Here is a 72089-nt window from a genome sequence, read left to right on the forward strand (position 1 = left end):
GAGTGGGATAACACAACCTGGTAACCTTTTATGATAAATTATAGGCTGTACATCGGTGGTCTGGGACTGGCAGGGGGTGAATCCCTGTCCTGGCCGCCTCCTCCTGAAGGACTTCACATGGAGAGTGGCAGGCTCCGAGAGCCGTGGACAGCAGCGCAGCCACCCGAACCCCTGTGAGGGGTCAGGCAAGGATATGGAGAGTGGCAGGCTCTGAGGGCCGTGGACAGGGGCATAGCCACCTGAACCCCAGGCGTGGATAGAAAGTTGTGAAACTCTGGGATGTGCTTGAGATTTCTGTCAACTGGAGGAACAGACGGATTTAGGGAAGGTGGGCCTGAGAGAAAACGCAGCAGTTTTCTCTTTCTGCGGAGATCTGCTATCAAACCACCTCAGCCTCAATGGGATGAAAGTTCACGGCAGGTAACCCTTCTCTAGGCATCCTGTCCGTCTTCCACAGAAGAGAGCCTGCATCAGGCCGGGTGTCGACGACTCAGAAATAAATGGTCTGCTGTTGATATGCATGTTTTAACCCCTGTGAACATTAATGAGAGTTTTGTGTACGTATTGATTGCCAAAGAGGCCTAAAGTTTAAAGCATTCATTCTGAATTCCAAGATATTTGTCAATTCCTCCCAGACCCTCGATCCTCATCAGCACTTGGTATTTTGAACTTCTTTTCTCTGCATATTTTAAAAGAAGAAATGTAGGGGCTTATCTAATCTGATCCTATGAATCTGAAACCAAGTCATTTAATGGGTCCGTCGATATACATCCATATTTAGGCTGAGATGAATGGGCATGGCTGCGCATTCGCCTTGGCAGCAAGGCTGGGCATCAATCATGAAGATTAGTCCTCGCGCAGACACATCAGCCATTTGGCATCCTGGTGCCCCCAGCCCCCACCTGATATGGTTGAAGACACTTCCAATATATCAATAATGATCTGTGTCCAAAAACTTCTCAGGGGGATCACATGAGCTGGGGGGAGATATATTTCCTCATGCCCGTATTACAGTCTGGTTGCCTCTGCTTCCTGGAACCCCAGAGGTGACCTCCCAAGCTTTCTGAAATATGGACCAATTTAGCTTACATCTGCAGATGTCACTGGCCACAGCGGCTCTCCAGCAGAGAGAGCTAAGGTCCCAGTGAGTGGGTATTGGAAGGAGTCGGCCTTGACAGCTCTGGTTTTGGGGTGCAGTGTGGAGAAGCTTGCTCCAAACCCACTGTCCTTTCTCACAACCGCCCCACCTGCCAAGCACTGGCTCCCACCTTCAGGCCGGTCTATTTTCACTGCTTTACAGACCATGGTGACTTTTCCTTTTAAATGCCTCCTGGCAGCTTCCCCAGGTGTTGCAGTCTACTTGGGGTTCCTGGGGGGATCGGAGGACTCACAGAGCACTGCCCCGGCTGCCCAGCTCCCGGCTCTGTGGATCCACGGAGAACAGCCCTGGACACAGCCCCACCTGCCTCCACTTCCCACCCATGTGGCCTGCGTGAGTTAGGGACCCTCTCAAAGGCTCAATTTCTGAACCTTTCCGCATAAGGACCAAAATACCCACCTTAGAGTCCGGGGAGAGCCGAACTGGTGTGCTGGGGACCACGCTGGGCGTCTGCTGGTGAAAGCCCACGTGCCATGTCCACTCAGAGGGGCTGTATTTTCCTCCCCAGCATCATCCCAGAGCCTAAGTGTACAAAGGGAGGTGGAAACAGAGAAACAGTGGAAATGAACACAGGTTCCTGAATGACAGGGAACTGGGGAAGGTGGTGTGGCTTGCGCCACACACGAGTGCCTTCACTAAGGGCCCAGTGAGACAAGGGCCAGCCAATAAAACACAGGGTGCCCGGCCAGATTTGAATTTCAGATACGCAATGAATGCTTCGTAGTATAAGAAGTTTTTAGTATACTTATACTTACATAATCATTTACAAGTTCTTCCTTGTTCACCTGGAATTCAAATTAACTAACCTGGGGAGAGAAGGAGGCAGGGAGAAGTCGCAGCTTAACAGGTGAGAGAAACAAGGATCGCACAAGTCCCTGGAAACGCAGAGACAGGAGGAGCCAGACGAGCAGGTGCCAAGTCCCCAGGTGTGGCGAGTGGAGCCTCGGGAGGAGGCACTGGGCAGCTGGACTGTGCTGTACCCTCCGCTTCCCCACACACGGGCACTGAGCAGAGGCCACGCCACTCACTTCCGGGGGGACCCAAGGCACTTACATAAGTAAAGCAGCTCTTTCAGCTCTTCTGCAGACTCAGGTAGGGTGGGGTTTGTTTTTTCTTAATCTTTAGTAAAGGACCAGGCAGAAAGATCAACAGTTCATCCTATGCTTATATTTGGGAGGGAATCAAAGGAGGAAAGAAGCTTAGTCTCCTACTGAGGAAAATATCTGAACTTAATTACTTGGAGCCCAATTAATATTGGAGAAGATGCTCTGGTTCTCAGAGGACGGTTACGACATCCCTCACGCAGATGCACTGTGTCCTCCCGCGGGGATTTCTAAGATCAGAAGAACATTTAACTTACATGTTACAGGAATTTTGCAGTTTGGGACAGCTTATAAATGAAAATATAACAGCTTAAACAGGTCACTCACTCTTTTACTCATCAGGAAAGTTTCAGGCAGTGGCCTGGACTGAAGGACGCTATCCCCTCTCCCCGGGAGAAACAGCCTAGAGTGGTCAACAAGGTACCAACTGCAGGCCAGATCCAGCCCACTGCCTTCTTTATGTGACCTGTGAGCTAAGAATGGTGTTTACCATTTTAAATAGTTGAAAAAAAAAATCCAAAGAACAAATTACCTTGTGGCACATGGAAATTCTATGAAATTCAAACTTCAGTGTCTCTAATGAAGTTCTGTGGGAACCCAGCCAAGCACATGCACGTTTATGCATTGTTGATGGTTGTCTTACTGACACAAGGCAGGACTGACTAATCGCAGCATCTGCAAAGATGAAAATACTTACTACCTGACCAATAGAAAAAAGTTTGCCAACATGAAAATATAACTGCAGCACAATGCAGCAAGTGCTCCCAGGGGGCATGAACAAACGCAGAGGGTAGGAGGCTGCTGGAGGAAGCTGCAAAAGGCCTTGGGACTCTTATGGGTGTGCCGGGGATGAGAGTGAACATACTGGGAAGGAGACAGCTTGATGAGATGCACCTACAGGAGCTTACGGGGCACCGAAGATGCTCTACACAGACACACAACGGCACGTGGACACTGACTTAGAGAGAAAGGAAGCCTGTTTTGTAACTGTTAAATACGTTCATGAGAGGACAAACTCTGGGAAGAAATAGTTTTCAAAATAGCAAAATGAAGTTTTTCTAATTTAAATATCCATCATGATGTTCTAGACTTCCTGCCTCTGAAAGCCCTTGTACTTCCATCCATCCCTTCTCCTTCCTGAGTCTTTAACCTGTCTACTAGATTCTTCCTTTAATGAGTCTGCAAAAGCCCACAACAAGAAAACCTCTCTGTACCCCCATCCCCTTCCTGATTCCTCCCATTATACTCTTCACCCTAACGTGAACCTCCTCCCCGGATCGCCTCTAAGAGCTGTCGACACTTCACAACCTCCTATGCTTTCCTGACTGGTTCTGCTTCTGTTTCTCCACTTCTCTAACCAACGTCAACAATGATTTCCCTGTTGTGAGGTCAAATGGGCATCAAAAAGCCTCATCTTCCACAGATTCTCAGCTGCCTCCAGTCCTGCTAACGTCTCTCCTTCTTCTAACACTTTCTTCCCTCGGCTTTCATGACTCCATCATTTTCTCATTTTCTTCTTACCTCCCCATCTTCTTCTCCTGACCCGACTTGGCCTCTCATCTTTCTCTTTTAAATGTTAAAGTGTCTTAAGACCCAGTTATTTCTCATATCTTGTTCTCTCCCACTAGGTGATCTTAACCTGCCTCATCATCCATATTGGCGTCATGATCTAACCAAAATCAGCTCACGGCCGAGCGTGAGTGTCTCGCTTCTGTAATCCCAGCACTTTGGGAAGCCAAGTCAGGAGGATCAGCGGATCACTTGAGGCCAGGAGTTGGAGACCAGCCTGGTCAACAGAGTGAGACCCTGTCTCTAAAATCTAATAAAAATAATAAATAAATAAATAAATAAATAAATAAAAACAGTTCATGAGAAAGACTTTTTCCTTCTTCAGGGATAGTCAGCCAGATTTGTCTTTTCTGAAACCCCACTGGAAGAATTAGATTAGTTCCCTTCCCTGAAAACCTTTAAAAAATCCCCTTCATAGATGTAAGCACTCTCATCTTCCATTAATGGTTTATCTGTCCTTTCCCTATTGGGGTTAAGTCATCGTCATTCTGAAAACTAACAAAGGCTCCATAGTAGATGCTCAATAAACACACAAATGGACTGAAGAGAGGATCACGATGGTAAAGCACTTGGGGCATCATTAGAAAGAATAAGGACTTACATATCCCAGACCTGAATAGGCCTTCTATAATTTCCCAGTGTCTTATTAAAACCTCAAGATATTTTCATAACATAAAAAGTAATTCTGACAACATTTTAGATCATGGAGCTAAGCATGCTTCTATTGGTTGGAACCGTGGCTCTGCTGCTTGCTGGCTGTGTGACTCTAGGAAAGTGCCTTCACATGTATGAGCTATGGTTCTTCGACTACCAGATGAGTTCAATGGTAGCCCCCTCTCGGACTTTTTGAAAAAAACCAAATAGCGTATCTCACATCAAGTGCTAAGGGCAGTGTGTGGCACACAATAATAACTGAATAAATAATAGTGAAAACTCAGTCTCCAGGCAGTAAAATAAGGAAACAGTAGGAGATAAAAACAGGGAAACAATTCAACACAGGCACTGCCCTACATCCAGACAAGGACAAAATAGTTTCATAAAATATAGGAAATGCCAAAAGGCTGTCTTAATTCCCACTAAGGAGCAATGGCTCACCCCACCTTCACGCTGACCCAGCAATAAAGCCAGGAGACAGACTCACGCTGTGTTATAACCTAACCATATTATATCAGGCTTTTGTTATATGTAGTTGTTTAAGTGGATGCACAGCTTAACCTGTGGTAAATTTAAATCTGTTTAATGACTTGCATTATAACAAGCTTCTACATAAATAACAATTCCCAGGAGAGGAGGCCGTCTGGAGTCCCATTACTACCTCCTTCCTACTGATAACGCACAACGCAAACGGGATGAACTGGCTCACAGAGCGTTTATCAAACACACATTTGTGCACTGTGCAGTGCAGGGCACCCACCAAAATATGGGGAAAATTCCCATTAATCCAAGCCACAGGCAGGCCTCCCATGCTACAAACACTTGCCCACAAGAGCAGAAAACCACAGCCTGCAAGTCAACTTTAGGCTGCCCATCTACCTAAGCCTAGGGCCAGGCATTAAGGAGAGGCACCTCGCTCGGCCCTGCACACAGATCAGCAGGAGGGCAGGGTTGGACACAGAAGTGGGGACCTCAGCCTCTGGCCAGGCCTCGGGACCCCTGCGGCATCAGTAGATTTCAGTGTAAATCTCTAAGAAACTCCTGACAGACAGGCCCCGGGACAGCCATGCAATTACTGCTGATGGCCGACCTTCCACGAGGTACCTTTGAATTATAGGAATCTTATTAGAAGCCTCTGACCTCTTGAATTTGCGAGGTAGAGATCGCCTGAAAATCCAATACTCTTATTTATGCCAGCTCTGCAAAAAGGGAAAAAGTAACTATAAGCAGACAGATGGACAGACAGACATGCATCTGTGTTCAAAAGACAAATGCTCTTCTTACCCAGAGGGCTCCTCATACCATAGCTAGCTGGGTGCCCAAAGCCAACAGCCCTTCTGGTCTTTGATTCAGGCTCTGCAGAAAAAGTTTTAGTCCCCTGTAATTTCAGAGGAGTAGAGGGAATAAGCAAAACAAAGCAAACAAACAAGAGTTTCAGCTGTACTTGTGCTGCTCCCCTCTCCCTTGGGCTTGGGAGAAGCCAGAAGAGTGGGGAAGGTGGAGTGAGAATGTCCCCACTGGGCTTCTAGAAGACAAGGAGGGGCGGGGCTTGTGCTGAATGGGTGGGGCATGCTAGGGAGGGTGGGGCCAGTGCAGAGGGGAGGAGCTAGAATTTCCCAGGGCTAATTTAAGAGTGGTGAGCCATCCAGGGAAAGGGGTGGGACTAAGGCAATGGGCGTGGCCAACCGAAGGAGGCAGAGGTAGTAAAGAGAGCCAACCGTTATAACTGAGGGAGGGCTTCTCAGACGTGGTTGGAGGAGAAGGGGTGGAGCTAGGAAAGAGGGACGGAGTTAATGTGGGAAGGAGGAGCAGGACCAAGGAGGTATTTCACAATTTATCCTTTCAGTGGGGGGATCTCATTTTTTTAATTAAAAAAATTAATTAAGAAATTTTAAAGCCCTGGGGAAAGTGACCAGGCCACCTGGTGCCAACACATCACATGGCCTTTAATTTTCCTTTTCTGTATAAGCCACGCACTGATCCATTCAGAATTCCAGGTATGGGGGACTCCTGCCTCCAGCCTGGAGTACTCTGCTAGGAAGACCCTGATGACATCAGGCATCCCAGAAACTCTGTCGTCTTGCTAACCTGCATCTAGTCAGTGTGTGTTATGAAAGCTGTTTAGGTTCAAGGGTGTTTCACTAGCACAGCTTACTGGGGACTGCATTTTCTCTGGGGTGCTTGGCAAGCTCTACATCAAAGGCTGATTGAGCAGAAAATATGTGCTAATGTTCACAGCAGTACTCTATTATAGTATAAGTGTGCTTGTAAATATTCACTACATGTTATTACGCCATTTGAACCAAGAATATTGGAAGGTGAAAGGTCGGCCTAATGCTCTCTCCGGAGGCGCAGTTTTGAATATAACCAAATGGGATAATGGTCGGGAATACCCAGAGGGGGCAATGGAACACGTCGTAAAGAATTGTGCTGTGAGTTTTAAGTTTTCAGGACAACAAAGATGCCAACGAGATGGCTCATAAGCAGTCATTATTAATGGAATGACAAGGCTAATGTTAAGCAGAATGTCTTTGCGACAATAAATCTTGTCCCTGCGCCATTAGTACTCCTTACAACTGCAAATAGCAGTTAGGTTATAACCTAACATGGCAGAATTTTATCCTCTCAATCTCTAATGTATTTTATAATGCTGTTAAAGTCAGGAATCGCAACTGTTTAAGCTCACTTAATCTAGGATAAGTTTAAACACGAATTTTAAATGCAAAAAAACTGCTTTGATATTAGTTTTTCTTAATTAAAGAGGAGATCTTTATAAGAAGTAGATCTTTTTAAAAGTGCGTCAGCCTGTAGTAGATGGGCATTGTTGAATATTAAGTGCCATACTTTTATTCATGCTCAACTTGGACTGCCCCGTGCGATGTCATATTTTTAAAAAAACGAAACGAATTACTTTTGTGGGAGAGCCAGGTCGCACATTTATTTGTTTAACTTCAAATGTACATTGTGTTCAAGCTCCTATTGGGAATGGATTAATCTTTTAAAATAACTTATTTGTATGCATTTTCCACACAGTTCCTTTTGAAATTATGTTCTAATGCTTGCCCTGTCTTCCCATTTGACCTCCTTATATATAACAGAATACTTTGAAGAAAAAAATGATTATTAACCCCCGCTTTTTTATTTTTCCTTCTACATGACCACAAGAACACTGAGAACCAGAAATTAGTACTGAAACTGGAGAGCACCCCGAATGGAAACAGCAGCCACCATCCTCCACAGGGCCTGCCGGGACCACCCTGCAGGGTGGTGGCCTGGGAGAGGACCCCATGCCACAGCCAGGGCCCATGTGAGATGGTGTATAGAGGGACTGTGCTTTGGGGCTGCCATCACTGCAGATACCTGAGGGGAAGGTGCCAGCTCTTCTGTCTCCACCCCAGAATCTGCTGTGCAACGAAGGCAGAGGACTCTAGGGTGGCCTGATCCAGCCAGGGCTGTAGGGTGAAGCCCACCTGCCTCCAGCTGCACAGTTGGCCACAGAACATCTGGGATACCTGGCCAAGCCTGGGAGGCAGCTCTCACCAATACCCTCCACGTGCCCTGTAGAATTTCCACCGTGTTCACTGAGAGCACTCTCCATCAGCAAAAAGGATCCATGGTGCTGCTCATTCTGGCCACTGGTCCCCACTCCTTACGAAGGCATCTCCCTCAGAACATGGTCACCAAGGGCCCGAGGGTGTGTCCTCACAGAACATTCTGCACAGCAAGACTAGCAGGTTGCTAAAGCTGGAAGCTCCTTGAAGCTTTTCCAGCGGCCCCTTTGGAGGAAATTCAGAGTCGCTGATCAATTTCAGTTACTTCGCAATACAAAACTTCAAGCTTGCTGCCTTGTTAACAACAATCGTCAACATTTGTGTGTCTCTTCATGGCATACACATGCACTCTCACATCTATTATTTCATCTGTTTTCACAATCCATCTTGAGGATGAGGAAACTGAGGCAGGGAGGGGCCTAGGCTTCAACCGTGGTCCTCTGAGTCTTAGTCTGACTCCCACCTCTGAACCCAACTGCTTCTCATCCTGTGTGGCATGAAGTGTCACTGATTTCTAGATTGTAACATTGTAAAGTCGCTTTTAGATCCCTGCAACAATATTGTATTACCAATGTGAAGGAAATGGCACATTTTGATTGCTGTAATTCTTACGTTTTAAATAATCAACACAAAAATGTTTTCAATTCTTCTTGACATAAAATCTCCCCATATCTTTTGACTCTTCCATCAAACAACTGTTTTTAACCTTTTAGCCCAGAATAATAAAACTGGAAGGAGCTTAGGGCCACTATACAGGTAAGAAATTAAAATGCAAAAGGGAAGAAACATCTTTGATCCAGGGGTGAGGGAGGTCTAGTGGCCAAGTAAGTCCAGGATTCCACATGCTCTGTGTTTGCTGAAGCATGTTAGTTCACTACCTGACCTGAACTTCTAATTCCTACAGGAGTCACAACAAGACAAGATCGGGCCAAATGGGCTGAAGTAAAAAGGTCTCCATGCGGGTTAAATGAAAAAAGCAAGCTACAGACTATGCATAATGTACTCCCATCACACATGCACACATGAATGTCTACATGCACACATGCAGGTGCATGCATACACAGGCATGCATACATGCATACACAGGCATGCATACATGCATACACAGGCATGCATACATGCACGTGTGTACAAGTATACATGTGCACACATACAAACATATGCATACATACACCCACACATGCATACACCCCCACATGCACATACACACTATATTTCCAGGTGTGCATATATCTGGAAGAAGGGCACACAGAGAGCTGATATCAGTGGTTCCCCTGGGGAAGGACACTGGGATAGACGTGGGAGAGGCAAGGAATTTGACTTTACTTGATTGTTGAACATTCTTAAGTTTACAAGAATTTTTAAAAATTCTTATACAGATAAACATGGATCTTTTCAGATCACTGTTGCTGAAATGAATGAGAAGGGGCCTGGCTGGGCCTGAGTAGTATGACAAGTGCCCCCAAGTATCCTGCAGCCCTTGGATCTTTTCCTGGAAGATGCTATTTTCAAGTAACCTCGGAGCCTCATGCTGAGCCAATGAAACTTCAGGGCTGCAGGGTCAGAAGGAGAGAGCTCTCCCTTGGTTTTCAAAGGTTCCGGCTCTGCCCTGCACGGTGGGCATCACAGCAGGGCTCTGGGCCCCTCTGCCCAGGCCCGGGCTCCTCAGGCAGCCGGCTGAGCCCACACTCCTGGGAGCCGCCAGGGAGCCTGGCCTCTCCAGCAGCAGCTGGACGCTGAGAGGCTGCCCAGGCAGGCTCTGCCCAGCCGGGGTGGGAACTGCGATCCGCCACCCAGAGGGATGTGCTTTAATTGAAAATTTATGTTTAATTGAAGAGTCACCTGTTTCATGTGAGATCAGAGAGCAGGCTCCCCTCAGATTTGTAATGGGGACAAGAAGTATATCATTACATGTTTACTTTGTAAGGAATGGAAGTTTCATATTTAATTCATACAAGGATTCCTTGGCTAGGAAAGAAAGGTTTTTAAAAGCCAGGCTCACATGGCAGATATTTAAAACACCCAACATCTTTATTGCACAGGTTTCTGTTTTGTTGGCTCGTATCCTTCTAAACTTGGCGATCAACAGAAGGGAAAGCACTAGAAAGGCTGCATTGTCCTCAAATCATTTAAGAATTACTGTGAGCTTGAAAGCCAACTTAGAAATCAATGCCATTAGAAAAAAAGTGTGCAGAAATGCAATTAAGGGATAATAACTTTATTATATAAATAGCTCATACAAATGGGGAAGAAAAACATAAACATCCCAATAGATTAATGGGAAAGGGACAGAAACAAGCAATTCCAAGGGGATAGAATGCAAAGCATAATGTGACAAAAACCATTTAACCACACGGTTAATAATAAAATGAATATGAAACATGGCACCATTTTTGACCCATTCAACCAGCAGAAATTTTTAATGGTAATATCCAAAACTGAGATGGAGTGGTGAAATCGGAAATTCTCACATAGTGCTGGGGGCAGGAGAAACCAGCGCAGCACTTCTGGAAGAAAATTTGGCTGGGAGTAATGTGAGCCTTAAAATATTCATGTCGTTTGACCTCATAATTTTGTTCTGGGAATCTAACCAAAGAAAACGATCTAAATATATCAAACTTTATAAAGATGTTCAGAGAAGTGTTATTTATAATAACAAAAACTTTAAAACAGCCTAAATGTCAAAAAAATAAAATAAAAGAATGGCTAAGCAAATTACAGTTGTTGCATTTACTAGAATATTATGGAATCATTACAAACTATACAGACTATATTATAACGTTTTTTGAACATTCTCATCCAAGGGAGAATTAAACAAATCGAAGTTTATATTCTGATTGATTACAATGAAAAAACAAACCTACAGGAAAGAATAAGTCTGAAAGAAAATGTGCTAATATATTAATTACATCTGGGAACAATGAATGATGTCAGTGCCTTTTTGCTTGTTTGCTTAGTTTCCAAAATACTCCTCATGACAGTGTATTACATTTTAAATAAATATAAAAACACATTTTAATTGTTTTTCTACTTTAAAAAAAAAAACCCTGGGAAGATAGATTGTAGTGGGAAGTTTCAGGTTAGCCCCTCGTTTTACCGGTCAGGGTATGGAAGCTAAGAGGCTCTGCAGTGCCCTAAACCACAGCACTAATTAGAGAATGGCACCTCTGTAGAATTTGTCACTCAGTATTTGTTAATTGTATCAACTCCCATTAATTAATTAATTCTAGAGGGATATTATTTTCTAACTAGGAGCATGTCCTGGGGAAAATCACTACTTCTCTCTCTCACCCAACAAACACGCTTTGAGCCCTCTGCCGGAAAAACAGAGGAGCAAACGCGGGATAACAGGGCCACGCAGCAAGTGCCACAACACCCCACACGGGCAACCTTCGCTTCACTGATGAGCACTCAGAGAATGATTTTAAAGGAAAACATAACTTACTGGCTAAAAACCAAGTGCCCGCCAGGTAGTAGGAATTAATGGGATCATTTCATGAAATAAAAACTTCTACTTTGGTCGATGTAGCAAATTTCACTTGCGGACCTGTTTGAAAAATAAGCACATCTTCAGAATGATCCAAACGTCAGTCAAAGATCCTGTCCACCTACACGTGGAGGAATCCACATGGTGGTCAGGACCTTGCGACGTGGGCAAGGAGGGTGACATGCGGCAGGGAGAATGCCACATCGGCTTCCTGCAGGGTGACAGGAACCCCTCCTTTGGGGCCCATTCCTCTGCATCCAGCCCCCTCCTCTCAGACACTGTATGGAGCCAAAGTCTGAAGCCTGGGGGGCCCCTTCCTGGCAGTGATTGTGCAGCTGATTCTGGACAAGCCACACAGTCTTGATCACTTTTTCAGAGCTTAACACCGCGAGAGTAATGCCACTGGATCTTATCAGCTCCACCGAAACCGCTTGCTGGTATAAAGATAAATTGGGACTACTAATGCCTAGTGAATACATTACTCTATACTTCTTTTACTTAGTGAAACAGTTAATTAGTATTTACTCGAAAATTACTATCAATTACTAAAAATGACTACAAATTACTAGCAAAATGGATAAATTTTCTCTCTACCACCAAAATAAATTCAATTACCAACTTTAAGTAATTGAGGGTAATTTATTTCTTGGAGGGCAGAGAGCTTATAGACAAACTGGAAGGAGATGATGAAGATGCGCAGCGTGGCTGATTTATGAGGGGAACTTTAATAGCTAAATCTGGGTGGTTGAGCAAGAAAGCAGAAACACCGCCGCAAGATACCCACAAACAGCCGCCCAGCAAGCAGAGTCTCTCTGTGGCTTAGCCCAGGATTGGGGGAAGGCTGCCGTGCCGAGATCAATCTAATCAGGAGCTTTCTGCGAAAATACTTAGAGGTTTTCTTGATGGTGAAATCTGAGACCCTAATATGGTCTCCCAAAGGGAAGTTGTCAACACCCGAATCTTAAACAGGACAAAAGGAGAGAGAATACTTTGCAGAATGATTGCAGAGGTTTTCCTTAGAGGGAAAGGGAAGATTTAGATGCCAAGTTTTACACGATTTGTTCCCCTTCAGGTTTCAGCAAAAGAAAAATGTCTTCTGTCCCCCAAGCCTGACATAGGAGCAATCACAAAGACCAGCAGCTGCCAATAGTGGGGTTTGGTCCCTGCAGGAAGTTCACAGCCCTGTCCCTGCTACTTGGGCACCAGGGGGGTGCACAGATTGTGAGGTGGCCATGAACAGTCATCCTTTAAACTGGCACCTCCTGTCCACACTGGATGCGCCTACACCATCTTCACCCCCAGGAAGTCTCCGGCCCAGAATGCTGCAGATGCCAGCTATTTCGGAAAAGCCGTGTAGAAAGCACATTAGTGAGTACTGAATGACACCTGTGACTGATGCAGAAGATCATTACAAATGATGACTCGGATTTCCCAAGTCGGGGATGCAGTGAGGCATCATTGTGGTTTCAAGTCCAGTTGTCCAGAATTCCAAATCTTCCAAACTGTGTGACTTACAGCAAAACACTTAGCCACGCTCAGTCTGTCTCTTCATCTGTAAAACAAAACTCAAAATATGACTTCAGATTAAACAAACTGTGGTACATTCATACAGTGAAATAGTGGTCAGCAATAAAAAAATGAGATTTTGCTCCATGAAAAGACACGGAGGAAACTTATATATAAATCAGGCGGCGAAAGAAGACGAGGTACTGCACGATTCCAGCCATGTGACATCCTAGAGAGGGTAAAACTATGGGGTCAGGAAACAGATGAGCAGCCAGAGGGCGGGAGAAGGAGGGATGGGTAGGCGGAGCACGGGATTTGGTAGGCAATGAAACTATTGTGTATGAGACTGTGATGACGGATACGTGATGTCACACATTGGTGCAAACCCGTAGAAGGTGCATCACCAAGAGCAAGCCCTAATGGAAACTCTGGACGTTAGTTACCATTAAGGCACCAATATTGGTTCATCCACTGTAACGGATGCACCACACTGATGCAAGATGTTCGCAGTATGTGTGAGGAGGGACTGCCTATGCAGGAACTCTATACTTTCCACTCAGTGTTCCTAAATGGAAAATTGCCCTGAAAAATAAAATCTAAAACGCAAACAGCTACTTCACAGGGCTGCTCTCAGCACCAAGGGAGGCAGAGTCATAACTTGGAAATGGCACAGGCAGAAGTCAAAGTGACTTAGCCTGGACCTGGGCTTGGCCCTGGTGTTCAAGCCACACACAATGTGGGATTTCCATGCCCATCCTCGCCCCCTTACGGGTCTGCCTGGTGACAGGGTCATTTCAGCAGTCAGTAAGAACAGACCATGGCCCCAAAAACGACATCCTCAAATCCCACATGCGAGCAGCACGCCCCTTCCCTGGGGAGTCCCCCAAGAGGCCAGGGCTGAAGGGTTGGTGGCAAAGGCGAGTTAGTGGATGACGAGGAACCTTCGTTCACTATCTGTGCCACCAAAACACAGTCGGTCCACTTCCGGGAGTCCAGGCCTCCCTCCAGGACCCCCCACTGGGCCTGTCGTCTCGGAGGCCTTTCTCACTTCTCAAAGCTTGGCCGGTTTCTCTCCCAGGGAGCCAATGCACTGGGACACTTTGGTGTGTGAGCAGCTCCTCCTAATGCCCTCTGCTTCCTGTTCACACTGGTTTAGCCATTCAGTCATAATGTCACAGCATCCTGGATGAGGATGCTCCTGCCAGGCCCCCGTCGGCGGGGAAATTCCTTGAAGCATTAAAACCACACATAAGAGGAATCTCTGTCCCTTTCACCATGTTGGAGGCTCAAGATGCACAGTAATGTATTCCTGAGAGCCACATTTACCATCCTGAGTGGGGTAGTCAAGGACAAGGATGGCAGGCTGCATTTCTGGGGCCAGAAAGAGAGGTGTCTTTATATCCCACGTAGAGGGTACTGCCATGCTGAGCTCACAGCAACCACACATGCAGGTCATAAAGAGATGCAATGCAGAGGGCATCCCAGAGGTGGCTTGGGGATGGGCTGAGGACATCGTTTAATAATATGGAATGGGGCTTTTGTTCATTTATCTTAGATTCATGCCCACAACCGAGACAGAAGACTGAGTTCTTTTGTCGAGAGAAAGAGCAGTCTCCTGTCTATGTAGCCTGAGAGACCCATACAAACACGGTGGGCCCGCCCGCTCCGTGCTGCTTTGGGGCTGGATCAAGTCCCCAAGGTGAGTAGTTTCCGTAACTCCCATGAAGACATCCTAAGGTTTTGTATCATGTCATACAATATCAATTTAAAATTGGTGCTTCTGAAAAATGCTACCACCATCTGGAAAAATCAACCCAGACTACTTCCATGTAACTTGCAAAGGCATTTAAATTGGCTCTGAATACAGCCTTAAAGCAGGTTGACAGACACCCTCTGCCAACAGTTTAGTTTTGACTTCACATTGCAATTATACTCTGCAATGGAGAGGAATATGCTCAGGTGGAGCCAATCTTGGGTTGTTAGGCTAACAGTGTTAGCTGTACAGAATTTGCTGAGAACATGTTAATAAAAACTCAAAAATAAAGAAAGTACCATATTAGCAGATTCAACCCACCTTCTAAGAGGTCCGGGCTTTGCTCTGGTGTGGGCTAAGAGGGGCCTGAAACAGGCTCCCTCTGGGCAGAGGGAGAGAGGCTGGGCTCCTGTGGCCCCACCTCACCAGCTTTTACAGCTGCATGCCCTGCTGCGGTGTAGCATGGGACTGGTCCCTGCACCTGTGCAGAGCAGGGGCTGACTTGGGCCTGTGGCAGCTGCTACCTGTTTCCATACCCAGAACTGGCCATGGTGGTGTTGCCCGTGGATCCAGCATGGAGCAGGCCTGAGTCCCCTTCCTCTTGCAGTGGAGTGAGGAGCCCACTGTGCCCCCATCCTGGTGCCCTTGGAGCAGGGGCTGGGGGTTCCCAATGGACTGAGGCCCTTGGCACCCTCTCCAGGCCACTCCCTCACTGCCATTGGGCTACTGGGCCCTTGTCAGGGCTGGTCCTTTGGGGTGGTGTCTGGTGTCTTCTCTTCCTCTCCAGTTCCCCAAAGGGTCAAGAACTTGACCTTCTTGGCTAACTTCTCTCAGCCCGTGGCCAGATAAACACAGGACACCAGTCAAGTCTGAATCCCAAATAAAAGTTTATTATATGTATGCCCCAGTACTTTAGTTGAAGTATCTAGGACATACTTATGCTAAAGAAACTTCTCACTGGTCTGAAACTCACAGAAACTATCCTACATTGTTTTTGAAATCCACCCCAGTCCCTCCCTGCTGGAGCTGAACTCCGTTGCTGGTCTCCATGCTGTCATCTCACATCAGCACTGTTGATTAAACAAACCTTCTGCAAACTTCTCATTCTCTGGGGACCTTTCTGAACCTTTGGGACACTGACCTAGATCACTATTAATTGCGCTGCAAATACCTTTCAAATCTGGCGATTCCAGAGTGGATTGGGGCCACCAACGCTCCCTTGGTCAAAGTGCCCAGCCCCAACCCTTGCCAGTACCACCGTGGTCTCAGGCCGAGGCCTTTCTCCAGGGCCCACGCCACCCATGTTTCCAGGAACTGGCAAGACGCTGCCTTTCAGTCCGCTGGTGTGCACCAGACCCCAGCACGCCCCTCTTGTGTGCCATGCACTCTGCCGTGTGCGGGGATGGACAAGGATGACATGGGGCTCTCTGGACCCAAGTGGATGATTTTAACCCAAGTCAAGTCCTCACCGAAAACTTGGGCCAGATGTGTTTCGGAATTCAAATTTTTCAGATTTTAGAAAGATAATGCCTTGTAGTATGTAAATGCTATTTATAGGATATTATGCATAAGACATAATAAATCCCCCATTAGATTGCATAAATACCCTGGTGGGATCCAGGGCAACCTCAAACACAGCATGGGACCATGACAAGCAAGGGAGGGGCCCAGGGCACAAGATTCAAGGAAATGCTCAGAGCCTGGGTGCTGCACCCACCTCACCCTAGCCCTGGCACTGACAAACACCTGTGTACTTCTACAGTGACCTAGAAATACTGGCACAAGATGGACGCATAAAGACCCCAAAGAGTCACATGTCAGTTCAGGTCAGCTGGGGCCACGGATGAGTTTGGGAGCCAGATGTTAAGAAGGACTCCTTATTTTTCTGAGCTTTGTAAGTGTGGCCCTGGGGGTCTGGGATGCGGAGCAGGTGCGTGCTGCAGCAGAGGCACGCCCGGGGCCTGCCCAGGTGAGTGAACAAGCCTCTCCAAGGCCTGGCATCTATCTCCCTCCTTCTGTCCCCCCACCCCCACCCCAGAGAGAGAAGGCACTCACTGTTAACTTTGCAGGGAAATCCTGGGTGGGAAGCATAAGGACATCTTAGGAGTAATTATTTCATCCTGCTCCCCAAGCTGTGAGGCTGCCAAGGAGCTCGCTTCCCAGGCTTTAGGAACGCAGGCCAGAGGAGAGAGCTGCAAATTGCTCTCTGGGCCCGGGACACTGCTCGTGAGGATGACACCAGATTACAGCTACACCTGAAAATGTAAAACTACTCCTCCTGTGGGCCCTCATCCCAATGATAGGGGGATCTGCCCATCCACAGCTCGGGACCAGGTCAGTTAGAAGCTGTTGTGAGAGGCCTTTCTGAGAGCCTCCACCCAGCTCGTCCATCAGGGCAGGGCAGGGGCCCCGGCCACTGTGCACCAGGATTACTTAGTGGGATGATGTCAGTTGTGCTCAGATGAAATTATAATAGTGTTCAAAGTGGACTCAAGGAAGGAGCAAGGGCAAAACTCTCTTTATATGCTGCACCTTCTCCTTCAAATCCCTTCACACTCAAGGAGTTTGTCTAAATGGACTCTTAGATAAATAGAACGACATAATTGCTTTGATATACCAACATATCTGAGTGTCAGGTTTGTGAATACATCCTCGGTACATTGAAAGAAGCGAATTAAAAGAGTAATTACTTGAAGTCAATATCATATATTCCTATTTTAAAGGAACAGTTCTCAACTCTGAAAAAATTATCATCTACAACTGCATCATCCAATACAAGAGAGCCACTAGTCCCATATGGCTATTTAAATTTTAACTTTAATGAATCCAGACTAAATCAGTTGTAAAATTTAGCTCCTAAATTGCACTAACCATATTTCAAGCACTCAGTAGCTACCTGTGGCCAGGGGCTCCCATATTGGACAGAGCAAATACGGAGCATTCCCATCAGAGCAGAAAGTTCTATGGAACGGTACTGATCTACAGATTCAGGAATCAACACTCCATTCCTAGCAGGTCATTTCTTTCTTTTGTTTCCCACAGAAGAAGCGGCACCCATGTCATTACTGAAGTTGTTACTAAGGCTAGTGAAATTATCAGAGGCCCGGCTAGAGCCCCAGCCAAGACCTACGTGGGTGATGACCCTTGATGATGATGGCCCTGGCTAACTGTCCTCAGCCCGCACCTTGATGTCCAAGGAGATGAGGAAAGAGACCACATGGAAAGGAAGGAGGGCTGGGGGGCCAGATTTCCACTTCACTGCTGCACAGATACCGATCTCGGCAAGGCATCAGCAACCTCCTAGTGGCCAAATCCTTTACGCCCACGGGTATATACGCTCATGGACCCTTCTTCACTTTGACGTCTCTGGAGCATTTGCGACCCTGGAGCATCCTCCTTGACAAAGTCATTCTTCCCTGATTTCTGGAGTCCATGATCCCTGTTTCCTTCCCACCTCCCACCACTGTTTTCCCCACCCCCTTGGCAGACACCACCTCCCACAGGCGTGCTCTGGCCCAGACCCCTCCCCTTCTCTCCACTCACACCCCAGGCTGAAGTTCACATCTGCAGGCTGCTGGATTCTAAATCAGTTCTCTCCCAGAAGCCCCAGGCCTAGCTGCCTCTGGACATCTCCCCTTGACCAGGAGCCTCAGACAGGATGTTCCCACCCAGAGCCATCTCTCCACCACAACACCCGCCCAAGACTCCCTCCTTCCTGTGTCCTGCGGCGCTTCTCTGAGCCAGGACCTGGCAGTCGCCCCTGAGCCCTTCCTCAACTCACCCCCTGCATTCAGTCCACCACCACCACTGCTGTCACTTCCAGGTACTAAGTCTCTCTCTGGTCTCTCCATGTTTCTCCAGCCCTGCCACTGCTACTCTGATCCAGCCCAGTGCCATCTCTCAATTTATTACCTTCATGCCAACTCCTGGTTTATCCCCTGGCCTTGTCCCCTCTAGCCCGTGCTCCCCACTGTGCCAGGGAGATCTTCCACAGGTGCAAATCTGCTCTGGTCATTCTCTTCCGTCAAATGGGTCAGTGGCTCTCCATTGCCCTCAGGACAACAGCCCAACTCCCTAGAACAGCCCAGGAGTCCTCTGTGGTTGACATCTTCCAGACCATGGCTCAGCAGACTTCTCCTGTAAAGGTACAGATTGTAAATATTTTCGGCTTTTCAGGCCCATACTGTTTCAGCCTCTATGGCTCAACTCTGCCATCATGGCCCAAGGCAGCCATAGGCAATCTATAAACAAATGGTGTGATGGTGTTCAAAACAACTTTATTTATAAAAAACAAGGAGCTGGCTGGATTTGGCCCAAGGCCTGTAGTTTGCTGAAACCTGTTCTATAGATTTCCAGGTCACCTCTCACACAGCTCCTGTGTGGTCTCCCCTCTGAGCCTCTACTCTTGCTATTCTTTCTTCCTGGAATCCTCTCTTTCTCCCACCCACCTCTCCACTCTTCTGCTGCAATAAACTCCAACTTGTCCAGTTCCCAAGTTAAATATCTATTTCAGCTGCGTATAGGAGTCTCCAAAAACCTGGGACCTTAAAAACTTCATGTTTGCAAGTCACGTTGATTTCAGGAAAGTAAATATTTTTGGTTTATTGCAGAAACTTAATGGAGAAAAAAATTCACATATATATATATATATATATACACACACACACATGTTTATTCCACATCCAGGTGTAACTTACCACCATTAACATTTTTATGTCTTTTTCCCAGACTTTTTTTATATATCCATCTTTCTTACATAATTTGAAAAAATAACATATAGAAGTTTGAAGTCAGACTTTTTAAAAAATATACATTCTCATGTTGTGATAAGTTATCAAAAAAATACTAACTTGAATGCCAGCATAATCGTCTATCTTACTAATGCTCCAGAATTCACCTTATGATGCCCCTTTTGGGAGTCTGTTAATTTTTCTCTACGGGAAATAGCAGTTTGCTTTCCAGTAGGGTGTCCCTGTCACACCCTCAGCAGCTGCACCCTCGTGAGCATGAGGGGTTATTTATTTAATCTCTGCTTATCCAGCAGGGGAAAATGGTGCTTCATTGCTTTAGTTTGTTGTGTCTGTTTCTTTCTTTTCCTTTCTTTTTTTTTTTTTTTTTGAGACTGGTTGAGACAGGGTCTTGCTCTATTGCCCAGGTTGGAGAGCAGTGGGCACAGTCACAGCTCACTGCAGCCTCAACCTCCAGCAATCCTCCGGCCTCAGCCTCCTGAGTTGCTGGGATCAAAGCTCATGCCACCACACCCAGCTAATTTTTTTTTTATTATTTATTGTAGAGACAGAGTCTCCCCGTGTTGCCCAGGCTAGTCTTGAACTCCTGGGCTCAGGAAATCTGTCCACCTCAGCCTCCCAAAGTGCGGGGATTATAGGCGTGAGCCACCATTCCTGGCCTGCCCTGCTGTGCCTGTTTCTTGAGAGTGAGGTTCAGGGGTGCTCCCATGGTTCTTGGCCACTTGTGTTTCCTTCTCTGTTCCAGGCCCTCTCTCTGTGGCCATGTTCTATACGTGCTAGAAACTCAGTGTATTTCAAGGACACATTCAGTGCCTGACTGGGGTCCTTGGAAGGTTGAAGTGGTCACCAATGGAGCACTGTGCTACTATTGACCTGTCAGGGGGTTTCTGAATCCACAGCAGAGATGGGGCTGAAGATGCCTTTCCTGAAGGTATAAACAAAAGCAAGGCAGGTCAGGGCACCTGTGGGAGTCACCTGCTATAATTCCAGATTAAGACCACGTGCAGGAGACCTTCAGAAGAGTTTCAGGCTCCAGAGACGATTATGTAGCTCACCTGGTGTAGAGGAGAAAATGAAACCACAAGCGGTGAAGTTGGGCCTTCTCAGGGGCCTCCTTAGACAGCACAACCAGATGGTTCGCAGAGTAGGAGACACAGCCGCCTCATGCACACCTGGGAAGAACTCGGTCCACAGTAATCCCAGAGGCGCCTGCTATGGTTTGAATGCTGGGATCCCTCCAAAGTTCAGAGGTTAAAACTTAAACCTCACTGGGATGGTATTATGAGATGGGGCCTCTGGGAGCATTATTAAGTCATGAAGGCTTCTCCCTCGGGAGTGGGATCAATGCCCTTATGAAAGAGGCTCCAGAGAGCTACCTGGTTTCTTCTACTCTGGCCCTCTGAGGACACAAACACGGCAGCAAGACGCCATCTTGGAAGCAGCAAGACGCCATCTTGGAAGCAGCAAGACGCCATCTTGGAAGCAGCAAGACGCCATCTTGGAAGCAGCAAGACGCCATCTTGGAAGCAGCAAGACGCCATCTTGGAAGCAGCAAGACGCCATCTTGGAAGCAGCAAGACGCCATCTTGGAAGCAGCAAGACGCCATCTTGGAAGCAGCAAGACGCCATCTTGGAAGCAGCAAGACGCCATCTTGGAAGCAGGGGGCAGCCCTCCCTAGATGTCGACTCTGCCAACACCTGGACCTTGGACTTCCAGGCCTCCAGAACTGTGAAAAAATAAAGCATCTCTTCTTTATAAATTAGCCAATCTCTGGTATTTTATAATAGTAGCGCAAATGGTCTAAGATCATGACCATCAAAACACAAGTGGTACACTATTTTTTTTTAATAAAAATGCGGCTGACAATGAAAATGAGTGTGGCCCACTCATATGCGGGCAAGCGAAATAGGAATACGTGCGACTTCAGGGAAGCCATGTGACAATGCACCTAAAAATGACCCCACCCTACCCAGGAGCATCTACATCATTTTTTAAAGCTCCACAGGCAGTGTTGATGCTCCCCTGTGTGTGAGAACTGCTACACTGGATGGGCTATGATGAAGCCATTCAAAATGCTATTTTTAGAATGTTCAATAGCATAGGAATGGGTTTCAGCTTACATGCTTAAAGAAAAAAAGCAAGACACAAAATTATCAAATCTTTAAATACATGTAAAGAAAACTGAAAATGACATTGAAATAGTAACCTCAACTGAGTCACTCATTCTTTTATTTAACAAGTATTTTCTAGCACCATCTATGGTATAGGCCGGCAGTTATCAAACTAAAAATTATTGAAAACTGCAAAGAGTTTTTGTGTATATAGAACACAGCTATTGATATTTACATATTAAGGACTAAAACTGATCATTTTAAAAATATTTCATTAATTCATCTTTAAAATAAATAATAATAAATATAATGTTAACACAAAGAACGTATAAAGAGAGTGGTATTGTTTTACATTTTTATAAATCTCTCTAAGTCCCACTTAATAGAAGACAGCTGGATTCCCATGTTTGCTTCGGCATTCAATTTGTTATGATATCACACTTCATGTAGACGCTGGAAAATTCCACCATATACTCATGAGAGAATGAAAGGGAAGAAGGCAAACAACATCTTAGTTGTTGGAAAACTAGTTTTGACCTTGTGTTAAGAAAATAGTTTTGACCTTGTGGACCCCTGAAAAGGTCCTGGGGACCCCAAGGGTCCACGGATCACACTTTGAGAACCACTGGTCTAGGCATTCTTCTAGGTTCTAACTGTAAGAAAAAATAATAAAAGCAAAATGAAACCAAGTTCTCTCTCTGTCTCTTATATTCTACTAAGAGAAGAAAAAAATCATGTTTATGATCTTTAGGTGGTAAGTGCCAGGAAGAAGAGGTACAGGAGGTGATGGAGAGGCTATTTCAGCTCAGCGGGCAGGGAAGCCCACAGACAAGGCAATACCTAGAGGCGCACCGGTATCCGGGAAGAGCGGTTCGTTGGTGCCCACTCGGGGGTGGTTTTATGGATTGTTATGCTTCCCTGCATTGTTCAAATTTTCTTTAAGGAACAAGTACAACTTCAATTTTGAACAAGTTGGGTTTCTTTTTTTTTTTTTTCATGAAGCCCTCTTGCAAGGCAGCATTCATCAATGCAACCTTGAAGCAACGGTCAACAACGTTTTGAAGCCAATTTGGAGCCCCTGCTGTTGCCCATTGGGTACTCCAGAATCACTTTCTGCTGGTTCCACCGTGGTCATCCTAATGATCCTTGAGGGAAGGGCTCTGGGGACACAGCCATGCAGGAGGCCAGGGACAGCCCCCAAAAATGGGAAGGACACACATCCAGACAAAATTAAAACGTACCTCATTACTCTCTGTGGGCACTAACCTGTTTCTGGGCCTCCCCTGATGGACTCAGCTCCGCAGGGTGCAGCATGTGGCCTGACCTCCTGTGGGGGTCCATTCTCTCTGTGGCCTCTCAGCTCTGTCTCCTGCACATCCTTCTGTTTCCATTCTAAGACCTGATCACATGGCCCTCGCCACTGCCCTCCTGAGGCAGTGAGATCCCAGAAAAACAAGCCAGGCTTTGCCCAAATGAAGAAACAACAGTTTTACTTTGATTTTTTACAAACAAACAGTTTTCACTTTGTTTTTTAAGTTTTACTTTAGGTTGGTGCAAAAGTCATTGCAGTTTTTGCCATTGAAAGTAATGGTAAAAAGCTCAATTACTTTCGCACCAACCTAATATAAATAATAAGGTTGGATTTCCTAGACATATCAATGAAAACGGTGCCTCTGTGTTCCCTATACTTCAGCACAAAGAGAAGGTGCTCCCAGGCCCAGAGGACTGCTCAGGTCCCTTGTGCTCAGGAGCTATAGTGGTTTCTTGTGACTGCCATAACAAATTAGCACAAACCAAGTGGCGTATGACAACAGACGCTCATTCTCTCACAGTTCTGGAGGACAAAAACCCAAAGTCAGGTTGTTGGGAGGGCTACGCTGCATCCAAAGTCTCTTGGGCAAGACCATTCCCTGTCTCTTTGGCTTCTGTTGGCCCCAGGTGTTCCTTGACTGGTGGCAGCATCTCTCGAGTCTCTGCCTCTGTCTTCACATGGCCATCTTTCCTCTGTGCTTGTCTGTGTCATGTCACCTTCCTTTATAAGGGCACTGATCAAACCGGATCAGGGCCCACCCTTATCCTATATGATTTCATCTTAACTTGATTATATCTGCAAAGACCCTCTTTCCAAAAAAGGTCTCATTCATAGATATGGGGGTGAGGACTTCGACATATTTTTGGGGAGACACAATTCAACTCATATTAGGGGCCACACCCACCGAGGGAGAGACCAGAAGAGAGTGCAGGCACCAAGGCCAAGAGGACTGACTAGGAAGAGGACTGTGGACAGGGCTTTGGACAAGCCAACCGGGAGGTCTTTGCTGAACCCAGCAAGAGGATCATCAGGGTAAGGAGGCAGTGAGGGCAGATCCAGCTGCAAGGAGGCTGTCTGCAGAGGGAGCAGAGGACATGCAGACAGTGAGTGTATTCTGTCAAGAGGCTCGTGGCAGAGGGCAGGTGTAAAATTAAGCACTAGCTGAAGGGGGACACGAGAGGCAGGGGATAATTGAGTTTTGCAGTGTTTGTCTTTTGTTCAACTTTAGGGAATGGGCAAGACGACCTTATCGGTAGCTTTACATTTGCGGTTCCTCCCAGGGCCAACACATTCAAGTAGTTGGCTGATACTGAAACTTCTGGGCGTTTTTATTTAAATCTTTATTTTATTATTTATATAATTAATACATTGTCTTTGTAGAAATACTATACAATCTAGATAAGAAAAAAGTGCTAAAAGGCAACCATATTTGACATTTTGGTGAATATATCTCTCTAGACTTTATGTCCATAAAGGTATGCATATTAATATATATTTCAGGCCAGGTGTGGTGACTCATGCCTGTAATCCCAGCACTTTGGGAGGCCGAGGCAGGTGTGTCACTTGAGGTCAAGAGTTCAAGACCAGCCTGGCCAACATGGTGAAACCCTGTCTCTAGTAAAAATACAAAAAATTAGCCAGGTGTGGTGGCGGGCCCCTGTACTCCCAGCTACTTGCTAGGCTGAGGCAGGAGAATCACCTAAACCCAGGAGGGAGAGGTTGCAGTGAGCCAAGATTGCACCACCGCACTCCAGCCTGGGCAACAGAGCGAGACTCTGTCTCAATTAAAAAAAAAAAAAAAATATATATATATATATATATATATATATATATTTCAGATAAATGAGTTATACCCTACACCATGTTTTGAAGCTTGCTTTTTTGTTTAACACTACATTGTGAACATTTCTTGTATCAATGTATGTGTACATGTATGCATCTATGTTTACACAATGACGTGTCTATACATACATTCATGCACGCGCACATATATAATGCTATTTTAATGACTGCATCTATTCTATTCTGTGGCTGTATCATAATTTAATGAGCCAGTCCTCTACTCTTGGGCACTGAGTTTTACTAAGCATCTTTTGACTTTACACATGAGTCTGAATTTTAAGATAAATTGCTGGATCAAATGGTATCACAATTCCAGTTATATATATATATATATATATATATATATATATATATATATATATACACACACACACATATATATACACACACATATATATATACACACATATATATATACACACATATATATATATACACACACACATATATATATATACACATCCTAAAGTTAATCATACCTTTTCCAAATGCCACCAGTTTTGACTCAAATTTGGGAAATCCTGCAGAAGAAGAGAAACGAGGCCCCCAGACAGCGCTGCGGTAGCAGCTTCAGTGCACCCTCACTTCCACGCAGGAGGGACCACGTGTGCAGTGTGTGCAATCTTTTTAAACAACACATATTGTTTTCTTGGGGTTTTTTTTCTAAATGTAAAATTAACATGAGGGGGCTTTTTAAAATTAAAAATGAGGACTGGTTAAATAGTGATGCATCATGCAAAGTCAATTTCATTCTGCAAGAGAAAAGGGAAGTAGAAAATGTCTTTCCTATTATATCAAACCCCATTTCATACATGATTGGTCAGAAAACAATAGAAAAATTTAAACCTTGCCTCCTTGTCCTGATATCCTTGCACTTATTCATGTAATTATTCAACACATTTGTATTGAGTACCAAAGTCTGCAAGGCAAGATTAGACAGGCAGATGAAAGGTCCCTGTTTGGACATGTGGAATGTGGATGGGGTAAGGAGAGATGACCAAAAGCAATGATTGCAACCAAAAGAGATACTGGGACTCACCAGCTTGAGACTTGGGGGCCAGAGCACAGAGATGAGAGCTGACATCTTGGGAACTGAAAAGACCCCAGATCAGAAAGTGAAGAAGATGGCCAGAAAGGAAAAACCCACAGAGCACAAAGATGCAGAAAATGAGCTGCCGGGCCAGGCACAGTGACTCATCCATGTAATCCCGGCACGGTGGGAGGCCAAGGCAGACAGATCGCTTGAGCTCAGGAGTTTGAGACCAGCCCATCTCTACTAAAAATACAAAAATTAGCTGGGTGTGGTGGCACACACCCATGGTCCCAGCTACTCAGGAGGCTGAGGTGGGAGGATCACCTGAGTCTGGGAGGTTGAGGCTGCAGGGAGACAGAGCAAGACCTGTCTCAAAAAATAATAAGAAGAAAGAAAGTAAAAAGGAAAGAAAGAGAGAGAGAGAGAAGGAAGGAAGGAAGGAGGGAGGGAGGGAAGGGAAGGGAAGGGGAAAGAAAGAAAGAAAGAAAGAAAGAAAGAAAGAAAGAAAGAAAGAAAGAAAGAAAGAAAGAAAGAAAGAAAGAAAGAAAGAAAGGAAGGAGGGAGGGAAAGAAGGAAGGAAGGAAAGAAAGAAAGAAGAAAGGAAAGAAAGGAAATAAAGAAGAAAAGAAAGAGAAAGACAGGAGAAAGAAGAAAGGAAAGGAAAGAAAAGAAAAAAAGAAAGAAAAGGAAGGCAGAGAGGGAGGGAGGCAAGGAAGGAAGGAAAGAGGGAAGGAAGGAGGAAGGAGGAAGGAGGGAGGGAAGGAAGGGAGAGGGAGGGAGGAAGGAAAGAGAAGGAGAGGGGAGAGAAGGGGAGGGGGAGAGAAGGGAAGGAGAGAGAAGCTGCTGGAGAGTCATCAGGTCAACCAAGACTCTTGTTTGCACCATATCATGTTGGCAAAGGTTGAAAAGGTTGATAAAACCCCATGTTGGTGAAGGTTTATGGGATCAGGAAATCCCCATCACTCTGGCTGGACTCCAGCGGGAAACCAGGTTGGAGAACATTTCACAACATCCAATAAAATGCTGGGCATGATCTCCCACTGATGGTGCAATCCCACTGTAACCAATGGAACCACTCACAGATACAAGTACATGTTCATCTGTGGATATTAGTTGTAGTATTGTTTGTGATAGTGGGAGATCCTATCTATACCATCGAAATGCCTGCCCATTCAATGGACTACTGCACAGCTGTGGACAAGAATGGAGGCATCTGTGTGTGCTGCAGAGGGCAGAGAAAACAAGAAGCTAGCTGAAAATGGGGTCTCATTGGTGCCGAAGGCAGCACACACATGTGCACAGCTGAATAGATGTGTGCCTGCTGGTTAGGCTAGAAAATGTCTGAAAGGAAATACAAGTTCAGGGTGGTTTCCTCTAGGGAAGTTGGCACAGGAGTGCTGGGCATTCGCTTTTACTTCACTGTTGAATGTTTTACAATTAGTACATTTGACTGTTTTTTAAATGAAAAACAATCACTTGAACAGGAGAGGACTGAGGAGCTCCCATGTCAGGCCAAACATTCCCAGGAAACATCGGGGACCCTGAGCGGTTTCATCACCCACTAGTTGGCAGCAGGCCAGAGTTAGCATCATAGGGCTTGACCACTGGTGACTTCTCCATGTCCAATACAACAGAGTGCTATTTTGACATTGGACGGGTTAGGACTGTCAGAGACTCTGGCCCTGTGGCACCTCAGTGATACAGGATCAGAAATCTCAGTGCTGGAAGGACCTTGAGAGCTCCCTGAGCCACTGGGGCACACATCAATCACACCAGAGCTCTGCCTTATCCAGCTGAGACCCAGAGCCCTGGGAAGTTCAGCGACGTGTCCCAGGCCATCCCTAAGAACGTGGTGGAGACTGCCTGCTTCTGGGCTGCAGTGCAAGGCTGTGCTTTGCCCTGGAGTCCTGAGGGCCTGGTACACAGATTGGGCCCACAGAGGACAGAGGGGCATGGGACTCACCAAGGTCAAGTGCGAACAATCATGGTCTGTCTGTTTCCCACACACTGAAATAATCTAGTTCATGACACGCATGGGCTCTTCAAAACAATTCATACTGTTTGGTTCTGGTTTTCTTCCCTGTGATAAAAGTAACATGTGATGGGGAATTGTTTTCCAAAACTAAGGACTGATTAAAAGGATAATAATACACGCAGGCTTTTAAAAGAAGGAGGTAGATATATCCATGATGACATGGAAAGAGATCCAAGATATATTCCTCGAAAAAAGCAAGGTGCAACAGGTTTATATAATATGATCCCTCATGTGTAAATTATAAGCACACACACAGAGACAAACGCAGGTATATGCATAACCACCTCTTTGCAAGTATGTTTAAAAGTAGTGTCAATTACTTTTAGGAGAACAATGGAAGGAGTAAAGCTTTCACACTACATTTTGTTTACATTTTCTAACTGTCTTTGACAATTGCATTCTCTTCGGTGCCAAAATAGCACTTCAATGTACTGAGAGTAACAAGTGATCAGGTTCCAGGACAGTAACTCTCATCTGCTACCAGCCCTTTTCTAATATGTATATTGTATTTGAAATGTATTTTCCTTCATGCCAACAGAGGCTATCAATCTGGGTGCTGAAATTTTGAGGTATTTTGTTTATCCCTTATATTTATCTCAATTTTTGAAAATGAATAAATTCCATAAAATTGAAGCAAAGTTAAAATTGAAGGCACATTGAAGGAAATTTGGAAAATTCAGAAAAAAGAATGAAAAAGAAAACAGAAATCAGAGAGGATCCACTAATCCTTGGATAGGTGCTGTCCACCAGGTGTAGCAATTCCTTCCATATGGTTTTCCAAGTGGAGATATGCGCGTGTTTTTACGTTGCTGTCATCACGGCCTTTACGAAGTTTTCAGATCTTCTTTCTGTGCATACAACACCCAGTCCTGAGCACGTGAATTGAATGCTGGTGTAAACGTGTTCAGTCATCATAATCATCATCATCATGCTATGTGTGTGGGTCTTTCTCCTCCTCTTCAAATACTCTGTCCTGTCACTGTGCCAAGTCCCCAGCCCACTCCTAGTTACTTGGTGCTGCAGTCACAGGGCACACCTGTGCCCAGGCAGATGCCTCCCACCCACCCCATGGTCTTCCTTGGTCCAGATCATCACCTGCTTCCTAACACCAGCATCCCATTGCAGATCCATGGCCTTAGCACCAAATAGCACTGCATTTAATCACATTCAGCCTCAAAAAGTGCCTAAAACATAACAGTGTTTTGCTAATGACTACAAACGGAGTCCTTCAAGATATTCATGCAGTTCTTACCTGCTACTTCTTGAACGTTTTGCAATACCATGGTGGTCCAGGGAATTTCGTAGAAAAAAGAGAGGTCTGTGCTGATTGGATTATGTTCATGTCTCTCAATCTTCCGATCTTGTCCTAGCACATTTGGGTGCTGGCTGTGCCCCCTGCTCATCCTACCCTCACCTGGCATGGACAGGTAGCACACGGCATGCAGTTCCATCCATTTCTGTCCGTGCACACAGGCCAGAGGAGCCTGCCTATCACCTGGGAGCCCCTCCTAGAAGCAAAAGCTCTGTGAGATTGCAAACATTTGGGAGAATAGCATCGATACCTACATGATGTTTGTTTCATACTCGGTCAGTTTTATTACTCCATACATGGTGTTTCCCAACACTTTAAATCCCTTTATATGATCAGCAAAGATCGTGGTTATGACTACATGGAGGTTGCCACTGCTCTGGGTAAAGGTCAAGCTCTCCTTCCATGCAGCAAGTGCAAACATTAGCGTGCTCCCTTCTGCTATTCGGGTGACGCTGGCCCCACTCCCGCTATGTCAGACTTGCCACGGAAATGCCGTCTGCCCCCCACGCTCTCCCGACAAGATTGGGCGGCCTGCAGGCCAAATCGCAGATGATTTACCAATAACAAATTCAGGCCACCTCCCACAGCATATCCCAAAGAGGTCAGCTCAATCAGAATATCTTAAAGATGTTGTTAGCCTTGGAGGAGGTTGCAAAGTTGATGATCATATATCTTCTCTCCAAATTTTATTTGGAAGAGCCTGCTACCGTGTGAGAGAATAGTCCTTCTGAGATGGTAATTACTATTTTGAAAAGTCATTTTAATATCTAATTTAGAGATAGTGCTTAGCTCCTTGGGTTTCTCAAGTTTCGAAGGATTTGTTTTTGTTTTCTTATAAAATCCAAGCTTTTGTTACTAAAATGAAGTTCCTGCAATGTATGTAACATTTATTTCCAAATGGTGTCTACTTTTATGGGCAAAAATCATCAGAAAAAGCCACTGGCTACAAAAACTGCAAACAAAATGAACCCTTAAACAGCTAATGACTTAAGGGTGGTTGTACAGACATATAAAGTATGTTGGGGCTTACACTATTTGTCATTAACACATATTCTGAAAGCTTGGCTAATATAATGTGACACAAAATTAGTCAAACACAATTCATGCAATATTGTTTAATTTTACTCCTCATTTAACTTGGTTTTAAGCAAAATCATTATGTCACATGACAACGTTCACTTGAACAAGAAATATTTCATAATGGCCGCTGCCTTTAGAAATGAGTTATTAGGGGTTCCATGCTGAACACATTCTTAACTATGAAAACTATAAAGCTAATAGCTTAATCATATTTTGACACCATCTACATACTTTATGCATTATTTACAAGAAAGATATAAAAATGAAATCACTGAATATCTCACACAATACTTCACAGTCATAGTTAACTGGTTAAAAATATAACACATTTATCTTCCAGGGGCTTTATATTTGCATATAGATATTTGCATACCATGTTGCAATGGGCTGTTAATGTAAAATTTAACCTTTGTTCTTTCCCTCTGATGTGCAAGGTATACTCATTAAGTTAAAAATAATGGCAAAAATAAGTCTTCTGGTGATATACATTTCATAAATTATTCCCCAGAGCAGTGAGGAAAGGTAAAATGTGGGTGGGAAAATGTTTAATTGAATTAATTTCTCATTTTCTGTATTTTTATTTTACAACTCGGAGACAGAGCAATTTGACTAGTCTATGTCAACCCTCTGAATTGCTAAGGACCTCCTCTCAATTATTCAAGGTGTCAACCCTCTTAATCCTGTAGTAGAACAATTCCTGGTTTCAGGACTGAGATGGATACATAGCATCATTTTGTACCCCTGTTAAATGGATGAGTCTTTATTCAACAGAGGGAATACACAACTACTATGCATCAAACGTACTGCATGATCATTAGACATTTGGACAAAATGCAGAAGGCTCTTAGTTTGCATCAGGTTATAATACACAATGTCAGTTTCTAATTAAGCCCCTATATGAACTTTTAGAGAGTGAGACCAGGACTTAGAAGTGTGGCAAGAGGGCCGGACGCGGTGGCTCATGCTTGTAATCCCAGCACTTTGTGAGGCCAAGGTGGGGTGGATTACCTGAGGTCAGAAGTTCAAGACCAACCTGGACAATATGGTGAAATTTTGTCTCTACTAAAAATACAAAAATTAGCCGGGCCTGGTGGTGGGCCCTGTAATCCCAGCTACTTAGGAGGCTGAGGCAGGAGAATTGCTTGAACCAGGGAGGCAGAGGTTTCAGTGAGCCAAGATCATGCCACTGCACTCCAGCCTGGGTGACAGAGCAAGACCCCCATCTCAAAAGAAAGAAAGGGTAGGGAAGGGAAGGGAAGGGAACGGAAGGGAAGGGCACTGTGTTAGTCAAATATCTAAATTCCAAATTCTCTTTTTCCTTGCTGATATATTCTAAATTTAAAATGCTTCATTCAGATGGACTCAATGCCGGAAGTCCTACTGAGGCAAGGAGTGGCCCAGATCCTGCTGCTGGGAGAAGAGGAAAATCACAGATAGCAAGTCCGTCCAAATTAGGCAGATGTCCAAGTCCTTTAATGAATGGTTAAATCTCAGATTATCTCTACCCAAAATGGTTTAATTCAGGAAGGTGGTGGCGTGCACCATGGCTTGTGTGCCCAGTGAGAACGGGCAGGGTGGGTGGCACACAGCCTCAGGATGGACCTGGGCACACAAAGCTGGGGGAACACAGACCCTCAAGCCTGAGGATGGTCCAGGAGCCACGGCCAGGCGGCCCCAGGTCAGGAGCACAGAACAGGGAAGAAGGGGAGACAGGCTGCCACCCAGAGAGTGGTCTCCAAGGTGTCAGCTCATTGTCCCGGGGCCCCACAGCCCCAGGACAGGACTTTTCCCCACTATTCTTTACTCCCCTAGAACACTGGATCTGGCAACTTGAAGACGGGACAGGCACAAGACATCCAGGATCTACTGAGGGCGGGACGGGCCTGAGGTCAGGCCAGCCTGGACAGCAGGCTGCTGACCCCGTAGGGCCGGAGGACCATAGGCCTCATTTCATGGACTGTGGTGGTGACACTGGGGTTCCCCTAGATTTCCAGAAGGGGTCTGGGAGCCCTGGTTTTGTCCTGCTTCCTCTTTCCAGGGCAATCATAATGCCCAGCGCTCCCTGGGCCGACCTCCCTACAACTTCCGCATTGACATTTAGGGACTGCCTCTCTGGGGGAAGAGATAACTCGGGCTCCGGAGTGCGTCTCCTGGCTACAGTCAAAATTATGTCCGCTGACTCTGGGACACTGGCCACTGTCTATGTGCGGCTGCAATAATCCCGCCTTGCTGGATTCATTGACCCCGACATCTTGGAGCAGCCGTCCTCATGGTGCCTCACCTTCCCCGTCGGCTCCTACCTTCCCAGCAAAATCTTTTTTCCTTGTATTGAACATGCAATTTATAAGTAGATGTGAAACATACATAAGCTACAGGAACATTTGCATTTTGCAAATTTCATATAATCTTCGGGAGACTTTGCTTTCTCATTCTGCCACCACTGAAAACATAAATGCACTGTGTTTTGACCTCATTTTCTGTAAGAAAGGAAAGAACTGCCCCAAAATGCACAGTGCTCTTGGAACAAGCAGCGGCATTGGTTCTTGCGCAAAATGCCCCAGCCCCTCAACATGGAGGCAGGTGTTTTAGGCAGAAATGCCGTACGGAACTTTTACTTATTTACTGTGTTTTCTGGACTCCTATGTGGATGCGATTGTTCTTGTAAAGGTTCTTACCGAGGTAAATAAAATTGTAGAACCTTGGAAACATACTATTATTACAGCACAGAGCTAAGGTGTGCAGAACGGGAAATAACTCTCTGAGGGATAAATTACATGTGATGAGGGCTGAAAGGATACAGCTCCCATTTCAGGAAGTCTTCCAGGCAAAGATTTGGCAGTTTTAGCGTTCCTTTCAAGACAATGCACGTACACCAAAAACATTATTCTTCACAGAGCGCCCCAGAGGCCGCAGCCGTCACGTGGATGCCGTCGTTATTCCATTCCCTCCAATTCAACACAGATCTTCTTTATTAATTTTAATTTGTCATCAATAGCCTGACAGGCACTCTTTCGGCAAGAAATACTGCATTAGCTGTTTCACTCACTGTGGCAGCTATTAAAACCAGGATGGTGATTAGCAGGAATGAGGTCAAACAGAATAATGTGAGTCTAAGTCGCTACCAGCGAAATGTATAACACAGGAGGATTTATTATGTTCACTTGCTGAAATGTAATTTAAAAACAGGATATCACCACCTGCTATGCTGGCTTGTAGGGTTACTCAGATCATTTGAACATTTCCTGCTAATATGTTTATTTGCTTCTGGCATCTATTACCGTTTACTGTATTTCTCATAACTAGAGTTAAAATAAACTTAATTGTTGCTATCTACTTCTTGTAAACATAGCAGGTAAATACATCATCCCATGATTAGTTCAGAGGATGTAAATTAGGGTGATTTAATCATCAATATTGGCAACAGAAAAATTAGTTTTCATAACCTTCTTGCAAAGACCTAAATTTAGTTTTCTGATTGAAGAGTCTGTTTGCTAAATAAGGATGTCACCAGGACGCTGAAAGACTCTACTTGGCTGGAAATCCTGGGACGCACCATCAAGCATGCTAAGAAAAGTGCGAATCATTGCAGATGCTAAACATTCGCATGTAAATTTCACATGCGCTCTTTTTTGAAACATCGGAAATCCAGGCATGTTGCTGGGGATGATTGCTGACCCGGAAATCACAACTCACAGCCTTTGGCTGTACTTTTTAAGGAATTCCGATCAAACAGAGTGATCCACAATCATTTAGTACTTTGTTATTGGGATGAACTTTACATCATGGGCTGAAAATAGAGAATGTGTATTTTAATGTACAGCATATTTTCAATGTGCAGGTTATTTTTAAAATGGACTGCCCGTGAGGCAAAGCAGCTGTCAATAATCTCTCTGAGCACCACTGGTCATTTAATCCTTGCATTAAATCTCACTCATACCACTTCGGCTAAGAGATCTTTCTGACTCTGGTTTGTAGGTGGCACAGAACAGGATGCAGTGTGGGTGGTGGTGCCGGGGCAGGCAAGCGCCATGGAGGGGTCATCTGCCGTCAATGTGGCGGTGTGGCCCAACCCACGGCCCCGATGACCCACCCTGAACACAGAAAAGTCCTGGCTCAAGGGCTGGTCTTTGTAACTTATTTTCCCTACAGCTTTCAGATCTGCACATTGTGGGGAAAAAAAAAATGTCAGCTTAGCCATTCTGGAGTGAGGTGGTAAAAACCAAAGCTTGGTACAAAAATTTCAAAAAAAATCATAAAAGATTCCTTTTCTATAGTTTAAGATAGAATTTTTAAAAAGCCTTTTCTGATAATCCCTATGTAACCTACAAAACAGAATGAATCCTAACGAGAGAAGAGTTCAAATGGTTCTAGCACACAGAAAAGACAACTATTGAAGGTAATGGATATCCCAAGTACACTGATTTTATCTTTATAAATTCTATGAATGTATTCAATTGTCACATGCACCCCAAAACTATGTACATCTATTATGCATCAATTTTTTTAAAAAAAATTAAATCTCGCAATCAACCATAGGGATTTGCATTAACATGAGGCAGAAATGTAATCACCACCACTGTGGTTTTGGATCTTAAAGAAACACAGCCAGTAAATATTGCCCTCTTCCCACAATTGCCACCTTCTGCGCGGGGCTCTGCAGGAACGCAAAGGGAATATGTAAAGAAAGACACCACCAGCTGCATGCATTTGACTCTTTTTCTCCCAAGCACTGCCTCTCCCTTAAATCAAGCGGTGCTACAGGAGGCAATTTTCGTGGCAGTGTCTCCCATGCCAGAGTCTGTCACATTAGACAATCAGAGAACTTTTATAAGAAAACCAATGCATGTTAAATATCGCCGTCCTGCGTGCAGAGCCTCGGCTCCCACCTTGCCCGAGGAAAATGAGCAGCCGGGGTACCAGGGAGGCACTTTGTTCCCGCCAGCCCCACCCCGCTGGGTGCACTTGGGCTGCGAGATCCCCCTTCATCTAAGGCAGCCACAACGTGAGCTTTACATATCAGCTGCATTTGAATCGATGATGGGAGCGATGTTTGTAATTCCACATCAAGCAGCCCCGGTGTCTGGCGTTTATTTGTGCTGTTGTTTTGGCAGGTTATCCAAGGCCCCTTCTCATCTGACATGTCAGGTCTACAATCAAACAAAGAGGACTAGTGAATTCACTTTTACAGTTAGGCAAGCTGAATGCTATTACCCGTGTATGTGTCACCGACCTGCAGATCCCAGCCTCTAATCTGCCATCCGGATGGATGCTACAAAGTGAAGAGCCGGGACATGCATTTCCCAGTAACTACCTGCTGCCAGCTATTATTTTAAGGATCCTGTGATTTTCTTTTATTTTGAGTAGAAAAAACAAGGCAGCTGCGGTAATAAAAAGGCATATCAACTAGTCACTTCCTGGCAGATTTGTCACTGGTATGGATACAGTAGAGGGCTTTTTTTGTTGTTGCTAGAAAATGTATACACTCGAATATAATATTGTAAATCTGCAGTGTTTGCTTCAAATAAAACCCTTTTTAGTGCCTTGCATACTGGTAAACAAAATAAAAATGTATGCATCTTATAAAGAACTGCCGATACATACATACATGCAGGATGCCACCTACAAATCATGCGCTGAGAGAAAAAATTTTATGTTATATGATTTTGGGGTGAAAGTTATTATTTTTTATTCCTAAACCACATTAACATAGCTACAAAGCCATACATTATCACAGCTCTCCAATAATGTTCCTAAATATTTCCTAATGATGGATTGTATCATAGGGCCTCCTAGGACCCAAGTTTAACTGTATAATTCCAAGTTGTGAATTAAATTGCAAACATCAAGTGCTTCTGGTAATTCTTTTATTTCTGCACACCACATAATCATATCGATCTCTTCCCCTGTTCTGTCCGTAAATAAATCTTCAGAAATAATTGGTCACCAATAAAACGTTCGTGGTTCGATTTTGATATGTGTTTTAAAATTAATTAGGCAGAGCTTTTAAGAGGTGATCATTCCTAAGGCAGAGAGCTGAAAAATTGCAGCCAGGTATTTGTCAAGCTGCATGATTACAGACAATATGTCAACACTTTACCTTTTGTATTTTGAAAGATGTACAGGAATTGTGCTCAGATACACAACAAAGTCAAAATGCCGTTGCCCTTCGCACAAACCCCGGGGCCCCCAGGTGTGTCCACAGGACCCGCGGATTGAACAAAGAACCCAGTGCCCCGGTGTTCTCCCATCCGAGCAGGAGTTGGACAATTCCGAACAATAAAACCCGGCCCAAACAAAGAGTGATTAATGACTTGAGGAGTCGCAGTGCCATGTCGACTGGGTCTTTGAAGGAGAAATGAAAAGAGTTTCAGGCTTTAAATATTTACTATTTCATTCATCAATGGAGCATGTAAATGCAGAAACAAATATTCAAACATTATCCCAAGACTCCATTTCCCACCTCGTCCTCATACGTAATGCCTATTCACGGCAATCAGTGCCACAGAAGGCACAGGAAGAAAACAGGTGACAGACACAGCCCCGGCGACTCAGCAGGGACCCTTCGTCCCCCTCTTGAATTGTGTTGGTCACTGGGGTTTCTGGTAGGTTCCTCGATGCCATAGAACCTATCCTGTGCTGAGGACTGAAGTTGTAGTCATATTTTACTGTTTCTACACAATCTATTATTGAAAAAGTGATCCAATTCCATGTGAAAATAAACAGTTTTATCATTGAAAGGGGGAACGAGTAGGCAATGCACCTACAATTTGAACATCCTGCATTTCAAAACATGTTTTAAAGCATCATTACTGTTAAGACAATTGTAAGACGTCTATTTCCATTTTCCACTGGTGAAGTTTATTTTTGTTCCTTGTGTTGTGAGAAAGAGAATGCATTTTCACTTTCAAACACACTTATAATATTTCCTAACCTAAATAATAAAAACCAGGGTACTATTATATCATGCTATTATCATACACCTTGATGCACTTATTGAACACTTCCAGTGTGCACTTGCATGATTTTGTTTAATTGTGCCAAACACTGTCTGAGACAGAGACCAATGCTCTTCCTATTTTATATCTGAGAAAACACATGCCTGAACATTCCTTGAAAAGTCACGATTCAAAGCCACGACTGGCCACCCCAGCCCCCAACTTGGTCCTCTCTTCCTTCTTCCCCTTTTCTCCCTCCTGCCCTCTCCACTTCTCCAAGCCTCCTCTACTCCTCTGGGGTCTGTCTCACAGTCAATGGTGGGGACAAACACTTGACGTGGTTGTTAGTCTTGTCATCTTAATTCTAGACCTCCCCCATCCTTTTGGGCTGGAAAGAACCTCCTTCGAGGAAGGAAATCCAGACTTGCCTGGCAGCATCCCACGGTATCAGGGTGCAGCAAAGCAGGAAAAGGAGAGGAGGGAGGAGCAGAGGAGGAGGGTGAGGGGCCAAGGAGCCAAGAGAACTTGTCTATAAACAGGGCTCTGCCTCTCTAGCAACTGGGCTAAAATGAGAACAACAAAGGGCTGCTCAACTTCCAAACCCTGCTGAAACCCAGCAGGGTTTACTTTGTTATCCCCTTGCTCTCCTGTGGGAGACTCTGGGAGCCAGCCTCCGTGTCATTTCAACCACGTTTCCAGGGATGCTCCTTGACCCAGTTGCAGGCAGAACCCCAAAACATGTCCCACAAAGTCCTGCAGGATCCGCCTCCACAGACCTGGACGCCCCTTACAAGACCTACTCTGTCGCATGTCCTGCACTGGGTCACCCCGGCCTGGTTCCTGGGCAGGGCCCTTGCCCTCCCCACTCCTGGAATGGCTACATGTTTGGTTCCCCGGCCTGGCGGATGTCAGGTTCTCTCTTGGCCTAGTTTCAGCTCGTAGCTAAAATGCGGCTTCCTTCAGGAAGCCTTCCATGGCAGACTCCAGGTCATGCTCCTTCCTGACTTCTCCCCGCTTCCAGGGCTTTTCTCCCAGGGCTGGCTGAAACCTGGTGCTTTGATGCCTCCGCTCACCAAGTGGGAAGTTCCCAGAAAGCAGGGCGCTGTGTGTTTCCCTCCGCAGCCCCAGGAGAGAGGCCGGTTTACAGCAAGTGTGCCACGATCATTTGTTGCATGAATGAATACGTATGATTTGCTTGGTCTTTATAGACAGGCAGGCAATTAGCCTAAAAGGTTTTACTAAACTTTCATTGCCTTTTTTCCTCCAGCTTTTTTGGAGGTGTAATTGACAAATAAGAGTTGTATATACTGATGGCATAGGTGGTGGCATTTTGATATATATGTGAAATGATGTTCACAAACTAATTAACGAATGCATCCCTTCACATGGTCACCTACTCGCTTCATAAATTTCAAGTACATATGAATCATTTGAATGATTTGTCTACTCAGTCTCAATTTTCATGGTAATTAGGGCTATGTAAACCTAGTATTAAGATCCAGAAAAATAAGTTTTGGGAATTACTAAAAATTAAAAAAGCATCATCTGTGCATGTACACACACACACACGCATGCACACACACACAAGCACATGGACACACACCTTGGCATGTTTAGAAAAGAAACAGGCAACTGTAGGCCTTTGTGGCCATTTGGTGTAGATATTTCAACTTCACACTTGTAAATTCCAGACTCAACTTTGGCTGTGACGTAAGAAATTCTGTTAAATTAAACTCTGGAGATTTCACAGAAAGAGAGTGGTTTTTCCACTGCTGAGTATTTCACAGCAAAGCCTGTTTGCGTGTGCATGTGTGTGTCTGCAAGAGAAAGAGGTTTTCGTTGTACTTGTTGTTTCATATGTGTATGCTTCAATAGATCTGCCAATTTCTCCCAGCATCGCCTTTCTGGGAGAAAGGCCAATTTTCTTCATTTTAAAAATATCATAACATTTGTGTTAGCAAAAACTCCTATAAATGCCATCAGCTACAGAATTCCAGTGTAATTTCTATTTTGACTTTATCAAAATTTGAGAAAAATATCTTTGGGGAATACAATTATCTGTGCTTAGCCTCAGCCCACAAATAAACAGAAACCAACTGTTCCCTGCAGCAAGGAACTATTCAGGAAAGCCCCTCCTAACTACAGACGATGTGGCCCAGCCAAAAGCTGGAACCACACCCCACAGTGTAATCTAAACAACATAATTCCGATCCCATGGACCGCACCATGTGGTCTAGCATATTGAATTTGTAAAAATCATATTAGAAGGATACACAATATTTATAAAATACAAATACTGATTTGTCACACTGATTCTCAACCTGAATGTGGGTGAACCTCTTGTTTGGTTCCCTTTAATAGCATAATTAAACAAATAAGAGCATTTATATCATGTAAGATCCAGACATAAGGAATCATGGCATTTTAATATTTTAATATTCGAGGCTGCCTAGTGATTCCGTAATGGCTAAACCCAGTTAAACTCCCATTGATGATGCTGATTACTCTAGGATCTAATTTTCTCCTCTGGCTTCATCTAAAATCATGTTTCTCAACAGCTATCCTTTATTGTTTTTTAATCTTACTGCTTGGATATTAGTGAATCTCTAGAGTTCCAAAAACTACATTTGAGTGTTTTAACAAGTCAGCCCAACAATATATGTGGTGAGCTCATTAAACTTAGGTTATAGTTCAGACTATTCACCTGGAATATTAATATTCATCAATACTCTTAAAATCATAGGCCAACTTGACAGGATATATCCCAGCATCAGGGTTACCAACACCTCTGCCCTTCATGCAACAGTAGCACCCAGGATGAGACCAGTGTGTGCAGAGCCAGCTCCTGGCCCCGGGCTCTGTAATTAGCACCCTTAGCTGATACCCTCCAAGCAGAAGGAAAACGACACACACGAAGTACGTCAGTGAATTGTCTTAAGTTTTTCCCTTATGAAGTTTTTAAAAAGCAATAAACATCTAACTCTAAATTGTCATTAAAACACAGCCTCCAAGCCCTATCTATGCCACCTTGATGAATAAATAAGTAGCAGACAGGCCATCCCAATATTCAGTTACTAGCACCATTGCCAGTTAGCGATTCTCCACGGCTGGACAGAGAAAGCACTGCACGTCCTGAACCACACTCACACCGTTTAATCTCCTTCCCTATGTCACTGCCATCTTTGGAAGTGACAAATTCTCTTCATTCTTTTTCCTCCTTCCCTTGAACATAATGTGGTTGAGTCTCTTCTCCCACTTGGCCTGATTTCTCAAATTCAATCAAAATCTTTTTAAGGTCCCCCATTTTATTTGTCTTTTCACTGGGCTCTGCCCTGTGACTCCAGCACTTTGTCCCCTTCCAATCTTCAGTGCTCCCCGACTTCTTCATCTTTTTTGTCAATCCCATTGTCATTCACCTTCTGGTGAAAAATGCTGGCCAGGTCCTTTTTGGATCCTTTGGAAATAAATGTACAATTCTAAGTCATACGTATAATGAAGAGGCAGTCAATGTAAAAATCTTTGTTAAATATTTAGAACTCACGGAGCTGAAAGACACTTCAGAGGTTATCTGTCCCCCACCTCACCTCTACCTCTGCACCACTCTGCAAAGGCTTAGAATGCTGAAGCCTCCTAATCAGAGGCACACGGCCAGTTAATAGTATTACCAACACCGGTGCACGACAGCAGGACTCTTTGCCCTGCACCTCCCACAGGCAGCTGCTAAAGACAACCTCCCGATACAGGAGTCACCTGGCCTCTGCTGGTGGAGTGGCGCTTCCTAGTCAGTGTCATCATAGGTCTCACATCTTATGATGCAAAAGAAGGAAGCCACAATTATTCCAGAAATTTGGCAAGTTACATGCAAAGAAAAAAAAAATCTAACAGAAGGAACTTTGAACAAAAGGAACAATTTATCCCAACCCAGTTTTTACTGTGGCCTCCTTGATACACATTTCCAGGCTAAAGCTGCCCCATGTCTTGCCATAGACAACAATGATGCTCATAGGAATGCTAGCTCTCAGTTGTTGAATGCTTATTATTACAAATGGCAGCAATCAACAATTGTCAAAGTGTCACAGTATCTCATGAAATCCTCACCATTGTATACATGGATATTATCTTTTCTCATTTTCCAGATAAAGAAAGTGAAGGTCAGAGGGCTTAAATAACTTTCCCTGAGGCCAGGAAAGGTGGCTCGCGCCTGTAATCCCATCACTTTTGGAGGCCAAGGTAGGTGGATCACTTGAGTTTAGGAGATCGAGACTAGCCTGGCCAACATGGCAAAACCCCATCTCTACTAAAAATACAAAAATCAGCTGGGTATGATGGTGCACACCTGTGGTTCCAGCTACTTGGGAGGCTGAGGCAGGAGAATTGCTTGAACCCGGGAGGCAGAGGCTGCCATGAGCTGAGATCATGCCACTGCACTCCAGCCTGGGCGACAGACCAAGACTTCAACTCGAAAAAATAAAAAATAAAATAAAAAAACAACTTTCCCTGGGTCTGAGCTAGCAAGTGAATGAGAGATTCAAACCCAGATCTGCTCACTTCTGCCCAACCTCCCTGAATCAGTGTAAGCTTCTCAGGCTGCAGTGTTCTAACCAGAAGTATCATTTCCTTGAGGAAGTCATTCATTTATTCATCCAGCCTGAATACAGGGAACCTCGCCCATACTAGCGTGTGCCTACTCTGGGAAGACAGGATCAGGGAGCCCTGGTCTTCGCCCTCAAGAGCCTGGCTTCTGGCTTTAGATGTGCTTTGGAGAATCCCACACTTGACTTTTTAATGCCTCTTCTCCCATCTGTAATTGACCGGTCATTTAGTAGTCTTTCTTATTCTTCACGTATCAGCTTAAGGAATAAGAAAACCTTCGTTAAACAGACGCAGAACACGGAGGATGGAAAAAAGTCTTTCAAAGAAAAAAGTGTTGATCATTTAACACAAAGAAAGTCTTAGTGGATTAAAGTATATTCCCTGGGCCTTTAAAGATATCTATTAGTAATTTACAGAAATTATGAGAGCAAAAAGGGCTGTTGTTTTCAGAATTCAGAGCTCAGCCTGTGGCCTTATACCGGATGATGTTCAGAACCAGCCTCTTTGGGAATTCACATCAAACTCAGGTTCATAATTTATGTAATGACATATACTTGGACACTGATTAGCTATCGTATCAGCTCTGTAATAAAGGCGGCATAACCCCTAGTTTATCATTCATTCATCTGAAGTCATTGTGAATAATATCACAAGATTGTAATGTAATCATTATGCTGTACAGCAGTCCTGGGCCCGCACACCAGGCTGGCAGGGTCAGGGCCCCGGCAGGGTTCACACCGCTTAATTTACTCACTTCTTACACATTTATAAAATTGGAGTCAACAGTGTAGTATCGAAGTTGGGTCCAGGAGCAGATGCTTACACACATTGCTAATAAGATGTTCAATAGGAGGTACAGGAAGACTTAATAACAGTAATAATAATCTTCTCTCCCAGCCAGGCTTGTACTTGAGTTTGAAACAAGTCATTCAGTGCTCAATGACTAGCACGGATTTCCTTTGACTCACGGGCTCTGCTCGACCTGAAGGGTTTATCGACAACCGCTTTGCTGCTATGAAACGCTCTATTAGGAAAACTGTGTCTTCAGGCCACGGGGAGGGGAACTGCGGAAGAGTCGATTCCTTTGGAGAAGGGTTCGGGCGGGCAGGCTCTGGAGTGCAGCCACAGCAGCAGAGGAAGGAGGTGGAGGTGGAAAAAATCAGCTTCTGAGAGGCCGGAACGGTGGCTGGGAAGAAGGAGGAAACAGTGGTGACATCGCTCACACCCTGGTAAAGGCACTCGGGCTTCAGTGTGACAGTGACTGTTGTCATTTCTCTGTGGCCATCCTTCTGGCCACTCCACAGCTCTTTTCTAAAAAGCTAACTAAATGCTAGGTTACCTTTTAAGTTTAATTTGCAATTTCCGCCAGAGCCTTGGCCAACCCACTCATCCTGTGTGGGAGGCGGCTGAACTCATCACAGTGCCCTGGGGGGCTTCTGCCAGGGGCCTGCCGCCTCCCTGGGCCACCAAATCTAGGAGGAAAAATCATGATGTGATGTCAAAAAAAACACGGTTTTGGGGCTGACTTTGGAGACTAGTGCCACTCCTGCCTCCTGGGCTTGAGGTGCAGCCACAGAACCTGTGGGCCAACACCGACCCTTTCTGCAGTGGGTCCCAGCCCAGGGCCACATGCCAGGCCTGAAGCTTTAACCAGAAGAAGGTAGCTGGGCCAGTGGGGTGGGAGAGGTCAGCCAGGGCAAAGCTAAGTGCCCTCCTCCCAACTACCCCATGAGAGGAAGACAGCAGGTAGAAGGTAGGAACCCCAGCCAAGTGGGAGAGGGTGGCCTGAGCCGTCCCAGGTGGGTCAGAAGCCCAGCAGCCTCCAGGTCATCCTCCCAGGACAGGTGGCAGGGAAGCTGTGGAGGCAGATGGTGAACAGGTGGAGGCCCCTCCAACCTATCTCGTTCAGGGCATCCTGTGATTCCTGCATCCATTTAACAAGGCTCCATGGAACATGACTAGGTGTGACTTGGGGCTGGGCTTTCCGTGCACGGCACAGGTCCAAGGCAGGCAGCAATGCTAGCATAATCTTTAGGGGGCAATAGGATTATGGAAGAGAGACCAACACCTTCTGCCTGGGAGAATCCAAGAGGCTTCCTGGAGGAGGTGGCATACGGAGCAGTAAGAGGATTTCACCGACTTCATGCTGCGCTCCCAGGTCAACAGGTGGCATTCACTCTCTGTGGTTGCTTTAGGGCTAGATGAAAACAGTGGTACCAGAAGCATCACCGTGAGGTCAACAAGAAAACTCCAGCTAAACCTTAGGCTCAGGGTCAGTGACCAGCGTCTCTCAGCTTCGTCAGTTCTTTTTCAGGAAACAGGTGAGGTAAAAATTATAAATAAATCAGAAAACATGAGGGGCTGGTGGGCTGGTTGTGTTTCTCTGAAGGCCTTTTAACGTCTATATTATTTAGGAAAGTTTTTTGTTGCAAGTTACATTAAAAAAAAAAAATCTTAAAGCAACAGGGTCTTTCTCCCTCACACAACAACGCCCCCATGTCAGCATTCTGGAGGGAGGCTGCGACCAGCCGTGGCGAGGCGGCTCAGTCTCGCCAGGGCCGGAAGCTCCGAGATCTCTCTCAGCATCTCCCTCATGGTCACAAGATGGCTGCTTCAGCTCCAGGCAACATATCTGTGAAGCATGAGGAAGAAAGAGGTGAAGCCGGCACAAGACATATTTATCTCCTTACATTCAACACACAAAAGCCTCCAGAAATCCCCGCAAACACCTGCTTGTGTCTTATTGGCCAAAACCGGTCACATGGCTGCCCTAGTTGCAACAGAAGCTCGGAATATGGGGTTTCGCCTGTGCAGCCCCCACATAGAGGCAGCCACGGAGAGGCGTCGGGGGGGCACCCACCACACTCACTCCCACACCCCAGAAAAGTGCGAGAAGACATCACGCTATTCAAGAAAAGCCCTTCACATTAGAATGATACAATGGACTTTGGGGACTCCGTGGGGAGGGGGAAGGGGGTTGAGGAATAAAAGGCCACACGTTGGGTTCAGTGTACACTGCTCGGATGACGCGTGCACCAGAATCTCAGAAATCACCACTAAGGAACTTACCCATGTAACAAAAAACCACCTGTTCCCCAAAAACTATTGTAAAAAAGATATTTTATATATATAAAATAGAAAAGCCATTCACTCTTCCTCCAAAACTAATGAGGAGAGAATGGTAAATACCAATGGTGAATTCACGGCTGGACTGAAGGTGCTTACGCGGCCATCTCCTTGTTTCCAGATGACGATGTTTTGGAAGATGTCTGGAAGATCATAGTTAAAAGTTATATCAAAGGGAAGCTTGGCTGGAGTTTGTGATTTGTTACTGTGCATTTCCATGGACAACTTAGAATTGAAGGTCACAGAAGTCATCCCTAAAACTGTACTGAGGGAAAAAGGCCAGTTCATAGCAAACATAGCAAAGCTACCTGACAATAACAAAAAAATCTGCAACGGTGGCTTTCCAAAGAACATCTCCATTTAAATAGGCCACAATATAGAAAAAAGTAAACATGTGCCCTAGCAAAGTCAGGGGTCGAAATGTGAAGTCAAGTTATTCTTTTATTTTTATTTTTATGTATTTATTTATTTTTATTTTTATTTATTTGGTTTTTTTTTGAGATGGAGTCTCGCTGTGTCAACTAGGCTGGAGTGCAGTGGCATGATCTTGGCTCACTGCAACCTCTGTCTCCCGAGTTCAAGCAATTCTCCTGACTCAGCCTCCTCAGTTGCTGGGATTACAGGTGCCCACCACCACACCCAGCTAATTTTTTTGTATTTTTTAGTAGAGACGGGGTTTCACCATGTTGGCCAGGCTGGTTTCGAACTCCTGACCTCAAGTGATCCACCCACCTCGGCCTCCCAAAATGCTGAGATTACAGGCGTGAGCCACCGCGCCCAGCCCAAGTTATTCTTTAGAACACTCATCAGCTTCTATCAAGTGTCCCTAACTTCTCCTCTTAGACTTGAGTTTGGCCAGCCCTAGAGGTGGTCCCCGTGCATCTTGGTGGCATCTGCAGAGGATGAGAGTCCAAGTGTGACTTGGGAAGGGGCCTTCCCAAGGGGGCTTCCTTCTCCACCAGAGACCTTTTCAGCCAAGGTCAAAGAGGAGGGGTAGCGGGAAAGTCCTGAAAGACCCAATCCCGCTGCAGTGGTGACAGCAAGAAATGACTCAGCCAAGGCAGGGGGTGGCAACCAGGCCTGGCATATCTGGGAAGAGAGGCAGAGGGCACAGTGGTCAGTTGCATGGATGTAAGTGCAGGCAGACCTGGTCACTTCCCACACTTGGTCTTGGGTGAGTTACCTGACCCCACAGAAACTGTCTCAGCTTGTAAATTGGGGGTAATAATGGTACGTACTGCACTGGGGTCCTGTGAGAGATGATACATATAAAATTCCTACCAGAGGGCCCAGCACCATTAAGCCCTCAAAAATGTCTTCTTATTAATAGTTGCCACTGCAAATACAGCTCCTTTGAGCTCTAGAGGGCGAGCACCTTCTGGTTAACTTTTCTCCACATCCATGCTCTTAGCCTTGGATTCTTGACTTTCAGGACCCTTGAAACTAAACTCAGAGTTTTGTGTATATGTGTCTATGTAAATATGTATCCATCCATCCATACACATACATTTCCCCGATGGAAGGATCCCCGGATTGTACCAGACTCACAACAGGGTCTGCTAAGCAAAAAAGAAGAGACGAAGCTCTCAGAGCTACTTAGTGGCCATATGGGATGTGTATATGTTGGTTTCCTCAAACACAAGTTAATCTTCTCATTCTGTCTTGCCCCCACCATTCAATGTAAGCCTGGTAATTTCCTAGAGAGGGAGGCTTGTCATCTGAGAAATGTTTAAGCATAGCCATGGGCAGGAGGTAGAGCAGGGAGCTGTGAGTGTTCTGCAGAGGCCGGGGAGGTAGGTTTCCAGGCAGGCCAGAATTTTATGTAAGCCATCTTGAAGCAAAAGCAGCTTTAGGAAGTGCATTCCGATGGACTCATCACCAAAGGGAAGCCCATGAAAGAAACGTTGTCAGAAGTGACCGTGAATCTGGAGGGGGTGGTACCCTTCACGAAGGACAGAGCGGGAAGGTGCGGAAGGTGCAGAGAGCCCACCAGCCGGACCTGCACCAATGGGGCGGGGGGCGTGCGACATTCCTCAGGGACAGACACCAGCAACGTGTATTCCTGACTCTGAGGAAACAGTGACTTTCAAAATAACCATATTCACACTACTTGGCCATAAGAAGGAATGAATTAATCGCATTTGCAGCAACCTAGATGAGATTGGAGACTGTTAACCATATAAGTGAAGTAACTCAGGAATGGAAAACCAAACATCGTATGTTCTCACTTATAAGTGAGAGCTAAGCTATGAGGATGCAAAGGCATAAGAATGACACAATGGACTTTGGGGACTCAGGGGGAAAGGGTGGGAAGGGGATGAGGGATAAAATTGGGTTCAGTGTATACCGCTCAGGTAATAGGTGCACCCAAATTTCATAAATCACCACTAAAGAACTTACTCATGTAACCAAATACCACCTGTTCCCCAAAAACCTATGGAAATTAAAAATTTTAAAAATCTATAACAAAATAACCATATTCACAAGATGGGGTAGGGATTCAGTAAACACTCCTGAATCCTTCATGAAAACAATTGCTCAAGTTCAAAGGAATTAAAGTCACAGTGGAAATGATCAGATCTTTCCTTCCCTGTCATTCCTGAGAATTGTGGAGACAATCACACAAAAAATCACCTGTAAGCCCCAACCTTCCACCTCTCCTCCAGGCCCGGAACAACACCCCGCTTCCGTCCTCCACTATCTCCTCCAGTGAAGGCTCTGGACTGGCAGGAGACAAATGCAGCAAATGAATTCTGCCCCAATAGCTAACCTCTCCATAGTATTCTCATGTCTTTAGCACCAAAATCTAACAAGAATGTGATATTTATCTTCTGTTTTCAATATAATGGAATGAATCGATGACCGAAGGAATATAAAATGCAATGCCGTCCAAAATCTCCATAGGATGGAAGGGAAGCCTGGCCCTTACTTTCACTTGGAGGATTAAAATAACAAGACTAGGTAAGACATGTGTAAAAATAATAAGGGAAGACTTGTCTGATCAGATGTCAAAATGCATTCTAAAGCTATATTCACTGAAATGCAGTGATATTGTTCCAGGAGAGTCAAATATATCAATGGACAAGGGTTCAGAAATAGACATATGTCATATGCTTATTAGTATAATATTATAAAGTGGCATTTCAAATCAGTGGAAAAATGCACTCTGAAAATGCTATGAGGAAAATTGACTTTTTTCAAACAAATTCAGATATACTATATGCCATTCATTAAATTTAATTCCTATTTCACAATATAATTATTAATCAGAAGATGCTTTTATATTATGGAGATGAGAAAAGCCTTTGAAAATCTAGAAACCAAGAAGACAATGGGTGGTAGATTTCATAGACAAAGAGATTAGGAGCCAGCCTATGTAAAGAAGACCCATAAATCAATAAGAAAAACACAAACAATTCAATAGACAAATATGCAAAAAAGCTCTTTATGAATGAGGAAAATCAAAAAGTCAATTAAACACAGGAAAAGTTAGTTGCTCATTTGCATTAATACTGCAGGAAATAAAAATTAAAACCAAAGCAAGAAAAATATACCTTCCACACTGGCAAAAATATAACTCTAACAATATTAAATGTTGGCAGGGATTTGGGAAATGGGATATCACATCTCTTCTGGGCACAAGTCAGCTACTTAGGAAAACAAAGTTATCAGTATCTAATAGAACAAAGAACACACATATCCTACAACCTAGAAATTTTAAATGCAAGCATATGCCTGGAGAAACTTTTAAAAAACATATGCAAAGCTTATCACATCATTATTTTCAATGCTGCAATTGGAAAAATCCTAAATGTCCATCAGTATGCAAGCTTTCAAAATAAACTGTATATTTCTGTATCAGCATGGATATAGCTCTAAATAATGCTGTTTTAAATAACAAATTACCAAATAAAACTATGATGCTGTTTATAAATTTTTGAATGCAAATAAAAAAATGCCAGATACTTTTTATAGCTATCTACATTTCTAAGTAACTATTATTTTATGACCTAATAGAACATGCAAAATTCATTACAGTAATTACACACAGGGAGGGGAGTGAATCAGCCCAGGTATGGATGACAAAGGATCAATACTATCTTTACCTTTTCATTCAAGTTCTAAAAACTTGAAGCAAATATGTTAAAATCTTATTTATTAGTATTGCTTAAATTATTCATTGTACATCTCTCCACTTTTTTATTTTCCGAAATTTAAAAATGCCATTAATGTTAATATTTTGTTTTACCATTGCTGAACTGTAAATATATTCACACATCACTATTATGTCTTTTGTTAAAAAAAATTGCTAAATTTGGCTATGCACAAAAGTAAAAATTCTGTACAGGAAAAACTCCCATGAATAAAATTAATAAACAACAAATGAGGTCAGTATCTTTGCAACCCATATTTTAAAATGTTAATATGTTTCATACATAAGTGTCATTCTCAGATCAACAGGAAAAAGACATCACATCTGAAAATGGAGGGCAGTGAAGAGGATTCGAAGGCTACATCTGGTGTAGATAAAAAGGTCCTGCCTCTGAAGGTAGCACGGGGGCGTGGCTGGTGTTGGTTGCGCTGGGTGCTGGAGTACAGCCCACCTGGTCCTGGCTGTTGTCTCAGATCAAAGCTTTGGGAGGTTCTGTCAACCAGATCAACTGCAAGGAGGACATGAAGAAAGAGAAAACTGTCTATTTCCCTCCCTAAAAACAGCCAAAGAGATATGACAGGTTGTGGGGGACAATAGGAGTCTGGGAGCTTCCCTCTTGTGGCACAAGGAAAATGAGTTAACGTGCATCTCAGTCAGGACCCTAAGTGTTACAAAACAGAAACCCAACTCAACTCTAGCTAGCTTAGAAGAAGAGAGTATTCTTGTCTTACATAGCTAGAAGAGCAGAGTCAGGCAGGCCTTGGGGTGGTAAGCTTACTCCAGGGGTCTGGCTTGATCTTTTGGATGATCTCCCAGCCATGCCTCCTTTACTGGTCTGCTTCTTCCCCTGGGTGACTTGCCTCACAGCAGCAAAATGGCTGCAAAGGATCCAGACCCCCTTGCCTTCCCAGCATACTATCTATGGCCCAGAATTTCCAGCAAATACTTTGAGAGTTGCTCTGATGAAACTGCTTAGGTCACCCACCTGCCTCTAATTAATCGCTGCAGCCTCAGGATGAGTATAGTGTCTGCTTGGATTAGGTTTCATAACCCATTCCTAAAGCTGGGGTTGGATGGGGTTCCCTTCCCTGTACCCAGAGGACCCCCAGGAAAAAAAGAGGGAATGAATCCTGGAAAGACAAGGACCAGGAGTTCACAGAGAGAAGAAAGCTGAATGGTGCTTCAATTCTTTTCCATAGACCTATGTCATATATATATTTGTAACATTACAAATTGTGATATATGCTGAAGGGACACGTGTTTTCCCAGGACTGTAAGTTCAAGATACTGGTTTCCCAAAGAAAGGGTTAAAGGCCATCATGTGACAGGTGCCAGATGCTCATCCAGGATGGGAATCAGGATCCTGGTCCTGGGTCTCTTTCCCCAGCAAGACCCAGCCGTCCTCGGCCCCCTGTACCGCTGCTTCCTTTCCTCTAAAGTGACAGGGCTAGTTTGACTCCTTAGAAGTATTATTTTGCCCCTTTAAACACAGATTTTAAGATTATATGAATGGCTCTAGTCCTCAAAGATAATACTTTGTGCCCGAAGTTATCAAGTTCCTAATGTCAAACCACTAAGAAAGAAAAATTGTGACAATTTAATTTACCATCCAATTTAAAGTTCACTATCATGAAAGAGAACTTTCCAACTTGTAAATAAGCAGACTGAGTGAAAACTGATGAAAAATGTGTCAGTATCTAAAACCCACCTCCCTTATAGCACATCTTGAAAAAAAATTTGTTCAGCCTTTGAAAAGCCCTTTCAAGCAGGGTTGCTTGAAAACTCTCTGAAGAACGTATTCCTTCAGCAATTCTGTATCCTCCTCCATCTTCTGTGTTCCTGGAACTTCTCTTGACAAGCTGGGCACGAATACAATGGGATTTTATTTATTTTTTAATTTTAAAAGGCTAAAAATAAATTTCCTAGCAAGACAAAGGTAAAGGTGACACACACTCTTTATATCATGGGTAAGCGTGGAAAAGGCACATGGGATTACAGAATGAAAATTTGGGAAAGGACAACTACAAGAAGCCGTCAGTCCCTAGGTGCCAGGACAGGCAGGTGACACTTGACTGCACAGTGGTGCGCCTGGATGAAGCCGGAGGTGGAGGCTCCCGTCTGGCACATTTGGCAGGCTCTGATTGTGCTATTTCCTTTGCCGGTTATGGAGAAAATTAATTTGCCATATGACGGTAGCTCCTGCCTTTAAAGAAAAATAATGATTTTAAATCACCAATTGTGTTTGGCCTGTAAAAGAGAGGATCTAGAAAAATTGGAATGTTTCTTAATGATGCAGGACTTATCTATTTTGGGACTATCTGGTACTCAGTCCCGAGACTGCCTGTGAGTTTTGTCTCCATCCCCCAGGTCAGGCTGTCAGCCGTCATCTCTGTTGTCATCATGCCATCTTCCATGAGTCCTCTCGAATTCCTTCCAGCTTGATGCTTCCAGCCGACCACAGCTGGGAAAGCAAGATCGTTATGAATTGAATGTGAAAGCAGCGTCGTCGGTGACAATGGACGAGGCTCCCTGCTGGCCTCTGGCACAATTATTCAACGCTTCAGAAGTCGCAATCTTTCCTTCTGAGACACAGTACCTGGTACCTGCAGTGCAGCCTTGAACTCAGCTCCCGCTCTCACTGGCTGGGCAATCTTGAACACGGCTCACTTAAATCTCTCCAGGCCTCTGTTTCTTCAATCTGCACATTGAGGAAAATCAAAGCACCTACCCCCGCTCGAACATCACACCACGTGGAAAGGGCTTAAGCGGGCCCTGGCACCCAGAATGCACTGGACAGGAGCTGTCAGGATGGAGCTGGGATGGGTAGAGGTAAGGGTCATGCTTAAGCTTCTTAGAAAGTGTTCTCATAACCAGAGAACTTCTCAAAAAAAAGTTTGTTGAACACTTTTCTCAGTTGAAGTTCTCAAACAGCTTTAAAGTGAGCTGAAAACACAGCAGTAAACCCTGGTCTCAGCTTCCCGCTTGGGGATGTTGGGAGAGTTCCTCCCTTCCTTCCAAAGCTGTTGATGGAATATCTACCCAGCACAGGGGCCTGCCTCAGGGAGCTTAGGGTTGAGGAGGATGGACAGACAGAGCCAAGCAGTGACAACCCAGGCAAGTGCGACAGAAGGGAGGTGCCGTGTATAGGAACAGCAGAGGCTTGGGACCTCACTGCATTTAGGAGTGCCAGGGACGTTTTCTCTGAAACAGGAACTGTGAGTTGGCACTGGGTAGGCTGGCACAGCAGGAGGTGTAGTGGGGGGAGGGTGGAGGAAGAGACCCCAGGAATGGGCCCAGCATGGTACTGAAGCAGAAATGAGCATGGTAAGAATCATGGAGGCGGGAGATCAAGGTGTGAGGATAACTGTGGAGAGGTACGTGGGGCTGGGATCACGCAGGGCATGCAGCCACGTAGGGATTTAGCATTTTATTCTAAAATTCTTTGGAAACTATGATAAATTAAAATACATATACTTGATATTTTGCCCAGTTTTATTCATTTACCTAAGACTTTGGGAAAACCAGAGATGTTTGCTTTACCAAGTTCAAGGCAAGGAAGTTTTCAAGGAAATAATACAGATTCAAAGCCGCTGACTAATATATTTTCTTGGACGTCTATGAATCTGGTAGGTATCATTTTCCTAAGTTCATTTTTCTACCTTAAAGGATAACACTTCAGAAGCCCAGCCAGACTGAGTTCATGGTTCAGGGACCCTTGAAGCTCATGTTATAGGGGTGGAGGGGGGAGATACTGAAATCTTTCCAAAAATTTGAGTGAATAAATTACAGCTGCAGAAAACGGGGCTCCTCGTAGGAGGGCCATGTCTACTACCCCCCAGCTCTGAAAGCCTTTTCTTATGGGTGAGGAGGAAAGCACTTTTTCAAACACCTTCCTTTGCTCCTATTTTTCTTCCAAATATCTTGTCATTTCATTTTCATTGCATCTAGGCCCTTGCTCGTTCCTTAAAGCCATTGAGCAGGAAGAATGGCCTTTTGCTGCACCCAAAACTCCATGTTCTCTGCAAATACATGCTGATGCGCCTGTTTACAGGTCAGGTCCCAGCTAGGGCACCCACCCTGTCCATGGTCTCTCAAAAACCTCTCCATCTTTGAAAAGCACTAATTTCACCTTATTTTCTGGATGAGTATTTTTCTTTTGCAAAGTAAGAAAGGATAAGGCTCAGGAAGCTTTGCAATACTCCTCATGGAAAAAAAGATGGGAAATTGATCCCAGGGTTTATGCTGCCCTCCTTCAGCACCTGCCTCCTACCTCCCACTAGAGTCCCCGAGAAGCCGGGGAGCCGGCTATGCTATCCTCCCAGCTTATGCCGATACTCCTCAACCTCAAATAAAACAAAATAAAGTGATTTAAAGATGTCCTACTTTCCAAGATCTATAGACTGTCTGCAGAACGTTAAGGGAAATTGGCTATCAGCCCAAAGTGTTTTTCCAAACCACCTCTTAAATATTTTCTGGCCAGAACAATGTATAAAGCCCACACTGTCATCTCAGAAGAGGGAAGACGGATGCTCTCCTGTTGCTCAGAGCCTCTGTTTGGCCCCAAAGCCCCCAGGTACTGTTAAGTTTCATTGTGATCCAATACCCATCTGCCAGACTAGAGCCTTGGGGTGCTTTCAATGCCAAATTTATACAGGCTGATATTTGCATGCAAATATGTAGCTAGGAATAAATACTATAATTAGCATCCATTGAATTTGCAGGTCTCTGTTCCTTAAGCCCCCTGCACAATTTGGGTAGACACAAAAGTTGTGGATCTAAGCACAGATTTTTCTCATTTGATCACACACTATTGTAGCCTGGCTTTGAGGACAATTATAACTGAATTTGATTCTAAAGGTAAGGTAGAGGCACTTAGAGATTACATGTTGATTTGAGGAAATTTCATCCAGTCTGAGTCTGCAAGGTCAGACATGCAAGTAAGTAGTAACGAAAAAGGAGGAAGATTCTGCTCCAAAACGCTCTTGAGACAATAAATGAAAATAATCAAAGGAAACCCATCATTTCCTATCACCTGTGTCAGGTCTTAAATCTGGGTCGCAGTCCAGTAATTAGGTGAAACAATTAAAACCTGGATGTTTTGTAAAGGAAACCGGCAAGAATTAATTCAAACTTAATTGAAGTGAGGCAGCCACTTTCAAGGATGAGTTGGTGCTTTGCTCAGGTTTGAGAAGTGGGTGGGAGTTTGGGCAGCTCCAGAGACATCCCCCACCCCACTCGTTTTTGTGGAGAGGCTTCCCTTTTGGAATGAATGAATGAGTGAATGAATGAGTGAGTGAGTGAATGAATATAAACGAGGCAAACCTTAAACTGACTTCTTATTCGTTTCTGGATTTCAGATATTATGTAGATTTGTTGTGTGTGCACACATGTACCGAAGTGGACCCACGCACATTTTAGTGCATGAAAGGCAAATAAAGTCCATACAACAACAGTGTGGGCTGAGAGCACCAGCCGTGTGACCCTGGAACACAGGCTGGTTCAGGCACAGGACCCCACTGCTCGTCATCCTGTTCTGTGCCACAGGGCCTGCGCAAGGAACAAGCCCAAGACGACTTCGTGATGAAATAAACCACTCAGACTTCACTTTTCACACTCCTCCTCAGATATAATCCTGCGTCCCTTTCTGAACTCAGGGATTTGTCGGCACTTCCTTTTCCCTTGGCTGGTAGGGCAGATAAATTAGACGGAGCTCTTGGCTCTGTATTGTGGGGAAACAAATGGGAAATCTCATGGAAATCAAGTTGAAATATAAAATCATGAAAGGGCCTTTATGCAAGGTTGTTTTCAAAATTCTGCCTAGGACCTGTCCCCCAGCCCCACCGTCCAGTGTGTTACCCCAGATCAGCGGCTTCTCTGCAGAACATGCTGGGACTGTGTTCTGGAGAGGTGTCTCTGGGCTGGAAGGAAGGTTCGTGCTGGGACTGTGTTCTGGAGAGGTGTCTCTGGGCTGGAAGGAAGGTTCGTGCTGGGACTGTGTTCTGGAGAGGTGTCTCTGGGCTGGAAGGAAGGTTCCCCAGTTGGAATGAGAGCATGGGATTGGCAGCATATTGACATGGTGTCTGGACTTAGTTGGAAAACCTAAAACACCCAGAGCCTAGGGCTTGGTTCAAGAGCCCACCCCAGTACCAGGAACTGTGGTTCTGGCCCAGTCATGGATAGACCAAAGTCTCCCTGCAAAAGGAGAACTTCTCGTTCATTCTCTAATTCATTTGTTTTCAACACGGATGCATTCCGTAAGCAACTGGAAACCCCAGTACAAATAGTCCAACTTTAGACAGTAGGACGGAGTAGAAGACAGGATTCTGCTGAAAAAAAATAAATGCTTTTCTAAGGTTAACGCCGGGAAAAGTCCGGGGCCTCCCGAATTCCACTCCAGTGCTCTTTAGTCACCGGGCCACTCGCCTTGTCAAATGTGCGGCTGGGTTTCATCTCTGCACTGATGACAACGAAGGCCGTGGCAGCTATTAATCTTCACTATGGTCCTCATGAACTAGTTAAGCATGAAGGGTGACAGCCCTGAGCCCCAGGGGCCTTGACAACTGCGGGTCCTAGGGGCATTGTGATTCCGGGATCTCGAGAGGAAGAAATAACGTGCGCTAGTTTTGCTGGCCTCCTGGTCACTGGAAGCAGGACAGCCTGTCTCGGCTGTAAGGACTGGTCGTTAACTGTCAGGCACTGGCATTGTAGTCTTTGTCAACAATCCTAAGCAGATGCAGGGAGCACGATCTGCGAGTGAGGGGGGATTGGCAGCTGAAATGCAACCTCGTCATCAAGAGAATGTGGTGCACACCGATCGAAACTCAGCTGATTCTGCCAGCTCCAATGTCACTCACGCCCTTATTGACGGGTGCTTCTTCATTCCATCTGTTGAATGGAAGACTTGGTTATTTTCATTCTGAAGTTGCACAGGATGACACATCCCCTGTCTTTCTGTACATTTTAGTCAACATGCCACTGTGGTGACATGCATCAATCAGGCATCGCGGGGCAGCATGCCCTCCAGTGCCAGCATTCCGTTCGGGGCAGCACCCGGCCCTGCCCAGCCTGCTCAACATTCCCACGGAGGTCCATGGAATTTTCAAGCAAGTGCATTATGAGTGGATGAATATCAAGTTGTGCTTCTTAGCTTTAAAAATGAAATTTACGAGTCCAGCCTAGGGATTTATTTCCCACCTCCTTAGCGCCCTCCCCTCCTTAAATGATAAGAAACAACTGGAACAAGACTCTGGGGTGTCATGCTGTCAAAAAAATTCTTAATGAAATTAAAACCCTCACACTCTGACTAATGCTATTTCTGGCTGTGGAGCTCGATGCTGCCGATGTGTGACTATCTCCACGTCTGCCGGCCTAGTGGCTCCACGTCTGAAGAGTTGCTGCATGTCAGCTATTTGCCCCAGGGAATATGGGTGGAATATTTTATACCTGAAGTGGCCTTATTTTCAGGCAATGGCATAGCATGAAACGCAACTCCACTGTGTGTGCAAGAAGAAATGCCGCTTGAAAAACACAGCAGAGAAACGGTGAGATACAGTCAGGGGGAAAATGCCCTTGGAAGAAAAAAGCATGTCCAATCCTCTACATTTCTAATTCTGAAATTTTGGAGAAGCCTCCCCCAAAACTGCAACCTCTTTCTTTGCCTTAAACAACCCTTTGTCGATCTGATGTGGGAAGACCTGCTGCCAGGGGAATGAATGCCATCATTCCGAAAACCATGTATTCAGAGGGAGGTGGAAGGTCGCACAGCCACTAGCATTCATTAGGAGCTGAAGATGCCTCTCAACTCCTCTTCCCTTAAACAAAAAACACATATTCAAAAGATGAAATGATGCTTTTTATAAATTCTTGTACATTGATTTCTAAATTTCTCTTATTATGCGTGTTAAGGTTTTCCTTTTAGGTAAGAATTTTCTCTACATCAAAAGCAAATAGTTTTTTTTTTTTAAAAAAAAGTATGTTTTCTTTCAAAACATAAGCCTTCTTCCTATGCAAATTTACCAAATTCCTTATCCCATACACAACACAAATGTCAAATCTAGTTCATTTAAAATGAAAACTCTCAGAGTGGAACTCATTGCCCAGTTTATCTGTTCCCCTTCTCTTCTCATGTCCCCAAATAGTACTAAAATGCTTGCGAGAGAGGCACTGGTGGCTTTTAGAACCGTCCCTTTATTTTCTGCTTAAATGTGTTTGTTAAATGTCACAGCGCCGAGAAGGTTCAGTGCTGGAGTTCAAGAACACTCCGAAATGTCTTATTAATTCTTCATAACACATCGACAGGCAATGCTTAAAAACAAAGCCCCCAGAAGAAAGCTGTGGTGAGTCACGGGCTGCACGTGGCTTGTCCCCGCTTCGGCATCTGGAAGCCCACTTCTAAACAGGAAAGGCATTTTTAACCCTGGTTTGTTTGTTTTACAGTGTCCAACTATCTGAGTCACATTCCTGGCACTTGGCACTTTGTTTTAATTGAACACATACTATTAAACCCAAACTAAGGTTCTGAGTCTCTCAATTACCTGCAATTTTTGTCTTTCAAAGGAAAAAAAAAAAAAAGCCAAGGAGTCGCCACTGCCCATATTTATTGGGAACCATCTGTTACACCTCTAATTAAAACCCACTTGTAATGAGCTTGTTAGTGCACAAAATGTGTCAGGTATCGGATATTATTCATGAAGCAGTTGTTTTGGTGGCTGAATGATGCCTTAAAATCCTATTAGTTTAACAAAGTAATGTATTAGTATTTTGACCTGATATACAAGAGACTTCAGAATGACCTGGCACTCAGCTTGTTTAATATTTTTTTCTCAAATATGTTGCTATTTCTACCTAATATATAGTCAGATGGCCTCTTATAATTGCAGTATCAAATCTTTGCCTCAATTTTCAACTGCAGGTGATTCCAAATGATTAAAGATGCACAACGGGGAATAAACAAAAATGCTTACATGCAATTATTTTTAATTAGTATTTGGCTATAAAGTGTATGCCTTCATAAAAAAGTCTGTTATTCACATAAACATCTGTTACCATACACACAAGGAAACACACTGTAAGTCTGTCATCACATCACCAAAACAGAAACACGGAGGGAGGCTGGCCAGGAAAGCCAGCACTTTGAGCTCTTCAACAAAAGATCTGAGTCTAACTAACTGCCAAAACAGACGCCAAGCCACACCTTTCAATTACCATCGCTCACAATCAAAGGAAGAGCGGTTACCCACGGAATTACACTCGAAAATGTTAAAATAGATGGAATTATTCTTTGAAAACAATAGAATCTCTGAGCACGAGACAATTTCAAATTCTTTTACTAATTTTGCACCCGTGCGCATAATCAGACAGTTTCCTGTTTGCACGCTGTCCGCTGGCTGCTAATTTTCCAGGTTCTCCGCACTCTTATTTTTGTTCGTTAATACATCCAAACTTTGTGAAATGCAGCGGCTTAAATCCCAAGTGCCGAATATTAGCCTTGTTTCACAAGAGCCTCCAGCAAGGGGAAAAATATATATATATTTTAAGTGAGCGTGCCCCCACCACGCACAGGGAGAGAGATACAGGGAAATAAATTAATACTGCAGTAATTGATAGGTGGAGATAAGGCTGCTCTGTGGAATACTGAGAGGAAAATGAAGGGGAGGTGTGAGAATACCTTGCCCATGAATTACTGAATCAGTGGGAATTAGCCGGCTCCAGTCGGTGGAAGCTCTTGGAAGCGTAGGGCTCCAGGATTACCCCCAGAAACCCAAGTTAACACACTCTGTTCGCAGCCCAAAATCTGCAGCTTTTATTAAACGCACAATTCACGTGCCAAAAGAACTTATCTTCATTTGCATGAAAATGCTAACAATAATTTAATTGAATCACACAAATCAGCATCTATACTATTGCCACACTGGGTTGTCTGTGCTCAAATTAGGCAGAAATCATGACCCCTGGCTGTGGCCCCGGGGGATCAATAAGCAGTTGTTACCCTAACACCCCTCCCCGCCCCGCACCAGGCTCTGGCTTGCCCCTTGCAAGGCGATGTTCATCGGCCTCACCAAGGCACGGCCCCCCTGAGGGAGGCTGTGTTGGAGATTCTCACCAGTCTGTCCTGACCATGTCAGGGAGGACACAGCCCAGGGCAGCGGGCAAGTGGACCAAAGGACCTCCGCATCGTGGCCTCAGTCTTTCTAACTGTTCAAACTCAGCTCTGACTCCCAAGATGGTCTTGGAGGGCCCAAGACGGAAGGCCAGTCCCCAGGAACACGGCACCCCTCCACACTGCCCACACACTGCCAGCCTGCATCAAGCACCCTCATCTCCCAGAAACAGGCCCATCTGGGAGGCTGGTGTTAATCTGCAGCCAAGACGCCTTTAAACCCGGCCGCCTGGCAGGCAGAAGCCCAGGTTCACTCAAGGGCAAGCAGCACAATCATTAGCAGCCCCGTGTAATTTAAAAATATAACCAAGAACAACTGAAAGGAAGAAATATAGTGTGGGACTAAATCTATTGATCAAGAGCCCCCCAAAGACAGGCCGTAAATAAAATGGCACAATGACCAGACAAGGCCGGTTTTACATTAAGAAGCAGCAAATTCATTGCCGGGGTGAGCCTGGGAGCCAGGCCCGTGCGCCGGCTGCGTCCTCCCAGGCAGGAAGGTGAAAGATGACCCATTCCTCACGCGGGAGGCGCGCTGGGCTACAGCCAGGCTGCCCTTTGCTAAGCGCGCATCCCTCACGCCAGGAATCCTCATTTTTCAATCATGCCCGCGCTTCCGCCGTCTTCCCCTTGACGTCACTCCTTCGGCATCATCTCTCCGTCGAAGAGATACTTTTAACCATTTACTGCCCTGACCGTGGACTCCCTGCTGGGCTTGTGCCCAGAGCCCACGGAAGGCCGCCTCCCCCTTCGCAGGATGCTCTAGCGCACTCGCAAAGCCCAGGGCCACCTCCCCACCATCTCCTGATGGAGACAAGGCGGCCTGGCAGGTGACGGACAGCACATCACTTGCCACCCCAGGGTCAGCTGTGCTACCTGGGACCTCTGTCCCTTGCTTATTTTGGCAACAGAATCACAAAACCTTTGTTGGTTGAGGGGCGAAACTGGATGGAATTTTGAAAATCAAAGTTGCTATTCATAGGTAGAATGTGTGGAAAATGAAACAACAAATATGAATGCCCAAGATTAATCTGAGAAAAATCCTAGGATAGCATGGGGCCAACCGGCAGAGTATCCATTACTGGTCTAGAAATTTCCCGGTAATATTCCTGGGCAGGTGGGTACTAGAGTGAGGAGAGGAAGGATCTCACCTTGGACACAAAATTTTAGGGAATGCCAAGAAGCTCAATCATCAATACATAATATTTTTAAAAATCAAAATGAATGCAACTTAGTGTGCTGTGTCGAATCCTACTGGAACTTCAGGCAAGAGGAAGCATCAATGATGCCACCCCTTTATTTAGAAAACAGAATCGATATTTCATGCATAGTGGATTTTTTGCATTAGTTTTTATTTTTAATACTATATTATTGTAAGTCTTGATTGCTGAGTTTTTTGGAGCTCTTTAAAGTTTGTGCCCTGGCTGGGCACGGTGGCTCACACCTGTAATCCCAAAACTTTGGGAGGCCAAGGCGGGCAGATCACCTGAGGTCAGGAGTTCGAGACCAGCCTGGCCAACGTGGCAAAACCCCATCTCTACCAAAAATACAAAAATTAGCTGGGCGTGGTGGCACATGCCTGTAATCCCAGCTACTTGGGAGGCTGAGGCAGGAGAATTGTTTGAACCTGGAAGACAGAGGTTGTGGTGAGCCAAGATCACACCACTGCATTCCAGCCTGGGTGATAGAGCAAGACTCTGTCTCAGATAAATAAATAAATAAATAAATAAACAAATAAATAAAGTTTGTGCCCCAGGGGAGTACCTCACTCCTCTCGGCCTAGCCTGAGCTCCGACTCCCTGTTTACAAGAAGGCCCGTTAGCTAAGTGCAATCAAACTGCTAGAAAAGAGCTCACCCTGATTTCTGAGGTCAGCACTTTACTCAGATATTTCTCAATAGCTGCACTTATTTTCATTCTTTTGCAAGCACCTTATACTTCTGAAGATTGTACAAAGTTTTACCAACTACAACAGCTACCAACAATGATTTTCCTGGTTTTGTTAGAAAACAGAATGCCTGTTCTTTTCCCAGACCTTTCGTTAGAGGGAGATCTCTTCTGTACTGGTTATTTGCTAATGTTTGTACTTACTATGTTAATTTCTTCCATACACATATCACTCAAGAGAATATAGCCGGTGCGAAATTAATCGGCATGAAGAGATCTGTTGGCATCAGCAGCATCCAAACAGGCAGATCCTGTGATTTTGTGGCAATTACTTCCTTGTCAGCAGAGCTTGGCTGCATTGTGGGAGACAAGGCCACTAGACAGTGCAGGGAACTGGTTTCTGGCCCCCATGTGGTCACCTGTCAGTGGACCTTGGGCCATACCTCCCACCTGTCCTTTCCCACCTCCTCCTGAACCAGGCCCCTCTGTGTCCCCAGCATGTTCCCTCAGCCTGCCCCCTCCAGCCATGGCTGCCTCCTCCAGGGGCATGCAGGCCTTGGTGGCAGCATGTCCATCGGTCTGCACTGAGCACCTCTGGCTTCCTCCCCAGGCTGCCCAAGAGAAGCTGCATGGTACGCTACCTGGGAGAGCGGGGAGGTCACACTCTCAGGCTGCCTTTGGCCAGTGGGAGCCAGATGGAGAAAAAGCTTCCTCCTTTATCCCAAAAGACTGTTCTGAGACACTTTTCATGAGACACCCAGAAGATTCTGGCTGTATCCTGCTCCAGTTGCCATAGGAGTGTCTGGCACCATCATGCATGCTTGCCTGTGGGTCCTTTTCTCTCTCTCATTTCCCATGCCTGACTCTCTGCTCCCTGGGATCTCTTCCCAAATGCCCCATTGAGGCTATAAAAGGACGTTTCCTGGCCAATTTCTTCATGGGTTGCCAGTGCTAAAACTGGGGTCACATGCCATTCATGTGTTTTCTTAATATATGAACCCTACAAATACAATGTTACTCATTCTTATAATCTACACTTTTTTCACCAATCAAGTTTTTCATTATTCCATTATTCCAATAATTATTGACAATCACGGAACAAAACATTTTACTGTGCCACACAATTGACCTTGTATGCAGCCTTGTATGTGATGCAAATCTTTTAGGATCATGCATAAGCTTGGCTAAACCAAAGGCAGCTGGAGTGAGGTTGTTGTTTTTCTCTGAATCCGAATTTTCTGCTAGGACATTTGTGCAGGACCTGCATTTGTGCAGGTCATTTGTAGGCTGTGTTCTCCCTTTCCCAATGTTAATAAAGTCATATTGGCCATTTTTTGACTAATCATTGCCCTATAAGTGGTTTGATTATTGATCTTATGGTTAGATTATAAGTTTGTCTCTCTGTACATTTCATCGTTGAATTCCTTCAGATTAATATAATAATACCTGATAACAGTTACGACTCAATAAATATTGATTCATTGATTCATTGAATAAGCAAATAAAAACTTGTGAAGAGCAAAAGTAAGAGTTAAAGAAAACACTGGAATCATGGCTAGGTCTTAATAAATTGATATGAATGAGAGAAACTCTTAAATAACTAAAACAGGACAATGAATTAGAATATAATATTTACTAAATATTTTCGGAGCTTATAGTAAGAAAATAAATCATTATTTTCAGTAGTTTAGAGAACAGAATTAATTTGTATCCAAGTTATTTAAATAACATTTGAAATACGCCAAAAAATCTTACCAGATACTTTAAAATGCAGGCATTCTTTCATTTCTCCTACTTCACAATTGGAAGGAATGCCTGAGCCCTTTCTATCTCACAGGCACTGTATCTAGTGTGCCTCTTCCTTTTTTCTTTTTTTTCTCCTAAGCTGGGTGAAGTGGACAATGGTTTATTTTGCCTGCTCTGCATCCGTGCACCTTCACCTGAGTTTTTCCTGCATTTTCCCATTGGCACCATCCATAAGCATTCCCTCATCCTCACCATGGGATAGGCATGAGACACAGGTCTGCTCACCCCCTGTCCCCAGTTACTGGTTCAGATGCAGACCTGTTTCCCACATGGGGTCAATGAAAGGCTTCCCAGAGAGCTGACACACAGATGCTGAGACCATCTCGCTCTTTTGTCTCTCTCTTTTCCTCTGGCATCAAAGCCCTAAGGGCCACTCATGGGAGTCTGGAGCTGCCGTGGTGCCTGGCAAGCCATGTGGAAGAAGTTTTATGCAGAATGAGGCCAAGCCAGGCAGCAACTTAGGGGAGAGAAAGACAGAGAAGACCTAGAATGTTCTTTGACCCCTGGATCCAGCTGTGCAGAGCTAGGATTTTCAATGCCATGAACCAACTAATTTCTTGGGACTTCAGTTGAGTTTCTGCCACTTGCCATGAATGAGTCCAACTAATATACTTGGACATTGTTTCTAGGAAGAATATGCTGTCTCAGGTTAGAGTCACAAGTGTCCACAGCCTATATAATACGACATTTGGCCTCATAATTTCTGCTGTAAACAGAAATCAGTTCTTCAAAGTCCCCTGATGCTAAAAGTTTTATTTCTTTTTGTGACTTTTTAATTGCTCGTCAAAGAGCACCTTTCTTCTGCTTCACTCAACAAGTTTATACGGCTATGTTCTGCTTAGAAACTCTGGGCAGGGAGAAAGATTTAATGCTTAACTGATAGTCAATATAGATTTGTTTTCATTTCAAAGTTCATTGGAATAAAATTACATCCTATAACTAAACCTAAGGGAAGCCTCATCAATAAAAATTAAAAATTAGTAAAACCTATTTAGTAATAAAGAACTAGATATAAATTTTTAAAAATTATCAAATTTAGTAGCTGTATTTTGTGTTTCATATGCTTTTAAGAAACAAGACCAGAAGCATCTTGGATGGAACCATTTTGATAGGCATTGATCTGGTTCAACAGAAACCAAGTCACATTTTGGGCCTAAGCATTGTGAAAGCAAGGGTCTAAGACTAGGAAGATACATCTTAAAATATAAATACATAAATTTTAGTGTCTTTTAAACTAATTTGCTTATTCATTCAACCAGAATTATACTGTGTCATTTATATACCACCACCACCAGTGGGGGAAAAAATAGGCCTGTTCCCTGTCCTCAAGGAACCTGCAATCTACTGGGGAATAGAGAAAAAAATAAAAAAGCAAATACATACTATGAATACATTGAGATAAGTGTGGCCAGGTGCGGTGGCTCACACCTGTAATCCCAACACTTTGGAAGGCCGAGGCAGGTGGATCACCTGAAGTCAGGAGTTCGAGACCAGCCTGGCCAACCTGGTGAAACCCCATCTCCACTAAAAATACAAAAATTAGCTGGGCATGGTGGTGGGCACCTGTAATCCCAGCTACTCAGGAGGCTGAGTCAGGAGAATCACTTGAACCCAGGAGGCAAAGGTTGCAGTGAGTCAAGATCGCGCCATTGCACTCCAGCCTGGCGACCAAGCCAGACTCCTTCTCAGGGGGGAAAAAAAATTAGATAAGTGCAACACAGGGGAAAAAGCCAGAGTGTTTTACGCGAATAATGAAGCTACCTGCTTTCCATGAGGCTGGTGTAGATTTCCTGCCCTATCATTATTTTCCTGGGAGATGCATTCTTTCTCTTAATATCTGTCCTTCCAAAGTCGAGCATATCTAAAAACCAAACCATAAACATAGCCTGGTTTGACAAATAGGCATGCAGTGGAGCCTGATAAACCCTCGTGGTCCGTCATGAATTTGTTATGAGGGGTGGCAAACGAGACACTCTCCCGCATGGAGAGGGGCTTGAAACCAGCATAGTACATACCTGGAGCCCTCTTCAATTCCCACACCCGTCATTTACTATTTGTGTGGCCTTCAACAAGCGACCTATCCTGCCTGTTTTCCCATCTGTAAAAATGGGTGTTATCCTAATGGTGCCCATCTGGTAGGGCCATTTCATAGATGAAATGATCCTGGGGGAGGAAGCTTCCCTGGAAGCGCTGGGTTGCAGGAGGGGCTACAAAAGAGCGCAAGAGCTAACCATGTGGCCCGACCCTGGGGAAGCTCTCTGGAAAGGGAGAATGGTTTTGCACAAACTGGAATCGTGAGGTCCTTCCTACAGTCCCGTGGCTCCTGGAAAGCATCGTGGTCCCGAAGAGCTGGCGGAGAGAAGCGGCTCCCAGCGCTTAGCCGGCCTGTCGGAGCTTCCTCTGCCTGTCAGCGCCCTCGCCTCTTAGCACATGTTTTCAAGGTCATCTCCTAACACCGGCTGCCAGTTGCCCAATCGATAGAAGCAACATCACACTCTTTCCTTAAAAAGGGAAAAACAAAGCTGCTTTCGATAAAGCCTCATCATCCTGTAGCTTCTCCGAGAGCCTCCACAGCAGCCACTCCAGTCCAGATGTGCTAAACTGTCAGGGCCATGGCAGGGTCAAAATGGGCTTTGATGCTCTCTAGCACGTGCACAGAATGGGATTGTAACGTGTTCTGCAAAAGGAAAAGCCATCACTGGAGAACCCGCATGCTCTGGGAGACGCTATCACTGACAATTCCAGAAACATTTTCTCCTTGTATGAAATGAAGGTGCTGAGAAGAAAATACAATTTCTTTTTAAAGTAAACACTGCCTGCCTTAACGCCTGAATTCTAGGGAAGGGCACAACTCAGGTCTGGGCTGGCTGGTCCTGCTGGATAGAAAAAGACCTTGCCAGGCCTCTTGGTTGAGAGAGAAGAGGCTGCAGGATATGGTCAGGAAAGAGAAAGGAAAGCAGAAAGAGCTTATCTGTTCTGCCAACCCAATTGGCAGCAGCTGGGGAGTGGCCAAGACTGGGGTGGGGGAAGGGGCAGTAAGGAAAGAACAGGGTCATACAGTGAGGCTGCGACCAGGCGGAGAAGGGCCAAAATACAGTAGCAAACAATGCCTATGGGGAGGCCCAGACAACAACACAGTCCCCATGGTGCAGGGATGTCAAATGGATCCTGAGAACGATGAGGCCAGGAGCCCGTACAAAATTGCATCCTGTACTACAGTGACTTAGAATCTCTCTCTGCTTCCCCAAAACCTTCACTAAAGCTGGCTACACACACAGCCTTGGGCTAGAAGAACTCCAGGGAAATGAAAGATGGGCAAGTTATCCTGCAGGGGGTGAGGATGGTGGGAAGGGGAGCACTCAAGAACTCGGCAGGAGTGGAGTCAGTGCAAGAGGTGACCTGCAGTGACGCAGACACCCAAAAATCCTTCAAGATGAGGTGGGGCGGCTGGGCATGGTGGCTCACGCCTGTAATCCCAGCACTTTTGGAGGCTGAGGCAGGCGGATCACTTGAGGCCAGGAGTTCAAGACCAGCCTGGCTAATATGGCAAAACTCCATCTCTACTAAAAATACAAAAAATAGCTGGGTGTGGTGGTGCACACATGTAGTCCCAGCTACTCGGGAGGCTGAGACAGGAGAATCGCTTGAACCCAGGAGGCAGAGGTTGCAGTGACCTGAAATTCTGCCACTACACTCCAGCCTGGGTGACAGAGTGAGACGTCTTAAAAAAAAGATGAGGTGGAATGACGAATTACCCAGCATCCTTGGGATAGGAGATCCAGTCTTTTTCATTAGAAATCTTAAATGATAGAGTAAGCTAAGAAGTTTGGAGCACTGGAGGAGCCCAAGCGACAGTTCCACAAATGACATAAGTCACACACATATATCCAACTTCCTGTTTTCTGACATTTCTATGGTGAAAGGAAGTCAGTCGTGTCTTACATTAACTTTGTTGTGTATAAATATTGTTTGGAAGTCCATTCTGTGTGCCTTTGCACGTGTCGAGAGTGATAAGGAAGTTATTTATAACACTTTGGAATGAGGAGGGACATGAAGAATGATGGCTTCCCTCCTGTGTTCCCTCTTTGCAGCTGCTCTGAGTGTGCCGAGCCTCCTCTCTGCTGCAGAGAGCCAGCCACCATCGACTGTGGGACTGAGGGTCTGGCAAAGGAGAGGCAGGGACTCCTGGAGGGAGGGGACATCCTCGTCTGCCCAGTGATTAAGCCACGCTGTTTACAGAGAAATTCTTCTTCCCTGGGTGAGAAGGAGTCAGAATGAGGAGGTTTGGCTCCCTTTCTGAAAGACAGATTGGCTTACTACCAGGTTATCCAAATGAAGAATTCCACTTCTGAAGCACCTCATACTTGGCTTCTACCTGGAGGGACCCCAGTTCTCAGCTCTGTTTTCACATCTTTGTGGAAGTATATGGGGCTCTTTCCTGGCATAAAACAGATGTTGGAATAAAGTGAGCCTGAGCGGGCATATCTGGGAAAACGAAGTTATTCAAGGAAAGTTTGTACTTTCTAAGTGAAGGTGCATTGTTCCCTGTTGTTTAAAAGCAGCTGTAAGAACGGGCTGCTGAGGGCCATCCGACCCCAGGGAGGGACTGGCTTACCCAATAAGCAGACGTGACAACACGTAAGAACCGTGTTCCTTTGTCTCTAGTTGATCACCTGAACAAAAGGAACAGCCTCAAATGTTTCTGGAAAGTGACTGTACATGCTACAAGTTCTTCAAGTCTTGGAAACTCCTGAATAAAGAATTACCTAAGCCTATGAGAGCATTTGGCCCAAACCACATTACCAGTCCTAAAAAGAAAAAGTGCAATAAAACAGCTTAAGTCAGAGTTGTGAGTAAATACACCTATTCTTTTGAGATTCGGTCTTGATGATCAAGGGTTACTCTGGTTAAAAGAAAATGAAGCCAAATAAGGGCAGATGGAAATAGCAAAGGCACTGATAAATCAATAGAAATATCTCTCTAGGATGAGCAATGCTGGAGGAGGATGGTCTCTTGGTCACTGGAACTTCATTGCCATTGACTATAGTGAAAAAGAAAAAAAGACAGAATTATCATTGAACCTCATAATATCCTCTCTGCCTTGCAGAAATAATTAACTTTTTTTCTAAAATAATTTGTGTCTTCATCATTTTTCACCACTAAAAATAATTATTTTTAAAGTAAATATAAAGAGTAAAAACTGGACTCCCAGTTAACTGTAGCAGACGAAACACACTTGTTTCTCTCCATTTCTTCCTGAAGTGCCACTAAAATGATAGTAATGGAATTAGAAAAAGTCATGAACTCATAAAGACAAAGCAACAGGACAGGGGATGACAGTCAACAAGAAAAGACACCACGTTTTGGGTGCTAGAACGCAGATGGATGAGTGTACACACTGAGAATAATCCAAACAGCTGAAACCTACCTTCCTAATAATAATGAAGTCAATTTATGCTATAAAACTCCAGAAAGGCTTAGATTTGGAGGCACTTGGTACCTCTGCAGGCATCAGTACAGGTAATGATTGGAAAACCAGAAGCAATTGGAAACCTCTATAAAGAGCCCTTAAAATAATAAATGATAAAGGGCCCTTAGACTCCCAATTCTTCTACCATAACCAGGCTGCCTAGCAACTGTCCCCTACCCCAACCTTGGCAGAAGACAGACAGAAGATTGTTCTCTGGGAGGCTGAACCTGAGACTGTCTAGACTTGGGGACACCAGGCCACTGGAGGGTCAAAGTGAGGTGCCATATTGAAAGCAGGAAATTGAGAGTCTTAGTACTGAATGCCGAGATTCCTAGTTTGCTTCTCCTCTCAGCTCTGAGAACTTACAGCCTCCAGATAAGCATTTGGGGAATTTTCCTCTGAAGAAACTGGCCCACCCAGAAGAGACTCTCTGAGCTGAATTATGCCCCACCATGTGGCATCAGTGTTGCCTGAATACTGGATGGCAGGGCTACGAGTCAAGAAGCCCCATCACAGACAGCATTTCCAGGAAATTGTGTAGCGCCTTGCACCCAACAGCTACAGTCTCCATATATTTGAGAAAAGCTGTTAATCTGAAAGACTGAGGTCAAAATAAATGAACAGCGTGAGACAAAGAACTTTTAGGAAACAGACACAATGAAATGAACAGAAAAAAATGTCAAATAAATATGCAATTAATATTCTCAGAGACGAGAGACTTTTGCATTCATGAAACAAGAATGTAACACTTTTTTTTAAAAAAAGGAATATTCAGAAACTAAAGAGTTCTTGCAAATTTAAAACATAGTAAAAAGTGTTTTTTAATGCAAGAGGAGATTTAGAAGATAAAATTGAGGAAATCTCCAAGAAAGTAGGACAAAATGTTAAAGAGATGAAAAATAGGGGGGAAAAGATAAGAAGCTTAAGAGGATTAATCAAGGAGGTCTAATATTTGAATGGTAGGAGTGTTATGAAGAGAAAGCAAAGTAAGTGAGTAGGAGATAATGAAGAACTATTGTTTTATAAAAATGTCCTTAGAGCTAAAGGCCATTGGTCATTAGATTTAAGCTCACCAAATTTACAGTCCAATGAAAATAAATAGTCTCACATTGAAGCACATTATTATAAGATTTTAGGACACCAGTAATAAAAGGGAGATTCTAAATGTTTTCTGCAATGATGAGGGGGACATAATTCACATACCAAAAAAGAAAAAAGAATGAGGGTTCTCCCCAGGAATACGGGAAGCAAGGTGACCATGGAGCAGGGCCTCCAGATTCTAAAGCAAGATCATTTACTGTCTAGACTTCTACACCCAATGAAGTATGAGGCGTTGTTGTCAGGTTATGAGTGCAGAATCAACATTTTCAGGTATGCAAGATCTCAAAAGCTTATCTCACATAGACCTTTTCCTAGAATGTTACCAGAAAACTAAAGCAAGAGAGGAGAGGACTCTGAGAAGGATGCCTACCATTAACAAATGGAAAGGATTAATCACCTGATGCGTACCTGCGCTAAGAGAAGTTTTATAACCCAGGCAAATATTTGGAATATAAAGCAAATAGAAAATTAAGCAAATTAAAGAATGATGCAATTACTAACTACAGGAAAAAAGGTTTTCAATAAAATAAATGTAATGAAAGTAAATAGTTCTGTACCATATTAGCAGTCATGATAATATAAATCCTGAGTATTGCTTTGATCTGCCTTACCTTGCCACAAAGAAGTAACCTTTACAGTACCTTTACCAGAAGAGGGGCTTTTCTTCTATGAAGTAGAGGTGGAACTCATTATATTGGGAAAAAAGATAAAAAACAAATTCTGGAAAAATGATTTGACAGGCAACCTTTTTTCTCAAGGGGAGCACAGTTTTCCTTTTAATGAGACCCTGGCTTTTGAGGGTTGAATTGAGTAACAGTAAATGTATTTTCTGGGATGTCAGAACTTCTAGATTAGGGTTCAGATCTTGGTTGTGGCTTAACTTGTTCTTAGTTGTAGGTTTCTTGCCTTGTCATTTCAGGTCAACATTTAGACTGCATTTGCCTAACTGACGAAATAATCAAATTATGTACACTGTCCATTGTCCCTTCATTTGTTAGGATAAGAGTTTGGCTGCTTTAAGAGAGAAATAAAATAACAGTCCTGGTGAGGTGGTACAGGGTGAATGTGGTGGTCTCGTGCTATAGGGGCCCAGGCCCTTCTCTCTGGTCCCTTCCATCTCTAGAGGGCATATTGTGCAGCAGTTAAGAGCATAGGCTCTGAAGCCAGGCTGCCTGGATGAAAGTCTCTACTCTGCCATTTACTCTGTGCCTCAGTTTCCTCATCTGTAACATGGACATCATAGTAGTGCCAGCTTCATAAAGCTGTGAGATCTCAGGTGTAAAGCACTCTGAGCAGTGCCTAGTAGACACAAAGTGCTGCATAGGTGGTGGCGATCACTGATCCACACTGAGTTCTGCCCTCTTCACTGGTCCAAGATGCCTCCTCACCACGCACCTATGGCAACCAGCAGCTAGAACCTAACCTCTCTCTTACAGTTACAACAGGAGATCATCTGCATCCCATTGGTTGGAACTTAAGGACATGGCCTCAACAAGTTGCAAGGGCAGAGGAAAACGTAACCTTCTTCCTAGGCACTCAAGCGCTCCTAAAAATCTCATCACTGGGAAAGGAGTTGGCAAAGGGTATTGGAGGACAGCTAGCAGTCTTTGTCACCATACCTGTTAGGTGTGTCCCAAGTTCCCCATTTATATCCGTAAGTCAAAAGACAAATATATCTAAGCATTGACCTACTAATGCATTCGTAATGTGTCCTACATTAAAATGAGGTTGTATTTAATTTTGCTTGTTATGCCTTGATTTTTACTCAACTCAGAGATTAATTCTCATCAACCCTGTTAAAAACAAGGTAGAGGACAAGTCCTACGATGGAACCAGGTGCAAAATATCACTTACATTTTTATCGAGTTTTATCACAGTGAGTTCTGGTACATTTTTTATTTTTAAAAGGTGGGCATTAGATTCTAGGAGACAAGCAATCCTAGTTTTATCAACACAGCTATGGGATATTGGAACTACCAAAGCAGAAATCTCATAGAGAAACCTTGTACATTCATTCGCCATGACTAACTTTTCTGTCTTGTGGAATTGAAAGTTATAAGAATGGCTTTCTTTAAAGCAATATAGAAACTTTTTTATTGCAAACAGCTAAATAAAGGCTGGCAAAAACAATAGGTTCATTTTTTACTGCAGATCTTCAAATTATAGGAAACTTGTCTCTTGGCCAATTTGGGCTGGCTTGGAGCCAAAATAGATGTCTCCATTCTCATCCTCACCCTTATACTTATTGTGGGCAAGATAAAAACCTTTAATTTTAGAAACTCGAGCCAAGTGTTGGGTATGAGGCAGAGTGACTCCCTTAACTATACTGGTCCTGAAAAAAAAAATTGTATTACTTTATACCAGTTCACTTTTTTTTTTTCAGTTTTTAGAAATTGAGGACTGAGAACAAGAAACTTTAACAAAAGAGAGATTCAAATATTTTGATGGTCTATTATAAATCAAGTTTTAATAACTAGAGGTATATACAAGTACAATCAATCAATGAGAAATACTCAATGGTTAAATACTTCTGATCAAGTCCTTTTCTCTAGGTGAGTTGGCCCTGAGAAAATCAGCAGGCATCTTTCCATTTCAAAGCACAAA

This window comes from Pan paniscus, chromosome 8 (assembly GCF_029289425.2).
Source record: "Pan paniscus chromosome 8, NHGRI_mPanPan1-v2.0_pri, whole genome shotgun sequence".
Classification (NCBI taxonomy): Eukaryota; Metazoa; Chordata; class Mammalia; order Primates; family Hominidae; genus Pan; species Pan paniscus.